General features: G+C 33.5%; 5 protein-coding genes, 1 long non-coding RNA gene and 1 pseudogene across 6 annotated transcripts; 1 reads left to right on the plus strand and 6 right to left on the minus strand.

Annotated features, from left to right (window-relative positions):
• Window positions 1-10,061: 10,061 nt before the first annotated feature.
• LOC108459171 (uncharacterized mitochondrial protein AtMg00810-like) lies at window positions 10,062-10,544 on the minus strand. The gene has a single exon (XM_017758528.1). It carries the CDS (start codon window positions 10,542-10,544, stop codon window positions 10,062-10,064), a length of 483 nt encoding a protein of 160 aa, XP_017614017.1.
• A 1,963-nt stretch (window positions 10,545-12,507) lies between these two features.
• LOC108459172 (uncharacterized) lies at window positions 12,508-13,023 on the minus strand. The gene is made up of 2 exons (XM_017758529.1): window positions 12,748-13,023; window positions 12,508-12,648 (listed from the first exon to the last, which is right to left on the minus strand). The coding sequence occupies exons 1-2, from the start codon at window positions 13,021-13,023 to the stop codon at window positions 12,508-12,510; spliced, it is 417 nt and encodes a 138-aa protein (XP_017614018.1).
• A 708-nt stretch (window positions 13,024-13,731) lies between these two features.
• On the minus strand, window positions 13,732-15,276 carry LOC108459173 (mannan endo-1,4-beta-mannosidase 1-like; annotated as a pseudogene).
• Window positions 15,277-20,981: 5,705 nt separating this feature from the next.
• Window positions 20,982-26,570, minus strand: LOC128295190 (uncharacterized). Its single transcript, XR_008285529.1, has 3 exons — window positions 25,231-26,570; window positions 25,087-25,129; window positions 20,982-21,253 (listed from the first exon to the last, which is right to left on the minus strand). It is a non-coding gene; the product is annotated as an uncharacterized LOC128295190 (long non-coding RNA).
• A 3,051-nt stretch (window positions 26,571-29,621) lies between these two features.
• LOC108458020 (LRR receptor-like serine/threonine-protein kinase RPK2) lies at window positions 29,622-33,738 on the minus strand. Its single transcript, XM_017757249.2, has one exon. The coding sequence runs from the start codon at window positions 33,222-33,224 to the stop codon at window positions 29,850-29,852; it is 3,375 nt and encodes a 1,124-aa protein (XP_017612738.1). The 5' UTR covers window positions 33,225-33,738; the 3' UTR covers window positions 29,622-29,849.
• Window positions 33,739-36,577: 2,839 nt separating this feature from the next.
• LOC108457637 (putative expansin-A17) lies at window positions 36,578-38,279 on the plus strand. Its single transcript, XM_017756692.2, has 3 exons — window positions 36,578-36,802; window positions 36,926-37,247; window positions 37,352-38,279. Exons 1-3 carry the CDS (start codon window positions 36,637-36,639, stop codon window positions 37,659-37,661), a joined length of 798 nt encoding a protein of 265 aa, XP_017612181.1. The 5' UTR covers window positions 36,578-36,636; the 3' UTR covers window positions 37,662-38,279.
• LOC108457636 (uncharacterized) lies at window positions 37,965-40,659 on the minus strand. The gene is made up of 3 exons (XM_017756691.2): window positions 40,071-40,659; window positions 38,972-39,139; window positions 37,965-38,277 (listed from the first exon to the last, which is right to left on the minus strand). The coding sequence occupies exons 1-3, from the start codon at window positions 40,545-40,547 to the stop codon at window positions 38,074-38,076; spliced, it is 849 nt and encodes a 282-aa protein (XP_017612180.1). The 5' UTR covers window positions 40,548-40,659; the 3' UTR covers window positions 37,965-38,073.
• Between the last annotated feature and the right edge of the window lie 31,430 nt (window positions 40,660-72,089).

Raw genomic sequence — 72,089 nt, forward strand, 5'->3', positions numbered from 1 at the left:
CTGAAATACATTGGTATGTCTTGTATATGCTATTTGAATTCATGAATGTGGAAAGTAAATGTATGTGGAAATAAGAGATGATGATATCTGTACATGGAATTTATTGATGAATACGTACATCCAAATTTATATGATAGATTTTAGTGTACATTGAAATTGGGCTCAATAAGTGATTTGGCAATTTAAATCGTGATTGGCAGGAAGAGTTAGTGAATTGCATATTTATGAATTGTTACACGTATTTATCCGAAATACGAGGAAGTGATGGTAATTGATACATGTAAATTTGAGACTATGATATATATATAAAACATGGAATATGTTTGATAAATGTGTTCATTTATAACTACGGAATTATGTACCTCATGTGTGTTATTTGCATAAAGATGATATTTCAAAGACTTTAGTGAATAAAGCTTAAATACGAAATAGTATGAAATCGAGACAAGTTGTTATGAAAATGTATTTAAATTATCTATAAGTGTTTCATGCTTCTCGGTAATGCCTCGTACTCTATTCCAACGACAGATACGGGTAGGGGTTGTTACATTTAGTGGTATCAGAGCTACGGTTTAGTCGGTTCTCGGACCGAACATAGCATACGTGAAGTCTAGAAATACATGCCATATAAATCTGTGATAGTGTGATGTGTATGATCCGGTCTAATCTTTATTTTACATATAGACAGAAATACTTTTCAATCGAGCTATTTCATAAATTGTTGAAAGTGACACTAAGGTGTTTGAGTAAGAATGTGTTTAAGATGAGTTGAAACTTGAAAAGGTATGAAAAAGAGTTCATGATATGGATGTGATGAGGTACGAAATGAACTAGTCATAAATCGAGAAATATGGGAAAAGTGAAATGAAATGAAAGTTTATCTTGTGATGAGCGCATCTCTGTTTGTGTGACATTCATATGATATTATGTGCCTGACTTGTTTGATTAAGTAAATGCTATGAGTGAACTTACTCAAAATTCATGGAATGTATGTTTAAGTACACTTGTTTAAAAATGATAATTGAAAAGTTCATGTAACATAATTATGTATGTTAATTTGCTTGAAGTGAATTATGTAATTGTAAGGATATGATGTTGATGATAAATGCTAAATCTTATGTATGTATTTATGAGAGTCCAGTTAGAGGCTTTACGACCTCACCCCCTTATCAATGTGGTATTTTATAACGAAAATTCACGAAAATTATGTTGAATAGTTCACAAGTGTGAAACTAAAGAGTACAGTAGTGAAATAATTAATAATGCAGACGGAGTTAAAAATAGTTTGACAAGTGAATACAGTTTTGAAAAAGATATCAGATTATTCTAAAGATCATTCAGATTACGTAATGTCACGGTTAAAGAAAAAGTTAACCTTGGCTAATCGACTTATTCGATATGATGTCTAAAGTATGTGGTTGTTGAAGTTTTTCCCGAATTGGTTTTCGTTAGTGAATGGAATGATGCAGGTTCATGATGATAGAATTAGTCGAGAAATGATAATTGAATAGTAAAGATGTCGTGTAAAAGCGACAATTATAGTTGAAATGAATATGATGATCTTTTCGGGTATTATATATATTCTTTTATCATCAAATATATGTGTTTGGTTGTTCGGTTTTGATGGAGTTCTTATGTTGTGAGAATGCTAGCTAACTATGATGTTAGACAAAAGCCCTGTTGGTCTGGTCGATTTATGATCAGTATTTCTTCATCTCTTTGGAATTTTATTCTAATATGTTGGAATGAAGTCGATGGTAAAAATTTATATGAGACTATTCTTATGTTTCTACTGATTATGATTTTATTTTATACATGCGGAAAATATATTATCTTTGTTATGATGTTTTTAGTAGGTAAGCAGTGTTTTTCTTTTGGCTTTCTCTGAGGAATTATTAAGATCTTTATTATCTTCTTGTGTGTTAGATGTGCTAGTGATTGCAAGAGCACTACATAAATATTTTTGAGTTCAAGCTGAATATCAAGAGCATTCAGGATTATTGCAGTCAGTGATAATACTAGTGTGATATGAGATAGAATGGCTATAGATTTCGAATTGGGATTGTCATTAACATCAGAAAGGAAAATGTTATTTAGTTTATGGTTAATCATTTCACAAAGAAAGATCTGTATGATCATTTCAGAGAGTCTGAGTTTTTTTATTTGATGATCACTAAGTATATGTGTTCCTAAGAGGGTAATTTAGAATTTTGACAATAAGTTCCAACATTTATTCCAGAGTTCAAAGGTGACTGGAAAAAAAAATAATATTCGAGGTTAAACCGAATTGTGATTTTGAGAAGTTAGTAAAATTGTTTCATGAATATTGAAAGCAACTTTTTCTAATAAGATTTTCGGGGACGAAAATCCCTAAAGGGGGGGAGAGTTGTAACAGCCTAATTTTCAGTGGTGTCAGGACAGTGATTTGAGATCACTAAATCCGACAAATGAGTAGGAAATATTATTAATTTAGTAAGTATAAGTTAAATGTGAAGTTAGGAAAAAAAAATTTAAAATAGTGAATAGCGTACTAAAAATAAATATTAAAATAATTAGAATCGAAAAACGAGGTATTAAGACCTTGGGAATTTTAAATCGAGCCATAAATATTTTTATAAATATTTATGGAGCGTTAATAAGTTAGTATTAAAGTTTCGTCAAGAAATTTTAAAGTTCTGATAGTTAATTGAACAAAAAGGACTAAATTGTATCAAATGCAAAATTGTGAGAAATGATTAAATAGCTTAAATGATAAAAGAAAGAGGGTTTAAAAGGCAAATAGACCCAAGGTCTCTTTGGGCTGGACGGCAAGGCATGAAATCAAGAAGAAAATGAGGAGAATTAAGGGCAAAATTGGAAAATTGCAAAATTTACTTAATAAAGCTAGGACTAAAGTGGAATTATCGAGATTTCTCTTTATTTTTCTACATTCTCATCAGCAAAAACACCATGGAAGAGTTCCTTCAAGCTGGTTTTTCATATTTTTACTTCAAGTAAGTTCAATTCTTGATTATTTCTTGAAAGTTTTGTGGTTTTGTGACTTTTACAACTAGGTCCACTTGTTGAATTCATTAGTTTTTAATTCTATGAAAGAAATTGAAAGTTGCTATGAATATGTGCTGGAACTATATGATGATTTGGCATGGAATTAGAGCTTTAAATTGTTTATATGCTGATTTTATTGAAAGAATTGAATAGAAAGTGAATGTTTAGGACCTAATTGTAAAAGAGTTTGAAGTTAAAGTTTCATGTGGAAATTCTGAATTTCAATAGTTATGAAATAACTTCTACTGTCTAGGAAAAGTATTAATTGAGAAAATTATCTGAATTGAGGGGTTAATTGAGTAAGGACTGAATTGTATGAATTGTGAAATTTGGGGAAAAATGGAAATCAACACTTTGCACTAAAACTGTTTTGGACAGTAGCAGTAGTCTAACTTTTAAAAATCACCAAAAATTTTAGAAATGGAATTAGAGAATGAATAAAATATGAAATTAAATCTTATTGAGTCTAGTTTCTTATAGAAGAAATTATGTAAGCAATGGAATTGTAAATCATGAGATATGATAAATTTTGTGAGACAAGGTCAGAATGATTTCGGGTTCCCCTGTTCTGAATTTGAAAAATCATCAAAAATTGGATAAAAACAATTAGGGGCTTAAATTTATATGTTTAGAATCCTGAATGAGTCTATTTTCAATAAAAACAAAAGTGGACATCATTCGAATTCTGTACGAGAAGATAATTAATTTTTAGTGAAGAAGGGTCGGAACTGTCAGACAGCAGAACAGGGGAGACTTCAATGAATAAACTGTATTAATTGGCCTAACCAAAAATTATGAAATTTTTATGGCAAGAAAACATATGAGTCTAGTTTCTGGGAAAATTTATGGATCTTAATTTCTAGTTCTGTAGCTCAAGATAAAAATGATTTAGTGACTATGACACGGATGGACAGCTTGAATATTCACATAAGTAAATAGTGAAAATTATGATGATGTTACTTACAAGTGTGTTATTTATACTAAGGATGTGGATGGAGAGGAGGAGGAGGAAAAGTAAATATATATATATGAATGACTTGATCACATGCCCGATTATAATTGATAAATGTTGAATTAGAAATGATATAATGTTTTATTTTGAATATTTATTATGAAATTATGAATATCGTTATAATACAAAAATCGTACTTGTGAGTTTGTATAACTAAATTTTAGTGATCATTTGTTAATTTTATGAATTTCATGATGTGTTATTTTATATGTATTGATGATAAAATCGCGAATAATGTAAAAACATGAAAATTGAATAAATGATCAAATTGAGCATTACAATTCAGTGACAAGATGAATTGAAGGAAAAGACCATGGTTGGACCATGGCAACAAGTGATAAGTGATAGCTTCGGCTACACTTATCTGATCAATGACAAGTGAAAGTGATAAGTGATAGCTTCGGCTACACTTATCTGATCAAGGACAAATGAAAGTGATAAGTGATAGCTTCGGCTACACTTATCTGATCAAGGACAAATGAAAGTGATAAGTGATAGCTTCGGCTACACTTATTTGATCAAGGATAAGTGAAAGTGATAAGTGATAGCTTCGGCTACACTTATCTGATCAAGGACAAATGAAAGTGATAAGTGATAGCTTCAGCTACACTTTTCTAATCAAGGACAAATGGCAAGTAAAAAGTGGTAGCTTCGGCTACCTGATCAATGAAAAGTGGTAGCTTCGGCTACCTGATCATCGGCTACTTGATTAGTGAAAAATGGTAGCTCCGGCTACCTGATCAGTGAATAGTGATAGCTTCGGCTACAAGTGACAAGTGATTTCTGTGTAAGACCATATCTGGGATAAGACATCGGTGTGATATGTGTATAAAATGTAAGACCATAGCTGAGCTATGGCATTCTAGTGAAAAGACCATAGCTATGCTATGGCATCAGTGATTGTCAGTGAAATTCAGTGCATACCGGTGCAGACCAATTCCGTAAGATGTTCACTAATTTGAAAAAGTTTAGTAAGTATTACATGGAATTATGTGACATAAGGAAATACGAGTTAATGAGACATGAGCATAAAACCCGATTGATGAATGAGTTCATTTATGATTATATATTTCTACGCCTTGAGTGTATTATCCGTATGAATTGGTATTCCAAATGAGTTAATGAGAAAACTTCTAGTATGAAATAATCTGAGTTTGAAATGAAATATCATGAAAACGTACCTGAAATACATTGGTATGTCTTGTATATGCTATTTGAATTCATGAATGTGGAAAGTAAATGTATGTGGAAATAAGAGATGATGATATCTGTATATGGAATTTATTAATGAATACGTACATCCAAATTTATATGATAGATTTTAGTGTACATTGAAATTGGGCTCAATAAGTGATTTGGCAATTTAAATCGTGATTGGCAGGAAGAGTTAGTGAATTGCATATTTATGAATTGTTACACGTATTTGTCTGAAATACGAGGAAGTGATGGTAATTGATACATGTAAATTTGAGACTATGATATATATATAAAAACATGGAATATGTTTGATAAATGTGTTCATTTATAACTACGGAATTATGTACCTCATGTGTGTTATTTGCATAAAGATGATATTTTAAAGACTTTAGTGAATAAAGCTTAAATACGAAATAGTATGAAATCGAGACAAGTTGTTATGAAAATGTATTTAAAGTATCTATAAGTGTTTCGTGCTTCTCGGTAATGCCTCGTACTCTATTGCAGCGACAAATACGGGTAGGGGTTGTTACAATTTAAGTAGTATACCCTATTTTTAATACAATTATTGTGAATAATAAATATATAGAATTAACAATTATTCAAATTTACTTTAAATTTTTTAATTATATAATATATTAATTCAAATATTGTAAATTAATTCTATAAATTTTAGAAATGATTTATTACATAATACTAATAATACTAAAATTATGTCACATGGGTGAAAGTAAAATATTTATATAAAGAGGTAATTCATTTAATGAACTATAGGTGGAGTAGTAAAGATTTTGTATACTTAAAAGTATTATAGTGGTCTTTTTTTACTTGGAGTTAGATTGTATTTTACCTCATTGCTAAAAAAAGGGTAAATTAGTTTATGTACGTTAGATTTAAGAGTGAACTGCTCATTTTTTTTTTAAATTACATTCATTTCTAACGTGACTGAAAGTGCAACTAGACAGTGACACTTAACATGTCATGTTTATCTCAAGCTAACGTTACAAGATTTAAAAAAATTAAAAGATCCTAAAAGATAAATAATATTTTTTATAATTATTTAAAACAATATTCAGGATGATTATAGACAAATGATTATCTATATTCTTTAGAATTTGGACAATCAATTGTCCAAATTCATCCTCTACATGATATTTTTGAAATAATTATAAAATAAAAATTATATAAAATAATAATATTATTACATATTAATAAGTTATTTAAAAATAATGTTGAAAATGAACCTCGATAATGGTTTCTTAAATAATTATCAAATAATTATAAAAATATAAAAATATTTAAAACTATACATATACATATACATATACGTATACATATACATATACATATAAAAATCATTTTACTTTTTAATATTTAATAATATTAATATTTTGTATAATTTTCAAATATTAAAAATTATTTAATTTTAAAAAAAACTATAAATGATTATTAAAATTATTAAAAATGATAAATATATATATATATATATATATATATATATATGTATGTACACATATAGCCTGTTTACAAAATTCAAATATACATATACATATAAGTACACATATACAACTTCTTAATCAAATTGGTATATTTATTTAACCAAGTTAATCAGCTCTATATTATTAATTTCTAATAAATTTTAATATTTTTATGATTTTTATAATTCCAATACATATATAATAGTAACTTTTCGTAACATTTTTAAATAAAATAATTATTTATAACTTCTTATAATTCCTTTAAATATTTTTTATAATTATTTAAAAGTCACTCAATAATGAGTTTGAGTAAATTGTTGCCTGGCTCATTTGAACCTAGATAATTATTTATCTAAGTTCATTCGGATGTTGTTTTCAATAATTTTAATAATTAAAAAAACACATACAATTCTCTATAATTTTTAAATAGTTTTATATAATTATTTAAAAGACTATGTTTAAGATGAACTTGAGCAACTATTTATCCAAGTTCATTTGAACTTGGACAACTATTTCTCCAAGTTCATCTTAGATGTGATTTTTCAAATAATTATTAAAAATTTTATTTATTTTTAGGATTTTTTAAATTTTAAGTATTTGTTGATGTGACAAAATGGTATACGTGGCACATTAGGTATTGTTGTCTAGTTGCTTCGTCAACCACATCACCATTTAACAGTAAAACAAATGAAATTTTTAACAGAAAAACTAATATGTTCTTTGATCTAATGTACAATGACTAATTTGTTTATATTTTTAGAAGAGGAAGCAAAATATAATTTGACTTTTTCTATAAGAGTCCCTATAGTACTTTTATCATCTTGTGTACAAGCATTCATTTGATCGTTAAACTTTTAGTTGTTTTTTTAAGACTAATAATATAATTAATAAATTAATTTAAATCATATTTATTGTAATAAAACTTTATTTAGAAGATAAAATTTGGTCCCTAAACCCCTACACCTGCTAGTCAAGTTAAAATCGAGCATCTCTTACCCATCTACCACCATCCCATCAGCCTAACCCTACCAGTAGCCGTCGTACTGTGCTATCCCTGACTCCTTCTCCTTTGCATACAACGACACCTCCTATAAAGAATAAAAAAACACACCCAGGAGAGGGGGTCCTTCAATACCATCTTGATCAATCTTCACCCTGCTCAAGTCCTTCCTCCACAATCTTCCCAAACACCAACCATTTCCTTCAACTAATCTAACTATGTCAAGATTTGAAGAGAGAGGAAGGAAATAAGTCTTTTGGTGGCGACAATGACGATTTATGGAGGTTAATGTTTACCAAAGGAAAAGAAAAGAGAGAATAAAGAGGAAAGATAAAGAAAATGAAATAAAATAAAGGAAAAAAAGTATTATTCTAAAAACCTACTTTATATTTATATGTTTATTACTTGATTGCTAAAAATTCAATTATATCGTCGTTTGAGTCTTAGATTGACATCGATATCACTTTCAATTGCAAAAGGACGTAGGTATTATATAAAAAGAACAAATATGATAAGAACCTATAATGAGATTAATGTTAAATAAAATTATTTTTCCTAAAGTTCTCATAATATAAATATTAACTTATCAAATAAAATTAGTCATGAACTAGAGTTTGAATCACTATCTATCATGATTTTTTTGTCAAAATCTAACACGATGTTATTAAGTTAAAATATGTTCCAAATCCTTGTATGCGTGTATATGAAATTTAGTTTTTTTACTTTTATTTTAAAGAATTTTTATCCTTTAACTTTTCAATTTAAAATACAAGTTCAATTGTTAACATCGATAAAAAAATTTATTATCAATTTTTATCACATCACTACCAAGTGAATATTTTGTATTTAAAAAATATCAAGGAAGGAATTTAATAAAACGATTAATAATTCTAAAAACAATAAAATAAAAATTTTAAAAATAAAAATAAAAGAAATAAATTTCAAATTACAACTTACATATTTTAATCATAGCACTGCTACAATAGAATCTGACAGACTGTGCCATTTCAAAGGAAACATTACAATACAGCAACTTTTTACCAAAAAAATTCAATTTAATGAACTCTAGAATGAGGTTGATTGGTTCAAGCCAACTGCTATTGGCTCAGGAAAGGCAAACTTTAAGGCTATGAACTATGGACAACTAGAAATTTGTTAGGAGGTGTTGAAAATTGGCCAACCATGCTGCTGTAATATCTCCTGATGAAGTACATGCAATTTGTAAACATGCTGCAGCAGCTTGTTGTATCAACAAGGTTGTTTAGTTACTTTGTTAAGTTACTTAGTTGAAAATGAACTAAGTTGGTATTGGTTTGATGTTTTTAGGTGTTGATTAACATAATCAGCTTGTGTGCAAGTTAAGTTTTACTTGTTTCAAAGTATGATTAGTGGTAGTAGGTAGCATTTGGTGATGTATTTGGTTATAAATGTATTGTTTTTCTTATTAAAAAATAGAGCAAAATGAGCTATCAGCCATAAGCTCCCTTGCTGCACATTTGTGAGCAAGTAAAATTTTTTCTTGCATCCTGTTTCATTGTCTTGTTCTGTTCTCTTTTTCTTCCTCTGCTGTCAAAAACCCAACAGGAGGTCAAGCTTGTAAATGGGCTATGCTTTGGTGTTGGTATTTTATCAGAAAAGAAAAACAAAATGATGAAGAAAATTGAACTAAGTTAAGTAATTGAAATGAAAAAGGTGTGTTTTATTGAACTGAAACTAGTTGTTTATATGGTAAACTAGTTAACAACTACTAACTAAAAATAGGCTAATAACAGAATCATAATCTTTAACAAAAATCTCTAACAAATCTGAAATAAATCAAAATTATGATTATATATAAAAATAGCTAGATTATGATAACTGAAGCAAATCTTTAACACTCCTCCTTGCTTCAGTTGCTGCAAACACCAAGTGTTGTTCTCAAAACTTCAAATTTGCTTACTAGGAGCGACTTGGTGAAGATATCTGCAACCTGCTCCTCTATTTTGTAATGAACCAGTATAATGTTACTTTATTTTTGCACTTCCTTCAAAAAGAAAAGCTTAATGTTGAAATGCTTAGTCTTTCCATGAAATACTGGATTATGAGAAATTGCAATGGCAGCTTGATTATCAACGAAAATCTTTGTGCTTTCCTTCTGTTCAAGGTTAAGATCACTTAATAATTTTCTCAAACACAAAGCTTGATTAACAGTGGCTACTACAACAACAAATTCTACTTCTGCAGTGGATTGTGCCACAGTTTCTTACTTCTTCGAGCTCCATGAAAAGACACCAGATCCAAAAGTAAAACAATAGCCTGATATACTCCTCATGTCATCAATGGAACCTCCCTAATCACTATCAGAAAAGCCAACAAGCTTGAACTCCTTGTTTCTTGTGAATTTAACACCAAAATTACTCGTGCCTTTGATATAATGAACTACTCTTTTGGCAGCCCTGAGCTGCAATTCACTGGCACAATGCATAAATCGTGACAAAATACTTACAGCATTTAAAATATCAGGACGTGTTGCTGTAAGATACATTAAGCAACCAATCAAACTTCTAAAATATCCCTTATCAACTTTATCAGCTCCATCTTCTTTACACAGCTTCTCCTTTTGACTCATAGGAGTGCTTACTTCCTTGCACTCTTCAAGCTTGAATTTCTTCAAGATTTCCTTGGAATATTTCTTCTGGTAGATAAATACTTCATGCTCAGCCTGCTTAATTTCCATTCCAAGGGAAAAAGACATCAATCCGAGATCTGTCATCTCAAAAACCTTCATCATCTCTTGCTTGAATTCCTTAAGCAACCGTGCATCATTTCCCATTAACAAGAGATCATTAGAGACTATCAAAATATCATTATTCTGACGTTTAACATAAAGAGTGGTCTCGTATAGATTTTTTTCAAAATCCAAGCTCAACAAATGATCATCTTACCGTACCAAGCTCTTGGAGCTTGTTTCAGTCCATAAAGAGCCTTCTTGAAAAGAAACACCTTATTTTCCTCTCATTTCTTCACAAAACCTTCAGATTGTTCAACATAAATTTCTTCCTGCAAAATGCCATTTAAAAAGGTTGATTTTACATCAAGCTGATACACTCTCCAATTCATTTGAGCAGCTACAACAAGTAAAAGTCTTATGGTGTCTAAACGAGCAACTGGTGCGAAAGTGTCTGAATAGTCCACGCCAAAAAATTGTGCATAGCCTTTGATCACAAGTCTTGCTCTGTGCTTGTTGATTGAGCTATCAACATTAAGCTTGGTTTTGTACACCCATCTGACTCCAATCACCTTCCTATCATAGGGTTGATCAACCAACTCCTATGTTTTGTTTTTCTCAATCATGGACAACTCCTCCTTCATTGCAACCACCCATTTTATGTTCTTCATTACTGTAGCAAAATCTGCAGGTTCACAAACAACTATATTACATCTTGCATAAATGTCAGTGAGCAATCTAGTACCCCTTGTTGGAATATCATCCACCAACTCATTCAGCTAATTTTTATCTTTATCTGTGGTTGAAGCTTCAAATCTGTTGTGTTTTGGCCACTTTTCTAATCCCAGTTCCACTTTTCATTTTCCAAGAAATGAACATCTCTGCTTATAACAATTTTCCCAGACTGTGGTTGGAAAATTTTGTAAGCTTTTGCAACAATGCTATAGCCGATAAAGACTCTTGGAAGTGCCTTTTTGTCTAACTTGTCTTTCTTGATCTGAGGAACGTGAGTGAAGTACAAACAACCAAATATTTTGGGCAAATTTAAAGATGGTTTATGACCATACCAAGCCTCATAGGGTGTTTGATCATTGATCGCTTTTGTAGGCAATCTATTCTGTAGGAAAACTGTGGTATAAGCTGCTTTTGCCTAGAACTTTTTGGGTTATTTTTTCTCATGCAACATACATCTGGTCATGTCAAGATGTATTTGTTTCGCTTTTTACTAACTTCATTCTGTTGCGGAGTATAGGGAGCTGTTAATTGATGCTCAATGCCAGCTTCTTCACAAAATGTATTGAAATTTTTTTATGTATACTCATTACCGTTATCGGACCTTAATATTTGAATGTGGTTGCAACTTTGATTTTCCACAGTCTTCTTGAATTTTCAGGATACTCCAGCCACTTTTGACTTGAATTTTAAGAAGAAAATCCAACACATTCTTATAAAATCATCAATAAAAGCAACATAATACCGACTACCTGCTAATGAAGGAGTTCTTTGAGGTCCAGAAATGTTTGTGTGAATCAACTACAACTTACAAGTGGTTCTCCATGCTGTCTTAGGAAATGGTTTTCTATTTTGCTTTCTAAATTGACAAGCCTTACATGCCGATATGTGATCATCAAGTTCTGGAAGATCAATTGCCCTTTTTTTGGACTTCATCTCCTTGTTGCTGATTTTTTTACTTACAAATAACAACTTCATGTGTCATTTGGTTACACTTACTACACTTTGCATTTAGTCTTTTCCAGCATTTGAAAAGAGGGTGACCTTTCTTGCCTCAATGTTGACATGGAGGATAATCTTTTTTTACTCCTGATCTTCTATTTCCAATTTTACTTTTGTTCCCAAAATTAGATCTGTCTCCACTCGCAACGTGAAACTTTTTGTTCTTTGACCTCCTGTTCTTTCCATCATCTTGATGCTTAATTAGTAGAGCACCTTCGACAGCCCCTTCTTGCCTCATTATACGCCTTTGCTTTTGTGCTTGTAAAGCACTTAAGAGTTCTGCCAAAGTAATCTTTGACATATCCTTCGTGTTCTCTAAGGTGGTGATGGTAGCCTAAAACCTTTCAGGTATTGTTACAAGAATTTTCTCCACAATCCTTGAATCTGCTAGAGATGAACCTAGCAACTTGACCTTATTAACTATGTTAATAAGCCTTTCAGAATACTCATTGACTGTCTCAATCTCCTTCATCTTCTGCAGCTCAAAATCACATATAAGATTCAACACTTGCATATCGCGAATACTTTCGTCTCCCTAGTACTCAGTTTTGAGATAATCTCATATCTCCTTTACTTCCTTTAGAGACATAATTCTTGTGAAAATAGTTGGTGAAACTGCAGTAAACAAGCAGGTTTTTGCCTTTGATTTCCTTTTCTTCTTTTCTTTTTGTGTTTTGATCTGTGCCACGGTGGGGCTAGTAGGCAATGTAGGAATCTCGTAGTCTTCTTCCATGGGTTCCCAAATATCTATAGCCTCCAGGTAAGTTTCCATTCGCACTGTCCAAATCTGATAATTATCTCCATCAAAAATAGGCGGCGCAATCAAAGAGAAATTAGTTTCAGCTTCCATAATGCAGCAAACACTAACACAGGTCCCTCGAAAAGAAAGCGCTGATTACCAATTGTTGGTATTTTATCAAAAAAGAAAACTGAACTGAGAAGTCAAGTAATTGAAATGAAAAATGTGTGTTTTATGGAACTGAAACTAGTTGTTTATATAGTAAACAAGTTAACAACTACTAATTAAAAATAGGCTAATAACAGAATCATAATCTTTAACAAAAATCTCTAAAAATTTTGAAATAAATCAAAATTATGATTATATCTAAAAATAGCTAGATTATGATAACTGAAGCAAATCTTCAACATTTGGCTACTACTGGGGATTTATAGATAGTCAATTTTGATGCAGTGTTTGATGAGCAAGACAAATTTGGAATTGCAGGAGCAGCAAGAAACCATGAAGCCTTCGTGGTTGTTATTCACTCACTGTATCAAAAATTTCGCCGAGGACAAAGATTCCGCCATGCTTCATACAACACTTGTAAAGCTCGTCAAAATGACACCTGACTCCAAAAATATTCATTAAATATGAAAAGAAGACATTTATCAAGAATTATGTGCATATAGCTTTCATTCATTAAAAATAGCAAGATACACTCTTACTGAATAAGGCTGTCGCTACTCTCTTAGTGTGAACCTCTTACTATTGAAGAAGACAAACATCCAACAATTATTCATTTGATGAACCATCTAATTCGTATGTTATACATAAATATTAATACAAACTAAGAGACGATAGCCTTTTAGACTGCTCAGCAATGATAGAAGCAGTTGAAGGACTTTGTTCCAAAACAACGTTATAGCCATCTGCCATATTATCCATTCTAGATGTCATTAGTTGCCAAAACAGCCCACCAACAAATGGTCCTCCCAACTTGGCACTGTTGTATACATCATCGTATATCTTCTGGGAATACTTGTTTCTCTTATCTAGATTATACGCTTCTAACTTATACGACTTCCCAAACTCTGATATCACAATTGGTTTTTCCAGCACTGCATTAGAGTCCAACACATGAGATTCGATCCATTTGTCCACAAAAGCAAGTTGTTCCGCTTCAGTTTTATTTGTTGATGGTAACCTGCAGTAAGATTAAAGGAAAAAAATAAAAAAAAATTAAAATTCCCCACAATACTGGGCTTTGGAGAAAGACAAAGATAGAGATATTACCAAGACTCTGGGTAGATATGAATAGTAACAAAATCGATGTCAGGGATCTGATTTTTGGCAATGAAATCAGTCCCATCGAGATTTGAATTTGGATTGTACTATTGTCTGGATTCCCTATAAAATCCTTCTAGTCCTATTTCCTTTAAATGTTTGTTGTCAATGGACTTCACATACACAGCCATTTCTTTTAACCAATCCTATAAATAGAGAAAAAGGATATCATACCATGCAAAATTAGGTAGAAATGAAGAGGCAACGTGTAAAAACTTGAAGATTAGATCCAGTGGGGTCACTAGGGCAACGAGGCTCGCTCATGAGTTCCCAAGCAAGAATGGTAGGGTCGTCTTTATATACTACTCTAGTAATCGTATTGTTTCTTGTCAGCACGGCCTGCAATCATCATTATTTAACTTTTAAAAATTAAAGATCTTCGTCTCCAATTCAGAAAAGAAAGCGACAATAACGTACCTTAACATGATTTTTATAGTACTTTTTGGTAAGAGAATCTATAAAAAAATCATCTTCGATTAGGTTGCGAATGTTAGGATTAATGTTATGATAGTGTTGATTTGCCCATTCAACATATTTAGCTTTTCCTCCATAATCTTTCCCGTTATTCACTTAACTCAGAATCATGTAAATTCCCAACTTCTGAGCTTTGGCTATAACAAAGTCCAATCCCTAAACAACAACCACCAACCATCAATTTTATAACCTTGAAAAGAAGTCAAAAGAAGAAATTTATGTTAATTACCTTGAAAACCTCTTCATTATAAGAACCAGGTGAACTCTGGAGAGGCTTGTGATCACCATCGTCAAAAGCCCAAATTCTTGCCACATTCAGGCCAGTCTCGAAAGCTTCTGGAAAGCATCAATAACCTTGTTCCTTGTAGAATAATCAACAGCAAACATCATGGACCAATAAGAATTAAAACCATTTAAATATATAGGCTTTCCATTCACAATAAAACTAGTTCCTGTTGTTCCAACGAAGCCGCTACAATCAGCCAAACATCCAATAAAACAAATCCTGCACTGTAATATTAGAATCATCAAGGTTAACCGGATGAAACAATGACTTAAATCCATTTGCACATCCAAACTTTTTTTTTTCTTTCAAAATATTTGCACACACAAACTTTGAAGAAGTTTTAATTCGTGAAAATGAAAATGAATTAGTTGTAATATTGCCTGGTGCAAATTTATTATAAAAAATTTACATATTCAAATATGTTTATCATTATTTTTGGATTAAGACATTTTTAAAAATTTTCTTCACGTAATAATCATTTTAGTATTATACTTATCCTTATAAAAATTTATTTAAAAAGAATTATCTATTCCAATATATTTATCATTTCTTTATATAGATTTTAATCTTTTCTCACAATTATCATTAAGGCTCCATTTGTTTCACTATAAATGATTTTTTATTGTAAAATATTTTCTATTATTTGATGATTTCTTGAAAATACTTCATAAAAGCTATTTTAATGAAACAAACATACATTTAAGGTTTTCTTATCTTTTCATTGTTTAATTGAGTTTATTTTATATCTATAAATCTATATTTTGCATTGTTTTGGCATATATTACCATGATTTATTTATAAATAAATATATTAAATTAAATATGTAATATTACTCAATTATTAAGCTAGAATATTAACAATTATAAATTGAAAACAATCAAAGTGAACAGATGATTCATGATTGTGTTATAAAAAAAACAAAAAACGAAGATTGAATAATAATAAATTAGCTTCCAAACCACATTAGTACTATATAACATTAAATTAATAATATTATCCAAGTGCATATTTAGTAGTACACCACATGATGACTATAGTATTTGTTTGAATAATAATAAATTAGCTTAAAAATATTAGAATAAAGATTAAATAAAAGCTAATTTTGTAACATCTCTAACCTGTATCCTTCGCTGGAATAGGGTTTCAGAGCATTACCAAAATTTATAGATCAAACAGACAGAAATTTCAAACATTTCACAACATATACTATTCAAATTAGAAGCCAATCAAATTCATACATACTGCCCCTTATTCGAGCTTTCGAGGCCCAAAATATGCATTACAAATAATCGGGACTAATTTAAAAACTCAGAAAAAATTTTCAAAGCTGCAAGGTTCATACAGCTATGTACCCCTTTCGAAATGTCCTTGCACGCCCGTGTGCTAGCTGTGTGTCTCACACGGCCGAGTCACATGCCCGTGTGTCTGGCCGTGTGAACCTAAAAGGTGCCTTAAATAACCAATTTACTATTTTCTACATGCTTGCGTATTAAACAACTTAGTAACCATTCATTTAACCTGTTCAAAACATGATCAAACACATTCAAAACATGCCAAAACAATCATCCTAGGTGCTTAACTAATGTGCCCTCGTTGGTACCACATTTATATCATCAATTCATATCATCAAAGCATCATTCAAATCCAAATTATAAACCTACCAAATTCAATCCATTTTGCCTAGTTCAGAAGCACTTGAACACCAACCAAATTCAATCCATTTTGCCTAGTTCAGAAGCACTTAAACACCAACTTAAATTCACATACACATATTTAGATTTGATTCAATTTACGATGCCATGATATGACTTCAAAACAAACACATGTTTACATATATATATATATATATATATATAACAAACTAACATTAAAGTTATAACCTCATTTACAATCAATCCACAAAATAACTATTATTTAGACACCCTAGGTAAATGCCGACACAAAAAATAGACATCACCACATTTGAGTTCGGGATTGTTGTTGGATGCTGAATCAGCGGTTGAAAGTTAAGTACCTAACCTGCACACGAAAAACAAAACCATACGCTGAGTAAAACTCAGTGGTATTTCTATAATCCGAATATTATTATACACATATTAATTATAAGCACAATTGAATATTTAAAATCACATTTATTCATACAATGGCATTAGCCATTCAATACTCAAATCATAAATACATCATTTTATACCACACTCAATTCCCATTACTTGCTATATAATAAGGTTTCACAATTTAATCCACATATCATATAAACATTAACATTATCCATTCCAATTCATAAATACATAATTCATGTTTCTCATTTTCATGTTTCAATTCACTATCTCATTTTCAATTCATATACAATATCATCCAATATCAATCATAGTACCGTTTTATTTAATTACCCCTATTAACACGACTCGGACTCGGACGAATACACAGATCCAACCAACACACCGGTTTGGCACCTAGTGCCTCATCAGATAAATTCGGAGTATAACTACTACCAGCACTATATAAATTGACACCTAGTTTCTCATCGGTTAAACCGAAGTAAATTGACACCCAGTGCCTCATCAACTTGAAGTCGAAGAATTCTCTAAACTCTTTCTATCCTATAGCATGCCATCTATATCCGACTCAGCCCGATACAGTTAATAGGATTTAATTTCACATTTCAGATATAGCCAATATCCAATACTAATTTTTCATATAATTACATATATACACATGAATTAAATTCAATCTATAATAATAAATACCCAAATTTTACATTAATACATTCAATATGCATCTACCAATTCAATCCATTTCAATCAATTACCAAATGTCAATTACTCACCTCAATACTTATCGTATGCATTAAATTGAATTATAACAATTAACAACTAGGTTCGGATTATAGAAATACAGACCAGGAATTCCGAGCTATTCAACGTTGACTTTATCTTTCCCTTTTTTAGTCGAGGATTTCGGTATGACGTTAGCTACGAAATTAAAACAATTAAAATTCATCAATATAACACAATTCAATTTCATATTGAATATTTTAATTTTAGTCAATATTTGAATATTTTAATTTTTAGTCAATATTTGCCTAAATTTCAATTTAGTCCCAAAACCGAGACTAATTTTTATTCTTCACATTTAATTCTATATTTTCATACAAATTCCACTTTAAACTAAATTTAACTCCCTATTTTCACTTAAACCCCTAAATTTTAAATTTTTTAATTTAGTCCCTATTACTCAAAATTTATAATTTATTCTACAATTTAATCCTTTTTCACTTCTAGCTTAAAAATCTATCAATTTAATCCCTATTACTAAAATTATTCAACATTAACAACATTTAAAAACTCAATCAATGCTAAAATTTCAACATGGGTCAGTTAACCCTAGGTACCGAGATTCCAAAAACATAAAAAATACAAAAAAAAATAGACTAAATTGACTAACCAATTAAACTTTGAACAATTTGAAAACCCTAGGTCGTGGGTTCTCTTTCATTTTATTCTTTCTCTTTCTCTTTCTTTCTAATTTTGTTTGGCTTTCTTTCTTTTCTTTCTTTTATTCCTTTTGTTTTATTATAAATATAATATATATATATACTTAACAATTAAGATTTCTTATTATAATATAATATATATAAATTAAATTTACATATAATCCCGCTTAAAGAAAAATGGGTAAATTACTTCTTTAGTCCCTTTAATTATTCTTTAATCTATAATTCAACTTTCACTCTATATGCAATTTAGTCCTTATTCCTAATTACTTTTAATTTATGCAAATACACTTAACTGAAATCTAATTAACTACACAACTAGCTTCGTAAATATTAGTCCAATTTACGGGAATGGAGTCCCGAGAATGCACTTTTTTTTAATTTGGTCCTTTTTAATTAATTAACTATCTAAACGTTAAAATTTTTTAATGGAACTTTAGTACCACCTTAATGACACTCTGTAAATATTTATAAAAATATTTATGGCTCAGTTTATAAAAATAAGGTTCTAATACCTCATTTTCTAAAACCACTTAAACTTAATAAATCACTTATATAACATAAATTATCAAATCAAAAACCTTTTTAAAAATCACACTTGGCTCGTAAATATTAAATAATAATATTTACAAACTTACTCGTCGAATTTGGTGGCCCCAAAACCATTGTTTCCTACACCACTAAAAAACTAGCTGTTACAAATTTATTATTATTCAATTAGTAGAATAAAGGGGCTTAGATCTATGATAAAATTGTAAAACATGAATACAATTAGGGAGACACCATTCTTAGGGCTTCAAGCTTTTAACTTCAAAATTCAAGTAAGTTATTGGTTATTTTCTTGTAATTTTTATAGATTTGAGGTCATGGGAGATTGAATTAGCTAATCCATGTAACAATTTGTAAAACTATTAAAGTTTTATAAAGTTTTCATTGTTGATTTCTTGAAGGTTTAGGTGTTAAATTGATAGATTTTAAGCTTAGATGTGAGAAATGACTAAATTGTAAAGCTTATTTGATAGTTTCGTGCATTAGGAACTAAACAGAATAAAATGTAAAATTGACTGTAAAAATAAGAAATAGGAGGTCCCTAATGTATAATAGTGAAATCAAAATTCAATTTGAAGTTTTAAATCGAAAGTTATGTTAGTCTTGGTTTTAGGGACTAAATTGAATAATATTTAAATTTTGTATAAATTGATAATTGAATGTGAATCAGTTGATTATTGATAGTGCTATGTTTTATGTCAATTCGTAGCTAACATCGGCTAAAAAATGTCTAACGACATTTGATAAACAGAGCCTTATCAATTTAGAAAATGTCTTACAGAAAAAAAATTGATAAGACATTTTACGGGATTAAAAGGGTAATTTTACATTGACTGAAAAACTTTCTACGTTGATCATCTTATTTCACATGAAATAAACATCAGAAAATGCTAAAAGTATTTTTCGTAAAAACTTTAGCCAAATTTTCTTTTACAAACCTTTCTTAAATTGCTTTGCATATAAGCTTTTGTAATATCTATGTTTGGATTTAAAAAAGGTTTTCAAAATTCTAAGAGTTTAACGATCGGACTAGACAGGCGCAGGTAGCTTGACCGCCTTACACGTCATTGAAACACAAGCTGGAGACGTATTGGCCTATATTCCCACCAATGTGATCCCCATTCTTGATGGACAAATGCTTCGAAATGAGCTCTTTTATCGAGGAATTAGACCTGCTATTAACGCTTACTTATCTGTCGATAAAAATTTAGAAGAATTTTAGTTCAATTTCTCTTTTAAATTCCGCCTAAATAAAAGTTTCTCAAAATTCCTTATCATTTTATTTTATTTAATACATGTAGTCCTAGTATAAGATAAATAATAAAACTTCAAAAATTATTTTATTTAATTCTAATATATAATTTTAAAATTTTTATTTTATTAAAATTATTTATAATATTTTAGAAATATAATAATATACATATTGAATTTTTCATATTATTTATCTTTAGTATAACTATTTTTCTTTTATAATTATTTTTAATTCATAAAAATCTAATAAACTATTTTTTTAAAACAATTATTTATCCAAACAGAGTATTTATAATTGTTAGCCTTTTGAATTGATGAAATCTAAAAGGCTAGCGTTTTAAAATCTTAAAAAATTTAAAATTCTTCATCCAAACACACTCAATGTTGTCGCTAATTATCAACATGTTTTTTTGTTTAGTTTCAAGTTTGATTTTTTTGGGTAAACCACATCAATTGTCCCTAAACTTTATTTAATTACATTTCAATCACTCAACTTTCAAAAATTACATAATAGTCACTAACGTTATAAAATTGTTATATTTTTGTCACTCGACTATTAACTTTTATTAAAAAAATAATGTTGCACTTAAGTCAAAGGGTTAATAGCTAATTTGGTTCTTGAGCTATAGTTATAAAATCATTTTAATTTTTTAAAATTTTCTTAACAATTTTAAAATAAAATTAAAAATATTAGACTAAAAACTATTAGAAAATCTATAAAAACAATTAAAAATAATTTTTTAATATAAACATATTTAAATATGTATAAATCTAAAAAATATTACAAAAAAGTCTGCTACCCTAGCAAGTCAAAGCCTGCCGCCGCTGGCATGAGTATCTAGGTTTTCTTGTTTCTTGTCTTTTGTTTTCTGGCATTCTTTCGTCTTTTTGCAAATCTTTCTTCACAAATCAGCCTTTAGTCACTGCTTGAATTAAGGATTATTTAGATTGGTGTTCGATACCTGCAATAATGGAAATTGCATTAGCAGGTTTGTCACTTAATGAAGAAGAGGATGAAATTTTGAAAATTCCAATGGATCTAATCCTAGGAAGAGACAGGAGCGAATTCCAACTAGTAGGTTTCTTCCTAACAGCCAGTATAATCCACTTTCCAGCCATGAAAAGCACGATGGCAAATTTGTGGCATTTGGTCCGTGGAGTTCCGGGATCTGGGAGATAAAAGGTATATATTCCAATTTTTTCACATAATGGATATGGAGCAAGTTATAAAGAGGTCACCTTGGACTTTTAACAATCACTTGTTCGTTCTTTACAAATTGCAGTTGGGGGAGGACCCGTTAAAGGTGCCATTAATATTTACCCCTTTTTGGATACAAATTCATGATGTCCCTGATGGTTTATTTTCTGAAAAATTAGCAGTACAATTGGGTAATTTCTTTGGGAATTTTTTGGAGTATGATGGTACAAATTTAGGGAAGGAGAATCGTAACTACATGCGTATAAGGGCCCAGATTGACATCAGACGACCTTCAAAAAGGAAAAAATAGGTTTTGTTTAATGGAAGATGTTCATATGTCAGATTTAAGTATGAGAGATTATCTCTGTTCTATTTTTACTGTGGCCGTTTGGGGCATAGCGACTCGTTTTGTAAAGCTAAAATGCTGCTTAGAGTGGAAATTGTAGAATTAGGGTGGGATCTGTCTTTGCGTGCCTAGTCATGTAGAGCTTTATCGATGAATAATATCTGGCTTCGGAAAGAGGATGATGAGAATCATGAAGGGGATAGGAGAAACAATTAGGCCCCAAGAAATCGAATATGGAATGCAGATAGCAATGGAAAGAGTGAGAAGGCTATCGATCCAATATTGGGTTTTAGCCTGAAAGGGGGATCCTTATCTTATGACAGTCAAAAGGAAAAAATACAGTCAGAATTGATGCAAACAAGGATGGATCACGACTTGGAGGTGGTGTCATTATTGGAGAAGAGGGAAAAAAGAGAACTAGAGGAGCGAGGGACGATTTCTTAGAGAACGAAGATATGGACTGCTTAATGGTAAGGAGCAGGAGACTAATGGATGCTAACCAATTATTATCGGTAGCTGCCAAGAGGCAAGCCGACCGGGCGCAATGAAACTCTTAAGTTGGAATGTCCGTGGTTTGGGGAGACCACCGACGATACGAAGACTTCGGCATCTGCTGAAAACGCACAATTCCCAAATTGTCTTCTTTATGGAGACAAAACTTGATAAGAGACAGATGGAATGAGTGCGACGAAAATATGGTTTTGGGAATGGTATTGAGGTTAATTCAGATGGCAGTAGAGGAGGTTTATGTTTGGGATGAAGATTGGATATTTTGGTTATTATTCGCTCTTATTCAAAGAGACACATTGATGTGGATATCGAGGATAAGGAATTAAAAGTTAAATGGAGATTTACAAGTTTTTATGGATCCCCGTATGCACATGACAGGAATAATTCATGGGATGTTCTGAAAAGTCTAAAAGTTGATGACGACATCCCTTGGTTTATCTGTGGGGATTTCAATGAAATAATGTACGAATCTAAAAAAAAGGAAGGGTTACCTAGGGATGAAAGGAGAATGGATCTATTTCGAAGAACTCTAGAGGATTGTCAACTGTCTGATATAGGATATTCTGGTAGATGGTTCACGTGGGAAAGAGGTAACCTTCTAGAGACGAACATTCGAGAATGGCTGGATAGAGGAGTGGCTAATGCGAGATGGGTATCCATGTTCCTGGAGGTGAAAGTGCAACATTTAGTACATTCTTTCTCAGACCATTGTCCTCTTTTAACTGATACAAGCAACGTAGGGGAAAGATTGAGGAACAAAATTTACAAATTTGAAGCCTGGTGGGTGCTAGAGGACTCTTTTCTTAGTGAGGTTACGAAAATTTGGGAAATGTATTCAGGAGACTTAATGCAAAAGCTAGAGAATTTGAAGAAGGACTTGGCCAAATGGGCTGGACTGATCCAAATAAATCGACAAAAGAAGACGAAGGTTCTTACGGCTAAATTAATCGATTTATATGATGCTGATAGAGATGACAACAGTTTAGCTGAGTTGATTGATACAAAAATACAGTTAAACTTTGAAATCGAGAAGAATGAGCGGTACCGAGAACAAAAGGCCAGATTGAATTGGTTGAAGTTCGAAGACAAAAATACGACATTCTTTCATAGCCAAACAACACAACGAAAGAAGAAAAATTGTATTCATAACTGACGATGGCAGAGAAACGAAGACCTTACAGGATATGGAGGGAATCGCTCGCTCTTATTTTCAACAACTTTTTTCAACAAAACATAGGGATTCTTATGAACATCTGTTGTCAGGCATTGAACGTTGCATACATGAAGAGGATAATAAACATTTAACTGCAAATTATTCAAAAGAAGAAATTCAAATGGCAGTGTTCGACATGGGGTCTACGAAAGCACCGGGAGAAGATGGACTTCCAGGACTTTTTTATCAGAAATGTTGGCACATTATTGGAGATGAAGTTACCAATTTCTGTTTGCACCTTTTAAACGGTAATATGGAGGTTAGATCCCTTAACTCTACACATATTGTACTAATCCCAAAGAATTCTAGCCCTTATAATATGATGCACTTTCGTCCGATTAGTCTTTGTAATGTTCTCTATAAAATTTTGGCAAAGACTTTTGCAAACCGCTTTCGAAAAGTGATCGAAAAATGTATAGATGTTGCGTAAAGTGTCTTTGTGCCAGAAAGACTAATTTCTGATAACGTGCTGTTAACATATGAAATTGTATATATGTTGAAGCAGAAGAGAATGGGTAAGAAAGGGTTTATGGCAGTTAAACTCGATATGAGTAAAGGATCGAGTGGGAATTCATAAAACAGATAATGCTTCGAATGGGTTTCGCAAAGAAATGGGTAGAGACTATCATGCAATGTGTTACTACTATTTCTTATTCAGTGGTTATGAACGGACATTTAGGAGAGGAATTTCAACCAACCAGAGGGCTTCGTCAAGGTGATCCATTAAGTTCATTTTTATTTCTTTTATGTGGTGAGGGATTATCTAGTCTATTGCGGATAGCAGAGCGAGAAGGAAGTCTAAGAGGAGTCAAGGTTAGCAGGAATGGTCCATCGATTTCACACCTTCTATTTGCCGACGATTGCATCTTATTTGGAGAAGCCACAAGAAAATGAGCGCATTTATTCAAAAACATAGTGCAAGAATACGGACTTTGCTCGGGACAGTGTATGAATTTCGATAAATTAACGATATTTTTCAGCAAAAACACTTCAGAAGAAGAAAAGCAAATGGTTGTCAATTTACTGGGTGTTCGAAGTTTAACCGAGCCAGAACATTATCTAGGATTGCTGAATATGGTGAGAAGGAGAAAGAAGGAAGCTTTCAGAACTTGAAGGATCATCTTAAAAAACGCATTGATAACTGGTGTAACAGGTTTTTATCGCAAGGAGGTAAAGAAGTCTTTATTAAAGCAATTCTCCGAGCAGTTTCGACTTACACGATGGCATATTTTCTATTGCCAAATTCTCTATGTGGTGATCGTGAAAGTATTATAGCGAAGTATTGGTGGCAGAAGGGACACGGGAAAAGTGGAATTCATTGGTGTACTTGGAAGAATATTTATTTTTTAAAGGAGAATGGTAGCCTTGGTTTTCGAAATTTGAGTCAATTTAATGTTGCGTTGCTTGTTAAAAAAGGATGGCGTTTGATTCATTATCCTAATTCTTTACTAGCCAGGGTTTTAAAAGCAAAATACTATCCGCATTCAACTTTTTTAGAGTCTCAGTTAGGAACTTTACCTTCACTTACCTGTAAGAGTATTTGGGCAGCTAAGGGGCTCCTTCAACAAGGCCTAAAAAGGCACAATAGGTCAGACAGTATGCTATTAGAACTTGTTTCGAATCTTATTGATAGTACGACTAGAAACTAGAAGGTAGAGCTAATTAACCATACCTTTTACCCGGAGGCAGCTCACAAAATCTTACAGATTCCATTATCAGAATCAGCCCACGAGGACTTCCAAGTCTGGAGGGGCGAACTAACAGGGGAATACTTAGTCCATAATGCCTATAAACTATTACAAATTGCTAATCTGGATTCTAGTTATTATTTGTTACAGGCCGAAGCTAAGGAATTTTTTAGTAAACTATGGAAACTACAATTACCACCTAAGATTACAATCATAATCTGGCACATATCATGGAATTACATTCCTACATTGAGCAATTTACGACATAGAAGGTTAGTGACTAATGCCAGATGTCCCCAGTGCAGTGATGAAAATGAAGATTGTCATCATATTTTTTGGCAATGTTCCACAAGAATAGAGGTCTGGCAACTTTTAAATTTATCATGGATCACAACTTTTGCGCATCAAGATTTCTGGGAGTGGCTCACCCTGATCTTCAACCAAGGAACAAACGAACAATGCAGGTATTTTTGTTATGGCTTATGGATACTGTGGCATTCAAGGAACCAACTGTTGCATGAACGGGTCCACACAACGAACAGAGACCTCGCACAGAAAATTCAGGATCGTGTGGCAGAATACAAAGGGATTAAAGTTAAAATGACTTCATCACATACGAGGCACAATCAAAGAAATGGGGAAGACGTATCGATTATGAAGATCCAGTTCGACGCCGCGTTTAACAACAGAGAGTTCAGATCAACATCGGGGTTGGTAGTTAGGGGTCCGATGAACGAAGTTTTGACCACGAAATCGATTATTCATCGTAATGTTGCTTCTCCGTTTGCAGCGGAAGCATTTGCAGGATTAGAAGCAATTAAGTTAGGAATCGAAATGGGTTTTCAGGAAATCCAAATACTGGGCGATTCTCTAATAGTAATCAAGAAAGGTTAATCATCTACAATAGATTACTCAAACATTGGAGCCATTATCAGAGATATCCAGAGCAAGAAACCATATTTTCAGAAGATTGAGTTTAAACATATACAGAAAATAGAGAACACTAAAGCCCATATATTGCAAAGGAAGCACTACAGAATAGCGAGAGAAATCACCTGGAGAACGAGGAGCCGATTCAGCGTGATAAGAGAGCAGAGGAACAATGGACTAGAAATCTAGACTAAGAAGACTGGAAGAGAACTTATGTCTACAAAGAGATAGCAAACAATGAAAACCTTGGGAAACGCTATCGTCAAAAGGAGAGAACAGATGGGAAAGCTGATAAGAAATGTCAAGAGCAATTAATGGGTTTCAGCCGTTGGAAGATTGACTGGGTGGAGTAGGTTTCCTTTTTTCAAGGCATATTTATTTTCACCGTTTCACTTTATTTATGTTTTCTTTTGTTATTTTTTAGTGTTTTGTTATTTTTTTTAATGTTTTATTTTTTTAATGTTTTGTTTTTAAGATCTGAGGTAGGCCGATTTGAATTTTCGGCTCATCTTTACAAGCCTGAACCCTTTGTAATTTTTAGTTTTTTATCAATAAACACCCAGTCAATCATTGGTAAAAAATTATTAAATTTAAAGTTAAAAAATTTAAACTAATATTTCTTGTAAATTTTATTATATAAAAGAATTAAAATTTCAAACTAAATTTCATTTGTTTGTCATAATCACATCAATTTCATGTTATTTTACCTAAAAATTTCTTTGCAAAATTTATTTTATTTTGTTTTATTTTTTTTTTAAAGCGCTAAAACCCTAGCAAAATACATCTAAATACAAGATTTGAATTCCACTATTAAGCCGATTATTACTGCTTGAGTTTCCAAGAAACAAAATCTAGGTTTGCAATACTACTTTCATTCTTAAGAATCATAAAAACTTTTACCATCAACAATCTATTTACCGGATTTTCCTAATAATTATTGAAAAAAAAAGGAGCAAAAAATTAAGAAAGAAAAGGGCAATAGAGAAAAGCAAAATGTTTTATTACATTGTTTGGGTTCCTCGGTAAATTTCAAAAAATTGAAATTTGAGTTTTTTTTAATTATTATACAAATTACCCTAATTCATTTCTAAATTCATAATTTATTTTTTGTAACTCTCGTTACTAGATTGATTGGGTTTTTGAGTAACTTTTCGTTTTAGAATTTTAAATTTTTAAAATTTACAATATAAAGTGCTCTTCTTCTTCTCCAAACCTACCATTTCTTCTCCCACATTTCAAGTGAAGAATTTACTTTCAAGTATAAATAAAACATATATGTTATTTTTAATGATATAGGAAGAGTGGAGCCAATGCGGATATGCATGAAAAAAAAAGGCAAAGAAAGATGAAAAAGAAGAGAGCATAAAACAAAAAAGCACATGAAAAAATGAGTAAGATCAAAATGAATGGGTATTTTTTTTTTTGAAAGATCAAAACTATGATTTTGATGAGATTGAATGTGGAAAAATTAGCTGCAAAACTTTTGGTTTTTCTTTGTTGCAATTGATTTTTATATGAATTTTTATTTATTGTTGTATTTTTTTAATGGGAGTTTAAAATTGAGTGACAAAAATATAACAATTTAATAACGTTAGTGATTATTATATAATTTTTAAATGATTAAAATATAATTTAAAAAAGCCAATATAATGTATAAAAGAAGAGAAAATTATCTATGAACAAACCTTGCATTATTTGTTGTGATTTGAATTTATGATTTAAGTCTTAATTATATGTGCAAGGCTCTAATTTATATTGAGAGAAAGATTGTAGATTTAATAGTTTGTATTTTGTTAGATATAATTTTAATTTTAATTGATACTTATGAGTAAATTGAAAATAATTTTGTTGGTGAATTACAAGAGGATGATAAAGTTTTAATAGTAATGTGATTAATATGATTCGAACTCAAATCACACATGATGTCGTGAACACTTTGACCATTAAGCCAACAGATGGAGTTCAATTGAAAATAAGTCTTAGTGAAAAGGATATTTCAAATTTAAATTTAAATTAATATTAATATTAATATTTACATGATTCACACTTGACAAATTATTTATCACCTATTAATTAAATATATAAATTTGATATATTAAGTAATACATCAAATATAAACCATTGAATAATTGATGCATCATTGTCATTGTTAATTTAATGTCATCATTGTTTTTGAATTAAATTGTATAAAAATAGGATTAAATATGAGGAAATGCATAAATATAAGCACATGTACGCCTTATTCTCTCTCTCTTTTTTTTTTTAAATTAGTATGTCCAATAAATAGTGAAAACAATTTAAAAATAATAAATAATGACTTGAAATTAACAATATTGTAATTTTGAAGATTAATAGGAAAGTAGGTAAGAGTTGGTAGATTTATTGTAGTTGGAGAAGACCCGTAAAAGATCTAAAAGAAGAGAAATTGAAAGGATTAAACATGTTTATTTAAATATGTTATTCCTGAGTATTGGTGGCTCTGCACAAATTTGAAGAAATAGTTAGTGCAACCTAAACTAAAACAATTAATTTAAATTTTTATAATATAAATATTGCCCAAATGATAATGTTGCGGAGTCAAAGCTCCACATGAAGAGAGCTCAAGTTCTATGGCTAAACATGAGGTGCCAATATTTAGGGGGAAGCCCAAGAGATGCTTAGCTCAACCATCAACCAACACGACTGGATACCCAACCAACCACCTCACTATTCATACGTTGATTATGAATCTGATCAGATGCACACAAACCATGGGTGCACCAAATACCCCATCAATTTACACATGTAAAATATATATTAATTTAAATCATATTCAAATTTATTAATATTACGATATTTGAAAATTTAATTTTATATGTTTTAAATATTTAATATAAATTATTTGTAAAATCTAATTTTAATATATGAATCATATTTTAGATAAATAAAACTATATTAAGTTCACAAAAATTTCGTAAGTGATAGAATAATTTATTAAAATATAACTTAATCTTATTTTCCGTGTCTTTATTATTACCGCAATTCCATGTTATTACTATTTTGATATTAATAAATATTTAACTTAGATTATAATACAAATAATTATGGTAATAAATTGTTAATATTATGATGTGTATATATAATATAAAATTTAAATGTTTTTCTAAGTAATTAATATAAATTATTTGTAAATTTAAAATTGCTTAAATCTAGAATTTTCAACTTTTTAAATTGACTTATAAATTGTTTTTCAAGTTGAATGTTAAAGTTAGTTAAAACAATAACATGGGATAAGAATATCAATAACTTTGGAAATGAAAATTATCCAAGCATTATGTTTTAGGTATGCTTTTAATTTTTAATTTTATTTTAAAAAACAAAAGAGTATATACTTCCGTCATCTAATTTAATTTTTATAGACATAAGTTTAATTTCTCAAAGTTGTATGAATCTAGACGTACCAATATTTACTAAACTGAAATTTCTCGTATCATTTTTAAATAAAATATTTAAGAATATATTTTAAAATACAAGCATGAGCATGTATAATTTAGCTGAGGCTGAAGATAAAAGAAAATGACAATTTGCCTGTGCTGCATTAAGAAAGGCATATAGGAGCTACTAATTGGACATCAATCATAGTCCTAACTCTCCCCCTTTAATCAATGGCACTGATGACTTACAGAAAGGCATTTTAAGATGTGGGAGGTTGAATGGCTTTCAACCTTCGGGCAACTTCCCTCATTGAAGGCCTGGATGAAAGAGATTCACCTGTACACATTACGGCCAAGTGAAGCACCTCGATTAGATCATGTTGAGGCCCTGAATACCATAGCCTGGCCATGAAAAATTCACATCCTTGTCCTTGAGCTAGAAGCATGCTCGCCCACGTCACGATGTTGAAACCATTTCCAAAGGAAGAGAAAGATGGATCCAAGGCTTTCTTGTCGGATAATAACACCAAAACAACAACACCATAACTATACACATCGGCCTTATCAGAGACACGGCACGTCATGGCATATTCGGGGGCAACGTATCCGAAAGTTCCTGCAACATCAGTAGTTGCATGAGTCTCAGATGTGCCAAGAAGCCTAGCAAGGCCGAAATCAGATAGGTATGCATTGAAGTGTTTATCCAAAAGAATGTTGCTTGGCTTGATGTCACGGTGCAAAACTCGAGGGACACACTCATCGTGCAAGTACATAAGGGCGCATGCTATGTCCAGAGCAATCTTGTGTAGCATCCTCCATTCCACAGTCCTCCTTGAGCGCTCCTGAATGAAATTTTCCAAATTGCCACCAGGCAAGTAGTTGTAGATCAGGAACATTTCAGCCTCACTAACATGGTAACCTATAAGAGTTACAAGATTTGGATGCTGCACCCGTCCTAGAGTCTTGATCTCAGCAGCAAACTGTTGAACACCTTGAAACCTACCCAATGACAGCCGCTTCACCGCAACCACAACTCCTGGAACTACTTCAGCCTTGTATGTAGCTCCGAACCCTCCACTACCAATGCAGTTTTGGAGATTGAAACAACCTGTGGCCCTAACAACATTTTCATATGTCAGCTGTATGCTGATACTATTGCAAGTTACCACCTCTTTTCTCCCCGATACATGATCCGATACAGCATTGCATGCGAATTTCTTCATGCATACAAGGAAGAAAATCAATGCTATGAGGACAGAAAAAATTACTGAAGCCGACGTGATGGAGGCAATTTCTATTTGATTGAACTCACTGCGAATTTTTTGTATGTTTTCCCTGGGAGAACGGCCCCCTTGTGAAATATTTCCAAAGTGATGTCGCTCCAATTCAGAGGATGATTGATCAGTGTGACATGGCTGAAGGTTAGGATTTTCTTTCACACTTTCACAATTTAATGAAATCGAATTCAGAGGGATAGATCCAGTCAAATTGTTGAAAGAAACATTGAACACTGAAAGTGCAGTCATGTTACTAAAGCCAAATGGTATCTGCCCAGTGAGCTTGTTATGATCTAACCGCAGAGCACTGAGGTGCTTGAGCTCAGCCAAATCAGGTAGTATCTCTCCTGAGAGAGAATTTGAAGAAAGCTCTAAAACTTCTAACGGTGACAGTTGAACTAAATCCCAAGGCATCGCACCTGAAAAGTTATTATTAGAAAGCGAGAGGTACCTTATCTCCTTCATCTCTCCAATATACGACGGAATAGGACCTCGCAATCTGTTTTCACTGAGGTTAAGCTTAAGCAGAGAAACCATGTCAGTGAATAATGTAGGAATTGAGCCAACAAATTCATTGCTCGCCAAACTCAAAATTTTCAAGCATTTGCAAGTGTGACCCATGTTTAAAGGAAGTTCACCTACGATTTTGTTGTTGCTAGCATCAAAGATCAAACCATCCAACCTTAGACAAGGATCAAAAGAATATACAGAAAGATTACCTTCAAAATTGTTCCCATTCAACCAGAAACCATAATTCAGCTTAGCAGACAAAGTATATAAAGAAATAATAAAGGGAGGAACTGAGCCAGTGAACTGATTCCTGCTGAAATCATGCAATACAACAAATTCACTCAATGAAAATGGGGAAGGACCAGAACCAACATTTATGAGAGCATTCCTATAAAAGAAAGAAGAGTACAATCCAACCAGGTCCATATATGACATTGACAAATTCAAGGAACCATTAGAGCACTCACCATGAGAAAATCTTGAAATGTTCCCATACAAGGAATTTTGGCTGATATTGAATACAACCATGCATGGAACAGGAATTGCGGCTGGAAGCGAACCAGACAAGTTATTGGAGCTCAAATCAAGGAAATACAAGTTCTTACAATTACCAAAGGACGCAGGTATTTGTCCAGTCAAGAAATTTTGTGCTACATTCAACATTTTCAAGTTAGAACATGATCCCCAAGTCTGCGGAAAAATGCCTTCCAAATTCACGTTTGGCAGCCAAAGGACATGGATACCGTAAAGTTTAACAATACTCTCAGGCAGTTCACCCTCAAAAAAATTGTAATCTCCCTCCCCGTACTCCTCTTGATGAAACATAAAGCTGGAGCCTTTTCTTGAAAACAGAGGACCATTCTTGTTCTTCAACACAAGCAATTTCAACTGCTTACAATCCCCCAAAGTCGGCGGTACAAGTCCACTCAAGAAATTCCTGGACAAGTCCAACGCTTCAAGATTCTCGAGTTTACCAAGACTTGAAGGAATATCATTTTGCAATATATTAGAAGACAGTATCAAAGACTTGAGCTCACCACAGTTACCCAAGTTGGACGGAATTGAACCTGAAAGCTCATTACTTGCAAGATGGAGATGCATTAGACTCCCACAATTTTCGCCTAACTCATTTGGAATTTCACCACTCAATTTATTGAAAGAAAAGTCAACAACTTGAAAACTTGTAATCGGCCCAAAAATTGCAGGAATGGTTCCATTCAATTGATTCCCAGATAAATTAATAACCCTCAATGAAGTGCACTTCTTTAAGGCGGCTGGTATAGGACCATGAAAAGCATTAAAACCTAAATCAAGAACTTCCAAAAGATTAAGCTTTCCCATTTCTAAAGGCAGCTCACCAAAGAATTCATTGAACCCAAGTAACAAAACTCTAAGCTTTGTAAGGTGGCCAATAGCAGGAGATAACCTACCCCTCAATCCAACAAATGAAATATTGTCATCAACATCAACATGCAAACAAGGATATAGCAAAGTAAAATTACCTCTAACTTTATCACCCTTCACTTCTGCTGTTTTTGATGCAGAGAGTTGAAGTACAGAACATGTAGAATTGAGGTTAGAGGAAAGATTAAGGGTGATGACTCGACCTTCAAGTGGGTCACAAGAAACACCATGCCAAAGGCAAGGGTCTTTATCATTTGGGTTCCAACTAGAAGTGAACCCTAGTGGGTCTTCAACTATAGCAGATTTGAGTTGCAGTAAAGCATCTTTATCACTTAAAACAACTGCCAAGCTAACTGCCTTGCACACCAATAGACTAGCAAGAACAGAGAAGAGAAGTGTAATAAGTGAAAGACGATGTTTTTGAAACTTGGGTGCGGGTGGCATCTTTCTGCTGCCCTGATGGAGGTTTCCGTTTCAAGTTTCAAACGACGAAAGGAATAAAAAATGAAAAAAAAGAAGCTGTAGGGGTTGGCCAGGGAAAAGCTGAAAAGTGAAGCGAGAATTTAAACATGGAGATATGGAGATATGGGCGGGCTGGAACTCGAAAGGTAGAAGGAGTTTGATTTGAAGTGTGAAACTGGGGAACTGCAGAAGTGTAAAAGGTGACAACGAAATGAACCGTCAAAGAGAAGAAATTAGAAAACAGATGGAGACGGAAGATTGGGTAAAGTTCCAAAGTGTGAACATAGGACTGTAGAGTGCATGAGTGTCTAGGGAATTAAACTCAAACAAACTCCTTTTCAGTACTATTTTCCTTTTTCCATCACATTTACCTCCTTTAGTTTGTGTCAACTTGTATTAGTCACCAATTTAATTAACTAATGTAATTATGCCATTCGTATATTCTTTCTTTTTTCTTTTTCTTTTTTTACTATATTTGCAATTATATGTAATTATATGTAATCAAGATCTGTCGTTATTGATTAAAAGTCCAAACGAAAAGAAAAATAAAGCCAAAAATATGATTAAATAGAAGAATAAGAAAAAAAAGGTCAAATATCTTTGGTTGAAGATTAGTTTTGTATTAAGCTTTGGATTTTAGTTTTATTTTTAAATGGGTTAGGTTTGAATTTTAACCCACAAAAATACAAAAATAAATCTCCTTCTTCGCCCTTAAAAAGGCCCAATCATAATCTTTCTTGCGGACCATCCCTCGGATCCGACCCGTTTTGCCACTGAACCCAATTTAAAACCCAAATTACATAAAATTCGCGCGCATTCCTGATTTTCAAATTTGAAAAAACCGAGTGTCTTTCCAATTTCCAAACTCTATCTTGCTCTCTCTTTCAGGTAAGTTCTTCTCAATGATTTGTTGGGTGAGTTTTATTAAAAGGAATATTTTTCAATCCCTTTTGTTTGCTGGATTTCATGATGGTGTTGAGATGGAAAGTGAAAGGAATGAAGCTTTGAGGATACGCATGAAACCAAACGTAAAGCCTCTTTGATTTTTATTTTGTTCATCAATCAAATTAAGATCAAATTAGCAATGAAAATGTTATGGAAGTAACAGAGAAAGAACAATCTGAGACACACCTTGCTGGATTAGAAGAAATGGAATTGAATATCTCTCATATTCTATAAAGGATCGAGCGCTTTACACAATTGGCAACCATAAGCATTATTAATCACAGTCCTTTCTGGTTTATATACGCAGTTGTTCATAAATTATATAACTATTTGTTTTCATTTAACTTATGGAGGTTTCGGAGCTATTGGAATCAAGGGAGACAATGTTCAAGGAACTGAGCAATGAATTTGAACAACGGCTGATCTCTATTGTATAATCTATAGATGGATGAGATTCTTTCCTTTTTTTTTATTTCTAAATTTAGATTTATGGTTTTGTTTTGGGATACATAGAGAGCAGATGAAGAAATGGCGGGAAGAGATCAAGGAACTGAGATTAGTAGATGCATCAAACGAGGAGGCTAGTGCTCTGTTGAATAATGCTCGTTTTTTGCTTCAGAATCCTATATTTGATTCTTGAAAGGTAAACTCTCGTATTGTATTCCATTTCAAATTCCATGTACATTTGTTCTTGAACATAGAAGTTAAGTGATTTGTTGAGGTTAGATGGTTTCCAGATTTTTTAGTAGTTTCTGGTTGGAATAATAATTAAATCCATTCGCTGCTGTTTTTATATGCTTTCTTGATATCAGCTAATATGATGAAAATCAATACGTGCCTAAGGTATCCCATTCTTAATTACTTGTTTGGTAGATAGAATTTACAATGTAAAAGCCTCTTTGAAAGGTAGCCCTCTTGTTTTCACTTTTTTTCTTATAGTAATAAAAATTAAATACAAATTCCCTTAACAACCAATTAAATTTATGAACGTGAAGCCACGTGTGAGCAATTTTTTTAGATGAAAAGTTTAGTAAGACATGGCATGGTATCACCCATGTGCTATATAGATGTATGTCCCTTAAGACATGCCATGATATATGGTTGTACTTATCAACCATAGAATATGTATTTATTGCCTGTTTTTCTTGTATAAAAATAAGGCTACAACAATTGCAGATTCATGATGGTTGCATTGCAATGTACTGCTGCTACAAAACCTGTATAAACGTGGATTAATTATAGGTTAGTTGACTTTGATTCTTTAGTAGCAGTCTACGTTTTTGGACTTTCCATTTTTTTATATGCCTATAGAAGGTATAATCCTTTTGTTTTTGAAAGTCATATATCAACATATTCATGTTCGAACCTAAATCTGCATCTAACAGTCATCTGAGTGCAGATAATATAGGTTGCACTTGCAGAATTTCGTAACTGTTGAAAATCGTAGTTGCAGAAATTAAGAAATGGATTACAAGATTTAAAGCATATGGTTTCTGCCTAGAAACTATTTAAACTCCTCTTGTAATTTTATATTGCCTGCTTGACAATTTGAAGCACTACTCTACTGCAGATTTATATGGTACCACGGATAGTATAATACATTGAATTTACATAAAAATCCCAGCACCGTCTGAATCCCATGAAATTAAGTAGGAAATCACTTGTCATTGCCAATTATAATTAGAGCCTGCTTCGATCTAATCTCAACAGGATCTTGTCGGTGTATTTTCTTTATTATTTGTATTATTCAACAGCTAAATAATTTTTTGATGCAGTGATCTGTCCATATGGATTATAATCTTCCCAATTTTCTCTCTCCTTTTTTTCCCAATATCTCTTATTTTTTTCACACATGTTGATAAAATTAGTATTAGAACTTTTAAATATAAGGAATTGACATAAAAGGTTTGTCGTGTGGTATTGCATCTGATCTTTTCAGGGTTCAGTTTTGATAAATTGATGGTTGATTTTTTTCTTACCCTAATAATTCCATTTGTAGAATTTAGAAGTTCCAAGATGATTCCTTTTTCTTTTTGGTTATATTGTAACAAGGCAATATTAATGATTGAATACTTCTACTTTTGATAAAACGAAAATTCGATGATGCATTTAGCTTGACAATATTATATTTCACCTTAACCCAAGACTGCATAGATTGGAAACTCAAGTGCAGCATCAAGGTTCTTAACTACTGTCACATGGGTTTGAATATAAAATGAGATTTTCCGTATGACATCATGATTTACGGTTATTTCTATCATATATGGATCATCATAGAGCAATGATATCTTAATGTTAAAAAATTCCATCAACAATCTTTTCTATCAACTACCTAGTGGTCCAGCAGTGATTATAAATATATAGGATTCTCCCTTTGCTGCATCAAACTCATTCTTAGCTCTACGCGCATTACCATTGAAAAGAAACAATCCTTTTGTTTTTAGAGGAAATGGAGAAAAGAAATAGAATAATGGAGAGTTCCTATCAATTCACTACTGCGATACTCCTTGTGGGGTTATATTTTTCCACTAGATTTAACATAGCAGAAACTGCTCCAGTTTGGTTCCCAGCCCATGCAACATTCTATGGTGGGGTTGATGCTTCTGGCACAATGGGTAAGTTTAAACAACTTTTTCTTCCTCTCCATTGTGCTGGTCTCAATTCATATAAATTATTTTCTATAAAAGAGCTGTTGATCTTGAACAGATGATTATTGATTACCATGTTGGTTTTCCCAGGAGGAGCTTGTGGTTATGGTAATCTCTTTACAGATGGTTATGGAACAAACTCAGCTGCAGTGAGCACAGTTTTGTTTAATGGTGGAAAGTCATGTGGAGGCTGCTATCGAATAGTTTGTGATGCCAAAAATGCACCCCAATGGTGTGTCAAGGGTAAATCAATTACGATCACCGCCACCAACTTCTGTCCTCCGAACTATGCACTCCCAAGTGACAATGGTGGTTGGTGTAATCCTCCCCGACCACACTTCGACATGTCTCAACCTGCGTTTGAGACCATAGCCAAATACAAGGCTGGAATTGTACCAATCCTCTACAGGAAGTATGAAATTCGATTCTTCCCTTATAACCGCAGTTAAGTACTGTAACATTTTTATCACGATATTAGTAACTGACATCACCGGTTTAAATCCTTGTGGTTACCAGGGTTACATGCAGGAGAAGTGGGGGCATTAGATTCACCATCAACGGAAGGAACTATTTTCAGCTAGTACTGATATCAAACGTTGGGGGTGCTGGAGAGATTAACAAGGTATGGGTAAAGGGGTCCCGGAGCAATAAATGGGAAGCAATGTCGAGAAATTGGGGTGCCAAATGGCAGAGCTTAAGCTATCTAAGCGGCCAGAGCTTATCCTTCAAGATTCAAGCCGGCAACGTAAGGACTAAAGTCGCTCTTAATGTGGTACCTTCCGGTTGGCAATTTGGTCAGTCCTTCAAAAGCAACGTGCAGTTTTAGATCTTTGTTTTATTTACACCTTTCATGCATTTGTTTTGCATTTCATTTTTGCCATACTGTTTTCTCCCAAGATGTAATATAGAAAGTATTAAGCACTTAGGTTTGCGGTTTGCGGTTTGCAATGAAGCCCAGCAACCAAGTTTGTTGAGTATTTAAGCCCAACATTGGCAACTGTATTCACTTTGTAGGAACATTGAAATTTAGAATCTTTAGTCCTTAAATTACATTTATCCAGTTCCCAAAAAATAAAACATATTTAAATGCATAAACTTCAAGCTTGAGCTAGAATTTTGAGGTGTATCATTATTGCAATGTGAGACTTAAATCTTCAATAAAATTATCCAAAATAGAAAAACTTGATCTTCAGTAGATTATATACTTTTGAGTTTATTATATGTCCAAGCACATAGTTTTATGCAGAGTTCATAGCACTTATCACTCTCTCCGCTTCTTCGCGAATAGACAAAAGGTTTGTCTTTATCTCGATAAAAAGCCTGTTCTCAACGAGGCGAACAGGCAACCATATCTTCGGCTTAAGATCAACTAAATACCAGAGGGTCGTCTGAAATTCTTCACCAAGAGATGCTTCTTCGCCTTCATATTTTCTTTTATTAAACTGCAGAGCCCATCAATTAAGAAAGTCATTAGCCTTTGGATAATGAACCTTACATTCACTCATTAAAATAGATATTTAAATCATTCAAGGTTCAAACCTTACATACACAACCTATTCATCCAGAAAAATCTGGTTGCAAACTTGCATGACCTTAGAAAGGAAGCGAAAATACAAAGATGCCAACAAGAAAGATGCAACTTTGTAGATGCAACCCTGAAGAGCAACTCTGGGCAAACAGCACTCAAAACCCGGAATAGACCACCAGCGACAACATAAAATGGGACAACAAAAATTGCAAAAGTAAAAGTGTACGTGAAGTGCATTTGTGATAAGAGAAAAACAAGTGATAACTGTGCCTAAAGCCAATGCAAATTCATCATATCATACAGTTCAGTCATTTGCTGCAGAGGATATAAACTTATAGCACGAGCCAATGGATCAAAATTCTGTCTCGGTTTAGCAGGAAATGAGATCTTCCTTTCGGGTGGAAATCCCCTGTTTTCAAGGGTGCATTAATAACCATTTGGGCTAAAACGGGTTTAATTTTTCTTGGTTTTCCCTTGAAAATTCTAAAAGCTAAATATTTTTTTTTATAAACTTTAACAATGAGATTGTGACTTTACACTTCGTGAAAACCAGACTGAAGGAGAAGATTTAAACGTACACAACAGCTTAAGAATAATTAATTCACTACCTGTTCGATCAACCATGTTCCTTCAAACATGGTGAAGTCACCTTCAACCATCTTGAATTGAATCTCACGCTTTTTCCCAGAAGGCAAAATCTCAAGATCTTTCTCATAACAATCTATAACTCCTTTAGCATTAAATTTCAAACCCAATGGCAAGCTTTGCTGTCCAATCTGTCAAAAGAATGTAACACACTGATTACATCGATAACAGAAGACAATCACTCAACCCAAGGACCAAACATCAAGTAATTATTTATAAAAGAATACTATTAGCAATCTGAGATTGAGGGACATGTATCATCAATAAACCAATATTTATAAATTACAAACATGTGCTTGGCTGGTCGCCCTCACTTCCAAGGTAAAAGTACAATAGAGGCCTTTGTACTAGGAGTCAAATTGCATTTTGTCATTTTACTCAAAAAAAAAAGAAGGTACAAATTAGTTATTATATGTTAAATCAAAGGGAAAACTAGTCTTTTCAGTTAAAATTTTCATAAATTTCTACTCGTAAAAAATGGTATGGCTGACAAAATAATCAAAAAGTTACACATGGCGTGCCTTTGTGTACCTCATAAGACCAGTTTTTACCAACAAAAATTTTAACAAAAGAACAATTTACTCTATAACTCTATAATCTAACATAGAGGGACTAATTTGCTCAGTTTTTTGAGTGGAGGGGGCAAAATGCGATCCGAGTCCTAGTAAAGGTAATGGAGTGAAGGAAATGGATTCATTGCCCAGAATATCAAAAGATTAATATAATAGAGCTTCTCAATCCCAGTACTTACATTCTACTCTCATCCCTCTGTAGGACTCAAGGAACTCAAAATAGCCCTTTTTCTTTCTCCAAATGATCCACCCAGCAATTGGCACTCACATTTAAACCCTCAACATGTGCAACAAATTCCTACTCATATTTAGATAAACCCAGAAACGCCTTCATTTTGTTCTAAAAATCCTAAATTTGTTTGCATCTTACTTAAAAGTTTTAATTAACATAAGTACGACATTGCCAAAGTTCACATGCAACTGAAATTTAGATAAACAGAAGACAGAATCAAAAAAGGAAATGAAAAGAAACGGGAGATAAATGATTTACCTGATAAAGTCGAGCAAATTTGTGTTTCTTTTCGACAACTTCGCTGACAGCAAGACCCGGAATAACATCAGCCAACTTCTCATAGTTGGTCAAGATGTTCCAAACAGCATCGAGGTTGGCTTCAATCCCAATTTTGGACCGAATTCTACGAGAATTCCCTCCAAGCTTTTTTATCTCAATAAAGACACCGTCTTCAGATAATGGTTGTGTCTCACCATCTGAAGAAACAATCCCATCATCGTCAACGTCAAAATAAACATCATCCTCCTCGTTTGTGGTAGAATCAGAGTTAGAGCAAAAAGGGCAGGGCCTGAATTTGGAGAAAAGAAACCTGGGACAGGGAATTGAGAGGAAAAGAGAGGCGGTGGCTTTGTAGGAGGGTGGTGGGTGGAGAAGGAAGCGGGTGGTGGCGGGGAAAGGCGGGAATACGACGGTGGAAACAGCAGTTAGCGAGGGTGAAATTGGAGAGGCGCGCATATTTTGTTTAGCTCAACTGAAATAGCAGCACAGCCCCACATTTTTCAGTGCTACTGAATTTTCAGGGGATTTCCCACCACCCGCTTCCTTTTAGGAATAGCACCATGAGGGTTAAAATTAAATTAAAATAGAAAATGCGACTCATACCCAATAGTTTTATGCCGGTTGGGCTTCCTAGTGACTCTCTACCGGCACTTAAACCCTAATTTAGATCCATTTTCATTTTGGGCTTGGTGAAACTTTGATTATCATAAGTACGAAAATTACCCCAAGAAAGGGTAGTTTGTTGGGACGGAGGTAGAAAAATGGAGTTCATTGTAAAAGGTTAGCTAAAGAAATTTTTTGAACAAATGATATTAATTTCTTTTATTATGTATTTGTTTTGAATTATCAAATATTCAATTCTTACTTAATCTCGAATTTAAAATTAATAAATTACTAAAAATTTTGAAAATATATATTAAAAAACATATATATCGATTAATCTCAAATTTCATTCTTAAATAATATTTTTCACTTTTAGATTTAGAAATTTTAGAATGTATATATCCTAAACGTGAATCCAAATTTGTAGCAGATGACATTACATGGAAATTCTACAATTCCATTTGGAGCAATTTAGAAGGATGGTTTCTAAAATGTCAAAATTTTCTATTTCAATTTGCTTGGATTCAATTTTAGGCTGTGTTGACATGGCATGGATTGAATCAAAGAGATTAGAAAATCACAAAATAAAAATAGACTAAAACTTAAAAAGTAGAAATACATGAAAGGCTTGAAGAAGTAAACCCTAAAACAATCCCTCTTCTTCTCTTCTACTTTCACAAATTTTATCCATGGGTAACAAAGGTTGGGTTTGTTCTTTGTTGTCGCTGATGGAAGAGTATTTATAAGACTTGGATTATCATGTTTATTTTTCAAGTAGGCTCACATCTAACTCGATTTAAAAAAATAGATTTAAATTTTACCTAAATCCAACCAGATTAAAAATGTTAAATTTTGTTTGGCCTGTTTGTATTAATTTTTTTAGATATTTTATATAAAAATAAATTTTAAAAAATATAATACATCAAATACACTAAAAATATTAAAATAAATATTTTCAAACAAATTGAAAATACATTAAAAAATTTATACTTAAATAACATTAATGTGGTTGCAACTTAGCAAACAAATACCTATAAAATAGTAACAAAATTAACAATAAAAAAGAGCAATATAATAGCGAAATGGTAGCAAAGCAACAACAAAATAACTAATTTGGGATGGACCCAAGTAAAAAATTCTACTCGAGGCCTAGTCCATTTAGAAAATAGGCCTTATTTTTTTGTCTAAGTCTATTTTTCGAGCCTATATTTTTATCTAAATCCTCTCACTTTTTAACGGACTTATAAACCTAGACGAGTATCAGATCATCAGTTCTAAAAGACAAAAAAAAAAAAAAAAGTAATTAGGGTAGGTTGTTGATAATGTGAAGTGAAAGTTTTTCTTCAAAATATGAGGTTTTGATTTCTGTTAGATTGAGTTTTGTTTTGTGTTGAGGATAATGGGCAAAGGAGTGATTTCCTTTCCTATTCAAAATATTAAGTTAATTAATGCAACATCCATGTCACAAAACAAGTGGAAAATTTTCAAAATAATATGCCACATTAGCATTTTTACACAGCGGGCAAGACAACACGAAGCAGTTGACGGCCCATTTTTTACCCGAATTATTGGTTAACATGAGTCTAGCAAACTTGTTTTGACTGAAATTCTCAAGTCAACAATGCAATTGGATGAAAAAAAAAAAAGTACGGTTTAATTGATTTTTTTTGGTCTTTTAAACACATAATTCTATATTAAAATAGGAATTGTTGTTGACTCAAGAAAAAATTGTTATTAAACTTGCTAAATATAAAAACGATGAATGATTAAAATATAAGAAAAATAATTTTTGTTGTCTTCACAAGTTATGATGGATAAATGATGACGTCTATCACTCATTTAAATTCCACCAACTACCAATAGTTTTTCTTGAAAAGTGGGTGGCTTTTCATCAGTTTCTTAATTTGTTTCTATTTTAAGAGCATTTTAGAATAATAAATGATGTCACAAGTCAATTTGGACTCATGTTATCTTAAGTTTTATATGTTTTTTGTTTGTTTTTCCATTATTTAATAAGTTTTTAATTTTAAAAGTTTTTGTATGCTCTTGTAGTACATTTTTTAGTTTGGCTTATACATGTAACCTTAATTTTACAAGTGATTTTAAGGATGTTTTTGTTGTTGTCCTCTCTAGTTTGGTAAATGGTCAATTCTTTTTTCGATTTTTGCTCGCCGCTTTGGACCATTCGAGGTTGATTTCCTTATTTATTAAGCGCTTGCAATCACTCTAGCTGTGTTGTGCTTGAGTTGTAACAAAGTCAATTGTCAACGTGTCATGATGTTCTATTGATGTTGAGACTAAAGCCTTTATTGTGTTGATGGAGCTTGTCCTTCACCATTTACGACGAGTATTTGTTATTTTTTCCCCATAAATTGTATAGTTCCGTTCATTGAATGAATTAATGAATTTACCTTTTTAAAAAAAGCATAATAAAAATATATTTATTCTAGCATGATAAGAAAGACTATAAGGAGAGTATCTTGTTTTTCCATGTCATCCTACTACCATCCTTTTAACTTTTTCTTGAAAATTCATTACAACAAAATAGGGTTATAGTGACATTTTTTACAACTTATACCAACAAAAACAAAAGCACCGCAAGAGAAGACGCAAAAGAAATTTAGAAAGAACTAAATAAACAAAGCCTTGAATCCAAATTGAATCCAAGTCAAAACAAGAAGAAAAAAAATTGTTTTTAGAACAAAAGACTAAATTGATAATAAACTGACACCAAAATTAAATAACTCTCTAAACCCCCTTCTTTTTAATTTAGCCGGGGTTTGAATATATAGAGAAATGTTTTCTAGCCTAACTAGGTTAATTACAAGCCATAAGGTTGAATAAAATGTGTTGCACAGAAGAAAATTGTTGGAAAACCGAGTTTGAAAAATGCAGCAGAAAATGTATTTGAGGAAAAATTAGAGTTTAAATTTTTTTTTCAAAAATAGGAACTTGGTTATGATATCTAAAGTAATAAATACTTAATTAAAATTGTACCTTTTTTACTCATCTAAGATGAACGCTTCAACCTAGCAGTCTTCTCCGCTATCCTCAAACTCACGTCTGTCGAGCGTAAACTCGCTTCGAATCATAAAAATTTTCACAAAAATTACCAGTGGGGTAATTTTACAATTTCTTTAAATTCTGGGGTCAAGTTGTAAATATTAAAAATATCTCTATAAATTCTCTGAAATAATTTCATCAGTGAATTTTCTCTCTACAACTTTATCTTAAATTCAAGTATTTGAAAAATAATTACCCATAACTCTATTTATATAATGACCCATTGCTCAATCATCGAAGAACCACTATCGTTGACTATCTGTCGGCCACCGAAATGTCACAGTCACCAGCACCGTCATGCCTGGCAGTGCCATCGCAAGTGTGACACCCTCACGGCACTCTGAGCCAGTTCAGCTATTTTCGGTTTGGTCCGAGCCAGTGACGACTTGACCGGTTCGATCTAGCCACCGATTGGACCGCCGGCCCTGTTTCACATACAAGGCCTGATTCGACCAGTTTTTGGGTCTCGGTCTTGATTTTGGGTTCTTGTGCCCAATTTTCAATCTCAGGTCTATTTTCAAGTTCAATTATCCATTGGACCAATTGTCTGGCTTAAAAATTAATTTCTAAAAATATTATATTTATTTAAATTTATTTGATTAATTTAATTTTACTTGATCAAAATTAATTTTTCCAAAAATCACTAAATTTTCCAAATTAATTTTTCAAGAAAATTCTTTAATCAAAATTTCTAGTTGAACAACTCTCACGACTGCCTAATTTAATTTCACATCAAATAAAATCCACTCAATTAAATTATTTTTGAAGTCGTAGAATTTTCTTCTAATTCAAATGTAGTCCGATCGAGCTTTTGTTGAGTTGCGAAAGAGCCAATTAGACATATACAATTAGGCTCAAGTAATTGCTATTATATCTAGAAGTATTGTTCTGATAATTCGCACTTTATTATAGACTATTTACGAAAGCAATTCATCCAATTGTTTAATCCAATGACCCCGTCATGTGTGTGTTACCCTCATATGATATCTTTAATTCCCTTGAGCTAAATCTGCTCACTCAATACAATCCTATTTTATCTCGTTGTCACCATTGTATCTTTTTAATGATTAATATGATCACTATCAACAGATGGCTGTGATAAAATGATCGTTCGAGAACAAGCAACCCGTGCCCACTGTTAGCTTGAAAGATCAACTCAAAATCACCAAGATAGAGGGTGAATTAGCCTTTAAGAAAATTTGTGGAAGCAGCGAAAGAATGTGCAACAATGAACACAACAATTTATAGTGTTTCAACCCCAATTGCTTACTCTACTACCTTAGCTTTCCACAACCAAGGATTTTCCCAAATTCACTAATTTGACAACCTTTGAGGACAATGTTTAACCTTATAATCTCCCTTAAGATTTCTACCCAAAATCTTAATATTACAACTCCCTTAAGGTTTCTACTCAAACCTTAAGATTCAACCCTCTCAAAGAGAATATCAAATAACAAACTAAAAAGTAATCCTTACAAGATTAATGTGTTTTCAATTAAGTACAAATACAAAGAATAACACTTGAGCTGAATGAATACAATGAAAGCTCACAAGTGTTTAGAAGAAAGATATGAAAGAATTAAGCATTAAACTTGTTTTGATTAATCTTTAAGCTTGATGATCTCTTTACTTATTGTAGGACCTTTGGAGTATTTATACCCTTTAATACATTTTCAACCGTTGGGGTTGTTGTGAAGGTTAATAGAGCCATTGAGGATGAAAATACCAGATAATTAAATTCACTTGCAACAAAAGGTATCGATATTATTAGCATTTAATGGCTAATTCAATGACTGTTGAAATTAGTTTACAATGATACCAAAGACAAATTATCAATTCCTAGTAAAAGGTATCGATACTTTTTGTAAAATATCGATACTTTTTGTGTAAATTGAAAACAGAATGTCAAATTGGTATTGATTTTAGAATAGGTATCGATATTTTGAAAACTATCAATATTTTTTGGCCTGGAGCAATACTGACTTGTTTTAAAACAGTTTTAACTTGATTGAAAATGTTTAACTCAATTGAAACCATTTTAACTTGATTTTATCATTTTGTCAATTTTGTTCAACTTTAACTTTTATTCAAAGACATTTTAATTTGTTATACCAAACATATTATGTAATGCCCCCTTTACCCGAGACCGTCGCCGGAGTCGAGCACGAGGCATTACTAAACTTATTTGAGCACTTAAACAAATTCAAACAATTTATATCACACTTTCCAGACAAGCTGTCCAACTGTGTCATAGTTGCTAAATAATTCATATCTCGAGTTATAAAACTCGAAATCCAAATCCGTAAATTTTCTCTGAATTTATACTCATATATCTACTTACCAATTTTTTTCTAGAATTTTTGGTCAAGCCAATTAGTACATTTTATTATTTAAAATCTCCCTGTTTCAGGGTTTGACTACTCTGACCTTTGTGTATTACGAATCAGATATCTCTCTGTACAGAGCTTCAATGACTATGCCGTTTGTCTCTAATAAAACTAGACTCAATAAGGAATCTGTACATATAAAGTATGACTTCTAATTATCTTTGTAAAATTTATGGTGAATTTCCAAAGTCAGAACAGGGGATCCAGAAATTGCTCTGGCCCTGTTTCACAAAAATTTAAACATCTCATAAAATATAGCTCATATACCTGTTTTGCTTCTTCCATATGAAAATAGACTCATCGAGATTCGATTCCATAATTTATTCATTATTTAATTCCATTTCTACTATTTTTAGTGATTTTTCAAAGTCAAACTACTGCTACTTACCGAAAACTATTTTAGTACAAATATTGTTAACTAGTTTATAACATCTTTACTTCAATTCATTCAAACTCTATACATGCCATATAAATCTTCAAACATAAAACAAAAGCTACCGAATTGATCTGGATAGTGTGCTTTGTTGTGTTGATCCGATCTACCCACTTCACTTCAAGTCAATCTACATAAAAATATTAAACACACACAAGTAAGCTTATTGAAGCTTAGTAAGTTCATAGGTTAAAAGTAATGCTTACCAAACATAATATTTCCAAACAATACCAAAACATTTACTAAAGTTTCCTGCGATTCACAACCATTGTTATAATAATTCACATAGTTGAGCTCAACAAGAATAACTACTCAATCTCTTTCATTTGGATCACTTCTCTTTATTTCTTATAATCAAATTAGGAAACGGCTTACGAAATTGAGTACGTCGTTGCTCAATGCCACGATTCACAACTCAGTATGGTTTTCCTCATTGAAATACCATACCTACATTTTTTAACTCGGTATGGGAAATGCCATACCTACATTTCTTAACTCAAGATGGATTTGATAATACCATACCTACATTTCACATTTCAAGATGGATAATACCATACCTACATTTCACAACTCAGTATGGATGATACCATACCTACATTTCACACTTTGCCATGGAACAACCATGGTCTTATCCAATCAATTCATCACACGTCACGATACTGAACGTATTTCAATCCTGCGTTTTCCTAATTTGCATTTCCACATTTATTCTTTCATTAACAAAATCTACACAATCCCACAACAAATTAGTATATAATAACACATTATATACTTCAATCATTCACAAATAAACATCTAATTTCAACCATATGAACTTACCCGGCTAATTTGTAGAAGATATTGAAATTTTGGGACTATTCCGCAACTTTTTCTTTTCCTCGTTCTTCTTTGGATTCTTGATCTATAATATAAAATATTTCTACTCATTAGCATTTATTTGATTTCTATTTCACTTCACAATTTATGCTGTTCAAATTTCGAAATTGCACTTTTACCCCAAAATTTATAGTTTTCACAATTTAGTCCCTACTCAATTCACCCATCAATTGAACTAATTTTTCTCAATTAACACTTTATTTTATCATTATAAACTATTTCAGAACCTTTTATATTCTGAATTTCAACAGCAACCTTCAATTCACAACTTTTTCACAATTAGGTCCTAAATATCATTTCCTATCAAAATCACTTAATAAAACCACCTTAATATGAAATTAGAACTTAAATTTCATAATAATTCATCATAAAATTCCTTATCCATCCAGGGTAACTTCCAATTTCACCCATAAAATCAAAAACTAATGAATTCTACAAGTGGACCTAATTGTAAAAGTCATAAAACATAAAATTATCAAGAAAAGCAAGAATTAGACTCACATGATGTAAAAATATGAAAACCAGCTTTCTCCAGACCTTCTATGGCGTTTTGGCTGAGAAATTATGAAGAAAATGTCTAGATTTTTCAATTACATCATTATTTAACTATTAACTTTTATCTATTTCCAATTTTGCCCTTGTTCACATTGTTTTCTTGCTTATTTCATACCCAAACCGTCCAGCCATTAACCTTTGGGTCTAATTGCTCTTTAAATCCATCTTTTAAATACTTAAGCTATTTACTCACAATTTAACAAATTTTGTGCTATTTTCAATTTAATTCTTTTCAATTAATTAGCCATCCAAACGTTAAAATTTTCTAACTAAACTTTAATACTAACTCAATGACACTCCATAAATATTTATAAAAATATTTATAGCTCGATTTTCAACTTTGAGGTCTCGATACCTCATTTTTGACCCGTTTGACCTAATAAATTCTTTTAATTCACTAATTTCACCATTTCACAAATTCTTCTAAATTCTTACTTGACTCATAAATATTAAATTACTATCTTGTTCAATCTCATTTGTCGAATTTAGTGATCTCAAATCACCATTTCCGACACCACTGAAAATTAGGCCGTTACAACTCTCCCCCCCTTTAAAAATTTCGTCCTCGAAATTTGTTACCTGAAAATAGATTTGATATCGTGATCTTATTGACTCCTCTGTTTCCCAGTTTGCCTCCTCCATACCATGTCGATGCCATAATACTTTAACCAATGGTACTCTTTTGTTCCGCAATTCCTTAACTTCACGAGCCAAAATCTTCACCGGTTCTTCCGAATAAGTCATATCTGGTTGAAGCTCAATTTCGATGATGGGAATTACGTATGAAGGATCGACCTATCTTGCCTTAGCATAGACACATGAAACACATTATGAATCTTCTCAAGTTCGGAGGTAAAGCCAAACGATAAGCCACAGACCAACCCTTTCCACAATTTCATATGGCCCTATGAATCTCGGACTTAATTTTCCTTTTTACCAAATCGTAACACCCTTTTCCATGGTGAAACTTTTAAAATACTCGATCACCCATCGCATATTCTATGTCTCTTCGTTTAAATCCGATATGACTTCGACGATCCGAAGCGACTTTTAGACTATCTCGAATAATCCGGACTTTCTCTTCGGTTTCTCGAATCAAATCAACCCCAACTATTTTTGATTCACTCAATTCAGACCAACACAATGGAGTCTTGCATTTTCTACCATAAAGAGCCTCAAATGGTGTCATTTTTATACTAGATGATAGCTATTGTTGTAAGCAAACTCACCAACGGTAAATACCTTTCCCAACTGTCACCAAACTCGAGTATACAACATCTTAACATATCTTCTAAAATTTGAATCACTCGCTCTGACTGTCCATCTGTTTGAGGATGAAATGCTGTACTAAAATTCAATCTGGTGCCTAAGGCTTCTTGCAATTTATTCCAAAATCTTGAAGTAAACCTCGGATCCCTGCGAAATGATAGATATTGGAACTCCATGTAGTCTCACAATCTCGACACATACAATTCGCTAACTTATTAAGTGAAAAATCTATTCGATGGAATAAAGTGTCTTGACTTTGTCAATCTATCAACAATCACCCATATCGAATCTTTCTTTCTGAGTCACAGCAATCCTCGACACAAAATCCATTGAAATATGCTCCCACTTCCATTCAGAATCATAATGGGTTGTAATAAACCCGTTGGCACTTGATGCTCGCTTTAACTTGTGGCAAATCAAACATTTTGCAATAAATTCGAAAATTCTCTTTTCATACCGAGCCACCAATATGTCTTTTTCAGATCACCATACATTTTTGTACTACCGGATGAATAGAATACATACTATTATGTGCTTCGAAAGAATATCATTCTTTAAATCGAATTGTTGGGAACACAAATCCTATTATGATAGCGCAATATACCTTCATCATCAATCTTGAACTCAATCTAAATTATCCCGAACCATTTGTCGTTTCAAGACCAATTTTGGATCTTCATTCTGCAGCTTCGAATTTGTTGAAGAAACATTGGTTTTACCTTCAATTCTACTAATACAACACCTTCTTCATTAAGAGCCAAATGAGTATTCATTGCTCAAGTGCAAACAAGGATGACTTTCGACTCGAAGGCATCAAGAACTACATTAGCTTTCCTCGGATGATAGTCAATAACCAAATCATAGTCTTTCAAAGAACTCTAACCACCGCTCTCTGTCTTAAGTTCGGTTCCTTCCGAGTCATTAAGTATTTCAAACTTTTGTGATCCGTATACATATAACACTTCTCACCATATAAATAGTGTCTCCAAATTTTAAGGCAAAAACAATTGCACTAACTCAAGATCATGTGTAGGGTAATTCTTTTCATGTGGTTTTAATTGCCGTGAAGCATAAGCCACTACCTTTCCGATCGCATTAACACACAACCCAAACCACTTAAAGATACATCATCAGTACACAACATACGGTATACGATTCGGTTGAGTTAAGACCGAGCTTCATTAACATTTTCTTTAATCGATCAAAGCTCACGACATTTATCGACCGCATAAACTCAACATTCTTCGTAATAAACGAGTCATTGGTGAAGCAATCATGGAAAAATTCTTTACAAAACGGCGATAGTATCCTGCTAATCCCAGAAAACTTCGCACTTCAGTTACATTCTTCGGTGTTTTCCAATTCACCACTGCCGAAACTTTACTTGGATCCACACGAATTCCTTCAGCTGATATAATATGACCCAGAAATCCAACCTCATGAAGCCAAAACTCACATTTACTAAATTTCGCATATAACTGTTTTTCTCTCAAAGTCTGTAGTACAATTCTCAAGTGCTGTGCATGTTCGGATTCTGTCTTTGAATAGACCAATATGTCATCAATAAATACCACCACAAATCTATCCAAATAAGACTGAAAAATTCGATTCATTAAATCCATAAATGCAGCAGAGGCATTCGTTAAACCAAAAGGCATTACCAAAAATTCGTAGTGACCATACCGAGTTCGAAAAGCAGTCTTTGGCACATCACACTCTTTAACCTTCAGCTGATAATACCCAGATCTAAGGTCTATTTTTGAGAACACTGCAGCACCTTTCAGTTGATCAAACAAATCATCGATACGAGGTAATGGATATTTATTTTTAATTGTTACCTTATTCAACTGCCTGTAATCAATACACAATCGCAACGAACCATCTTTCTTTTTCACAAATAAGACAAAGTGCGCCCCAAGGTGATGTACTCGATCGATGAACCCTTTATCCAATAACTCTTGCAACTGTGTCTTCAACTCTTTTAACTCACCGGTGCCATTCTATACGGTGTTATTGATATTGAGCTGCATTCAAATTACATCAATTGTGAATTCAACCTCACGATCCGGGGTAAACCGGTAATTACTCAGAAACACATCAAGAAACTCATTAACAATCGACAATTGTTCCATCTTCAATTCGAACCCCGAGTATCAAGAATATAAGCTAGAAATGCTTTATTACCTTTTCGAATCAATTTTCGAATTGTAAAGGTGAAATAATCCGACATCATTCTTTTTATCCCCAAACTCAATGAAACTATTTCCGTCGACATTTTAAATCAATCCGTTTTTCTCTACAATTCACTATGGCATCGTGTTCAATCAACCAATCCATTCCAAGAATAACATCAAATTCTCGGAAAGGTAACAACATTAAATCAGCAGAGAATTCACACCTTGTATTTTCAAAGTGGACAATTCCGACATATTAAATTAACCAACACACTTTGCCCTAGTGGATTAGTGACTTGCAATTCAAGGTCGATGGACTCAACAGTCATTTTCTTTTCGACACTAATGCAATGCAAATATATGAATGTGTAGATCCGGATCAATTAAAGCATACAGAATCATCAAAAGATAGAAATTACCACTATCACATCCGGAGCGAAGCTTCTTCCCTTGCGGGATAGCGTATGTACGCATCTTGGTACTCTTGTCTCGATCGAGTCAGCAGATCTCTCGTTCGAATGAACGGTCCCAAAGACACTACTTTGACCCGAACGTTTACCTTTCGAGGAGTATTTGCTTGCTTCTCCCTTGTTCTCTATCTTCTTTAATAATTGAGGACATCCGAATAAAATGATCAGTTCCACCACATTTATAGCAAGCTCGGCTCTTCCCCAACACTCACCAATATGAAATCTACCACAATTTTACATCTAAGTCTCGAATATTTTGCACACTACTAACACTAGTGCTGGTTTCTTAGTTACTCCGACATCTTGTTGAGTCGTTTTATCGTTATTCGATCGTTCGGGATTATAACAGTCGACGAATCATTTCTGAACTTTTGGCGAAAAAGTCGAAGTTGGTCTAGAGAAACTTCTTTTGTATACCTCTTTACCTCTTCTTTCTCTTTGCATCTTTCATTATACACTTCTTCCATCTTTTGAGCTCGATCGATGTAATCACAAATTCCGAATCTCTGTACCTCCAATCATCATTCGATTTCATCATTAAGCCCTTCTTCAAATCTAATGCACATTTCTTCCTCTGTCGGTACAACATCCCGAGCATATCTCTTGAGATACACAAATTCTCTTTCATATTCGCCACTGTTTTATTCCTTGTCGAAGATCAAGAAATTCTCTTCTTCTTATCTAAATATCTCTTTCCCACATACTTCTTCTTAAATTCGTTTTGGAAGAATTCCTGTAAGTTTATCTGCAGTACCATCGCCTCAATGGTTTCCCACCAATTATACGCTTCTTCTTTCAATAGCGAAACGCACATCCCAAATAGTCCTCCGGAGAACACATCATCTGCTTAAAACTCTCTCCAAACTCTTTAACCAATACTCGCTTTAACCGGATCATCGTCCGATCTCCTCGAAATTCTTCACTCCAAACTTTCCGAGTTTTTTCAATTGGTGTTCTTTTGCTAGATTCATCTATTAAAGGAGGAGCAACCGGGTTGTAACGGTGGTACAGAGGGGAGGAGGAGGTTGTTGTGCTGACTTCTTCCTTGTATTGTTTCATGATACCACCGATTCATTAATCCAGTAAATCATATTTTTAAGTTCTTCCTCTCTCATCAAAGAAATCGGGACATTACCACTTGTTCCCTGCTCAGAAGTCTGTATTCTACTATTAACTTCCTCTTCCTGACTAGCACCATCGGATCTATCAGACATCTTTACAATCTATAACAAAAATTAGTAATTAGATCGGATCATTCACATCACACTATCACAGATTTATATGGCATGTATTTTAAACACTTTACACATCAAATTCGTTCGAGAATCGACTAAACCAGGCTCGATACCAATAAATGTAACGCCCCTTTACCCGAGACCGTCACGAGTCGAGCACGAGGCATTACTAAACTTATTTGAGCACTTAAACAAATTCAAACAATTTATATCACACTTTCCAGACAAGCTGTCCAACTGTGTCATAGTTGCTAAATAATTCATATCTCGAGTTATAAAACTCGAAATCCAAATCCGTAAATTTTCTCTGAATTCATACTCATATATCTACTTACCAATTTTTTTCTAGAATTTTTGGTCAAGCCAATTAGTACAGTTTATTATTTAAAATATCCCCTGTTTCAGGGTTTGACTACTCTGATCTTTGTGTATTACGAATCAGATATCTCTCTGTACAGAGCTTCAATGACTATGCCGTTTGTCTCTAATAAAACTAGACTCAATAAGGAATCTGTACATATAAAGTATGACTTCTAATTATCTTTGTAAAATTTATGGTGAATTTCCAAAGTCAGAACAGGGGATCCAGAAATTGCTCTGGCCCTGTTTCACAAAAATTTAAACATCTCATAAAATATAGCTCATATACCTGTTTTGCTTCTTCCATATGAAAATAGACTCATCGAGATTCGATTCCATAATTTATTCATTATTTAATTCCATTTCTACTATTTTTAGTGATTTTTCAAAGTCAAACTACTGCTACTTACCGAAAACTATTTTAGTACAAATATTGTTAACTAGTTTATAACATCTTTACTTCAATTCATTCAAACTCTATACATGCCATATAAATCTTCAAACATAAAACAAAAGCTACCGGAATTGATCTGGATAGTGTGCTTTGTTGTGTTGATCCGATCTACCCACTTCACTTCAAGTCAATCTACATAAAATATTAAACACACACAAGTAAGCTTATTGAAGCTTAGTAAGTTCATAGGTTAAAAGTAATGCTTACCAAACATAATATTTCCAAACAATACCAAAACATTTACTAAAGTTTCCTGCGATTCACAACCATTGTTATAATAATTCACATAGTTGAGCTCAACAAGAATAACTACTCAATCTCTTTCATTTGGATCACTTCTCTTTATTTCTTATAATCAAATTAGGAAACGGCTTACGAAATTGAGTACGTCGTTGCTCAATGCCACGATTCACAACTCAGTATGGTTTTCCTCATTGAAATACCATACCTACATTTTTTAACTCGGTATGGGAAATGCCATACCTACATTTCTTAACTCAAGATGGATTTGATAATACCATACCTACATTTCACACTCAAGATGGATAATATCATACCTACATTTCACAACTCAGTATGGATGATACCATACCTACATTTCACACTTTGCCATGGAACAACCATGGTTTTATCCATCAATTCATCACACGTCACGATACTGAACGTATTCAATCCTGCGTTTTTCCTAATTTGCATTTCCACATTTATTCTTTCATTAACAAAATCTACACAATCCCACAACAAATTCGTATATAATAACACATTATATACTTCAATCATTCACAAATAAACATCTAATTTCAACCATATGAACTTACCCGCTAATTTGTAGAAGATATTGAAATTTTGGGACTATTCCGCAACTTTTTCTTTTCCTCGTTCTTCTTTGGATTCTTGATCTATAATATAAAATATTTCTACTCATTAGCATTTATTTGATTTCTATTTCACTTCACAATTTATGCTGTTCAAATTTCGAAATTGCACTTTTACCCCAAAATTTATAGTTTTCACAATTTAGTCCCTACTCAATTCACCCATCAATTGAACTAATTTTTCTCAATTAACACTTTATTTTATCATTATAAACTATTTCAAAACCTTTTATATTCTGAATTTCAACAGAAACCTTCAATTCACAACTTTTTCACAATTAGGTCCTAAATATCATTTCCTATCAAAATCACTTAATAAAACCACCTTAATATGAAATTAGAACTTAAATTTCATAATAATTCATCATAAAATTCCTTATCCATCCAGGGTAACTTCCAATTTCACCCATAAAATCAAAAACTAATGAATTCTACAAGTGGACCTAATTGTAAAAGTCATAAAAACATAAAAATTATCAAGAAAAAGCAAGAATTAGACTCACATGATGTAAAAATATGAAAAACCAGCTTTCTCCAGACCTTCTATGGCGTTTTGGCTGAGAAATTATGAAGAAAATGTCTAGATTTTTCAATTACATCATTATTTAACTATTAACTTTTATCTATTTCCAATTTTGCCCTTGTTCACATTGTTTTCTTGCTTATTTCATACCCAAACCGTCCAGCCATTAACCTTTGGGTCTAATTGCTCTTTAAATCCATCTTTTTAAATACTTAAGCTATTTACTCACAATTTAACAAATTTTGTGCTATTTTCAATTTAATCCTTTTCAATTAATTAGCCATCCAAACGTTAAAATTTTCTAACTAAACTTTAATACTAACTCAATGACACTCCATAAATATTTATAAAAATATTTATAGCTCGATTTTCAACTTTGAGGTCTCGATACCTCATTTTTGACCCGCTTGACCTAATAAATTCTTTTAATTCACTAATTTCACCATTTCACAAATTCTTCTAAATTCTTACTTGACTCATAAATATTAAATTACTATCTTGTTCAATCTCATTTGTCGAATTTAGTGATCTCAAATCACCATTTCCGACACCACTGAAAATTAGGCCGTTACATATTATCAAATAAAGCTTAGTTTAACAATCTCCCTCTTTTTGATATAACAAAACATTTGGTAAATTTGTTTTTGAATAAATTGCTCCCCTTTAATAAAATTCATTTTCAATTTAAGGCTTAAAAAATTGATATAATATCAAATTTGACATTCATTTTACTTTGAAAACATGGTCACTAAATTTGGCATATAATGAATTAATCATAATCAATCAACCATAAAATTTACCTTTATCTTCTCCCTTTTTTGTTATATAAAAAATAATCAAATAAAGCTTAAGAGGAAAAGAAAGTGGTTAGTCCAAAGATAGATATTAAAAATAGAGAACAAGTGAACTATCATAGTAAAAAACATTAAGGTGCAATCACATAGAATTTGTATTTGTGTTGTTCACTTTGAAGCAATACACCTTTCCCTACAAACATAGAACTACCCAATTTCTTTTGGGTCCATAACCATTAGTTTCCAAGATTCTAGTCCCCTTAGGTATCCATTTAGAAAGTATATCCTTAACTTTAGTAGTAATGAGTCCTTTAAGGACCCATATACTCTTAACAATTTTTCTTTTGTAAAAACTTGAGAGATCTATATGTTTATAGAAATTAAAGTTATTTTTAACAAAGTTTTACTTTGTTAAAGTGAGCATTTTTATTCTTAAGCAACTCAAGTTGCTTTTAATGATCATCATGAACTTTAGAAAGCAAATTATGCAAGTCTTGGTTCTTTTTCTCTAAATCATTTAAAATAGCTTGCATATCATGAGTTTTACTTTCTAGTTTATGATTGACTTTAGAGAGTGAACTATTTTCATATTTTAATTTAGAAATAATTTTCTTATATTTTGAAACCATAGTTTCAAACTTCAAACCTAATTCATCATAGGCATCTTACAACTCATCAAAAGAATAAGAATTTGAAATAAATGAGTTAGAAGTTACCTTAGAATCATTGATAGTCACAAGGCATGGGTTGGCTACTTCTTGATCTTTATCATTGGATGAATCCTCATCACTTCAAGCAACAACATAAACCTTGTGTTTTTGTTTGCTAGACCCGTTCTTCTTCCATTGAGGATAATCAAACTTGATGCGTCTCGATTTCTTACACTCATAACAGATAATGAGATATTTCTCCTTGGTAGATCAAGCTTTAATCCCTCCATATTTTAGAATCTTCTTCCTTTATTAGACTTCATAAACCCCTTAAATTTCCTAGCAAACATCTCCATCCTTTTGTCTTCATCCATCTCTTCTGTAATGCCCCAAATTTCTTATGTCTGCTTCTATAAAAATTTTGACACAAATGTGTATCTACTTCAGTAGTTAAGTGTTCTGGGTGTGTGTGTAAGGTCCCAAGTTCAAGCCTTACCTTTAGCAATTTTTGTTATTTTTTAGAATTAAGCCTTACCCATGGTGAGTGGGTTTATTTTTAATTGTTGCTATTGGATGTCAGAATGGGCCTGCTGGTCTGATGGTTAGATGGAGTGTGGGTTTGCTGGAGGTTTTGTGTTCGAATCTTTGTGCAAGCATGATTGCTAATATTGTTGCTCTGTTGGCTTGTAGAGTTTCGGTTGAACGAAAAGTTTGAGTAGTGGTTGTTAGTGGGATTAGTGGAGAGATTTGAATGATAGGAAGTTATGGGAATTATCCTCGTTCTTTCTTTTCTTTTCTTTTTTCTAAAATCTTTCTCTTTCTGGAGTTTTGTCTTTCTCAGCACTCTATCGAAATTCCTTTGAAACTTCCTCTTTTCCTTTTCCTTTTGCTTCCATTAGTCATCTTTTCTTTTAGCAACGTGAATTGCATTGGTGCGGGTTCGATAAGTTTTTTATTTTTTGTTCGTCATAGTAGTGTAACAAGCAATTAAAAAATCTAATTTCTACTGCAATTGTTGGTGTAGGCGAAGGTTTCGAGCAGTGAAATTCGTTTCTTTGGTTTAACAAGTGTTAATGAAGGTTCTCCATCGGTGGTAAGTCGGGTTCCTATTAGTTCATTACTATCAGAATCCGTAATTAATTGCTAATTGATGATGGATATTTTGGTTTTAAGTTTCGAGAGACTTGGGAGTGTTTTCGCTACAAAATAGTACCAAGTGTGTACCCGAAATGCAAAAAAAAAAAAAAATTCAATGAAAGTAGAAAAACCCAACTGTCGACTCCACACGACTGTGTGGTAAGCCGTGTGCAATAACACGGCCGTGTGATCGACGAAGGCCAGGCCGTACACAATACACAACCGTGTGATGGCCAGAGTGTGACCATGTAGGCCGCACGGGTGCGTGATAACTGGGTTAGGCCATGTGATCCACACGAGCAAGGCCAATTTGGACGTGTGGGCCTATTGTACTGAATTTTTCGTAAGGTCGCACGGGTCATCCTAATCAACTATGGGCCTACCATAGGGTTGGTACATGCTATCTAACCCTATAACCAAATGATCTATTAGACTGAAATATGGTTATGAGCATGCGTATGGTTGTTTATCTGTTATCTGTTTATGAAAGCATGTTAAGTATGATTTATCTGTTAATTCTGTATGCATGTTCTGTTACTGTAATTGGGGTGGGATGATGTATATTAGAGGAAGTGTTCTGAAAGGCAAATTATGCCTAATATCTAGCAGCACGACTGCATTATATTTGATATGTTTCGCATTGGTACAGCGTGGTGTATGGGGCTAGACGGGTGTTTTAAACCTCACATGGTGTGTAGGGATGGTCGGAGATGGTGTGTAGAGGATGGGGGTAAGATTCTGATATCTGATTTGCCTACCTATAACTGTGTATGCATCTAAAATAGGCTCAGGCCTGAATTTGTATTTGCATTTGACATGGGCCCAGGCCCGAATATGAATCTATCTGATTTGTGGTATTTTGTATGTGTATGTAACACCCCTAACCCGTATTCTTAGTCGGAATAGGGTTACGAGGCATTACCGATCAATCACAACATAATTCATACATATACACATTCATAATCAAAATACATTCAAATCATTCACATTGTCCCTTATAAGGCTATACGAGACCTTAAAACACGCTTAGAAGTGGTTCAAGACTAAATCGATAACATTTGAAAACATTAGGAAACTTAGAAAATTTTCTTTAATTTTAAGGTCACACGTCCGTGTGAACAGGCTATGTGCCTCACACGACCACCAGACACGCCCATGTTACAGACCGTGTGAAAATAGTGCATACATATTGACTTGCACCACATGGCCGAGGACACGCTCGTGTGTTAGGCCATGTGAAATCTAAGAGGGGTTATTGACATGGGTTACACGGCCAACCATATGCCCATGTGCCAGCCCGTGTACCACACACGGCCAGTAGACATGCCCGTATGTCTAAGCTGTGTCAAACCTATAGGGCATACTGCCTTTAATTTGAAGGGTACCCAGGGGACACACGACTGTGTAACATGACCGTGTGTTGTACACAGCTGAGACACACGCCTGTGTCTCTACCCGTGTGGACAAAAATAGGCCATTTGCAAGGCCAATTTGCTACCCTTTTCTCATGCTCACGTAGCCATCAAGTTGGTATCATTTCATCACGAATTTGAGCGGCCAAAACATGCTAATTCACAACATTTCATGCTATTTCATAATCAACCATTTCACTACTTAAATTCTCAACCAAATTCATAACAAAACAATATACCAGAATCATTAATCTTGCATAACTTCTAAATGAATTTCATCATCACCTTATCACCTATTTCATGCCACAAAACTTACCATTTCAACCTCATATAATCAAGCCACAATATGTCATCATTCCAATCTTAATACTCCAATTTATGACTAACCATAATAGCAACCACATACCAAACCAAAACAAGCCAACACATAAGATATTATATACATCTCATGTATCACATATTAAACCCATAATTCAAACCAACTTAAATGGCCTTACATATCAACATTTACAAGCCAAATCTCATGGCTAATATCATATCTCAAAACATACCAAAATGACGCTAGCCTATACATGTCATATACCATATATGCAAAGCTCCAAAAGTACCAACGAAATGATCGATAGTGTGATGACGTTTCCCAAAGGTCCCCGAGTCCGAGTTAGCTTCAATAATTTATAAAACATGGAAAGAACACACATAGTAAGCTTTAAAAGCTTAGTAAGACATATACAATAAAGCTATCACATAAACATTTGCACTTCAATTCAAATATGTTTAACATAGCTAATATCAATCAAGTTCACAAACCTTTCCATTGAACATATATTCAATGTCTTAATCAAGTTCATCAAATATTTCCTCTTTTCAATACCTGTATAAATTTCGTACGTACCTGAGTCACTTAGCTCATACACATATTCTTTCTCAACTTGACTTTGCCCGTTGAGCTATTCAGAATCGTTAAAGATACTCAGAAATCACATAAGCTCGTACAATGCCATATCCCAGATATGGCCTTACATGTTATCACACATCGATGCCACTGTCCTAGACAAAGTCTTACACAAAATCAATTAACGGTGCCAATGTCTCAGACATGGTCTTACACGTAATCCAATACAATACCAAATATCCCAGACATGGTCTTACATGTAATCACATCTCGATAACTTCATGACATTTGTATCCTATACTATTCCTAGGTTTCGTACAGGACTTTCGGATGTCATAACTTCGTCAATTCATGCTAGTACTTGCTTGTTCGACATTCGTAGCAATTCAATGATAATAAAACATATAAAATTCAATTCAAAGACATTTATTTGCATATGAGTCGGATCGATTACTCGATAACTTTCGATTTCCCTCGATCTAATTCTGATTTCTTTCTTTCAAGATCTATATAAATTCAAAATTAACTCTTTTATTCCTCAATCCATTCAATTTCATCCAAAGCACACAATTTGGGGCATTTTACATATTAACCCTATAATTTCACATTTCTTACAATTTAGTACTTATTTCACAAATCACAAATTGCACAATTTCTTTCTAATTTCATGCTAGCCAAATTTTATATAGCTTTATATCAGCCCATATTTTCATTTATTCTACACATTTAACCACACATTTTACACTTTTCACAATTTAATCCCCAATTGACATCTTTGTCAAAAATCACTTTACAAAACATGTATATCAAACACCAAGCTTGCATAATTCATCATCAAACATCATAAAACTCATGGATTCATCAATGGCCTTTCACTAAATCTTCAACAATTTCAGAAATTAGGGTACGGGATAGCTAGTACTCAAAGCAACGATCACAAAAACATAGAAATCATCAAAAATCGAGTCTAAACCGTACCTTAATCAAGCTTCTAAGTTGCCGAACCCTAAAAGATCTCCCATGGTTTCTTTTCTTCTAATTTCGGTTGAAATAAAACAAGGATGAATATGTTTTCATCTTTTGTTTTATTTAATATACATTATTTATTTAATTACTAAATTAACGTTGATTAATTTCATTTAATATCATCCAATTAATGCCCATTTATGTCTATTCCCACTATCCATGGTCTAATTACAACATAAGGACCTTTCATTTAATAAGCCATGGCAATTAAGCATTTTAAACAAGTAGAATGCAACTTTTGCATTTTACGTGATTAAGTCATTTTTCTCAAATTGAGCTATTAAACGATAAAATTAGTTCACGACATTTTCACACATATATATTCACATGCTATAAAACACCAAAAATAATATTAAAATAAATTTACAACCTCAAATTGGTGGTCCCAAAATCAATATTCTGATTTAGCTAAAATCGGGCTGTTACTGTGTACATGCTTAACACTGCTGGGTTACGCATTGAGTTTACGTAAACTTACCCCTTCTTTATTTTTCTGTATAGATAACCCACAGTCTTAGGCGGATCGGTGCAGCGGGGGACTCGATGGTGACCACCTATTTTTATGGTTTTATTTTGTTTTATGGTTATGAAGTTTTGGCATTGAGGTTGTATTTTCTGGGACTCTTTTAAACTATTTGAAGTTGGTTTTGGGTTTTTGGTTTTTTCTTATTTACAACTGTGATGGTTTACCAAAAGCAAGGGTTTTCTAAAATTTTGAACGAATTTTCTGGACACAACGATTTTACAAGCTTCTACTACAAATACGTTTTATCTCTAAATGATTAAATGAAGGAAAGCTTTGAAATTAATAATAGCAATAAAGGCTAATGAACTGGAAAGGTTTTAACTTAACGACAATGGTTTTTCAACCCATTTCTTGTGACACTTCCAGATTTAGCCATAACGTCTAGGCCAGGTTTAGGGTGTTATATTTAATGGTATTAGAGCCAGGTTAAAAAACTCAATTGTGGATTTTAGGTTCCAAAATTTGGTTTTAAAGAATTAGTTTTCAAATGATTTTAAAAACTCTGGTTAAGTGTGTGGCACACCGAGTCTCCGGCGCAAATCCTATAAGTATTCTAAAACTTAAATAGATTATTCTGAAATACTGTATATAGTTATAAAAACATTATAGTTAGTACACTCTGAAACTGTAGTAAAACGAATAAGGACTGAAGCTTAAGAAAATGTTACCGAACTTATGATATTTATTACATAAAATATTTGCTAATAAAAAATTGAAACTGATGCATAAAATTCTTAATGTAGATAAACTCCAAAATTAAAATGAGTACATGAGGTATCCGTAAACGTGGAACTCGAGGCTGAGGTAGAGGCCGTAGGGGGCTCGAGCTGAGTCCTCATCTCTGGGTAGTATGCCGAATCTTGACACTAGTGAGACACCTGTGTCACCTGTTACTATGACTGGGTCTCAGAGTCGTTTGGTTAGGGACGACACACTGTCCCAAGCCATGTTTAGGATATTAGAGAAGGTCGGCAGACCCAATTCTGGATCTAGGTGTCGAGGATTAATACCTGAGCGACTTCAATCTAATGGAGCTGAGTTATTTAGGGGTGTCACAAGAGTTGCCCCTAATGTGGTTGAGTATTGGTTGGAAGCTATTGAGAGGATTATGGATGACTTAGACTGCACTTCTGAGTAAAAATTAAATGGTGCAATCTTCTTGCTTCGTGACGAGACATACTAGTGGTGGTTGACCGTTACGGAGGGCATTCAGCCTGATCGTCTGACTTAGGAATTCTTAAAGACCACATTCCAAAGTAAGTATGTGGGAGCTAGCTACGTCAATGCTCATAAGTGTGAGTTCCTAAACCTAACGCAAGGTGATCGATCTGTGGTCGAGTATAATGCCAAATTTTTTAGGTTGAGCTACTACGCTCGAGGCATGATGGCGTCCGAGTATGAGAGGTGTGTTAGGTTTGAGGACGGCCTAAGAAATAATCTGAGTGTTCTGACTGCTTCACAAAGGGAGCGTGATTTTTATGTTCTGGTAGAGAAGACGAAGATCGACGAGGATGTTAAGCATGCGGAACCCCAGAATAGAGTTAGGGAGAAAGGTAAGAACAAGAGGGATTCATAGTTCTCGAGTTCTAAAAGCCTAAAAATCTGATGGGCCAGTTAGAGTAGAAGGCCTTGTTACTTCTACTAGGGTGCTACCTTATGGAGATTGTGGGAGACGCCATCCGGGTGAGTAATAGAGTTGAACTGGGGCGTGTTTGAGGTGTGAGTCTCTTGAGCACCGTATTAGGGAGTGTCCACAGTGAGCATATTAGACACAAGCTCTAGGTCATGTACAGCTGCCGAGGGTAGTTCAGTAGCCACCTAAGGGCCATGGAGCGACTAGGGGTGGTAATGGTTTGGGCCGAGGGAAGAGAGCACCGAGATGAGGTGCTGGTTAGATAGAGGTGAGGTAGCCTACTTTGGTTTATACTGCACATCGCCGAGAGGATAGAGATGCTCCTAACGTCATCACCGGTATGTTCCTTGTGTTTCTGAGGTTATCGGTTGAGAGTACTTTTAGTGAGGTTACTGTGATAAGTCCGTTGGGGTAGTCTGTTCAGGTTAGTAAACTATATAAGGATGTCCCGTTAGAGGTTCAAGTGGAGATACTTCTGGCTAATTTGATGGAGTTTCCATTTGGGGAGTTCGACCTGATTTTGGGTATAGAATGGTTGATTAAGCACCGAGTTAGTTTGGACTGCGCAACTAAGAGGGTCGTCCTGAGGACTAAGGATGATAGAAAAGTGGTGGTAATCGATGAGCGTCGGAATTATTTGTCTAACGTGATCTTTGTGCTTACGGCTGAGAAACTGGTCTAGAAAGGATATGAGACGTACTTGGCCTATATAATGTTTCAGATCCTAGAGACTCTTCTGTTAGGAACGTCAGAATAGTAAAGGACTTTCCGGACGTCTTTCCTAAGGAGTTACCAGTATTACCACCAAATCGAGAAGTGGAATTTGAGATTGAGCTTCTTCCGGGTACAACACTGGTGTCCATCGCTCCCTATCATATGGCACCGAAAAAGCTTATTGAGCTTAAGGCTCAACTGCAAGAACTTCTGAACCATGGCTTCATTCATCCTAGTTTGTTTCTGTGGGGAGCACCAATACTGTTTGTTAAGAAGAAGGATGGGACCGTGAGGATATGCATAGATTATCGGCAGTTGAACAAGTTGACCATTAAGAATAAGTATCCACTTTCGAGGTTCGATGACTTAATCGATCTATTTCGAGGGGCTTCTATGTTCTCTAAGATCGATCTTCATTCAGGGTATCATCATTTAAGGGTTAAGGAGGCTGATGTTCATAAGACCGCCTTTAGGACTCGTTATGGACATTACGAGTTCCTAGTTATGCCTTTTGGTTTGATGAATGTACCGGCTGCGTTCATAGATTGAGTATTTCAACCCTATCTGGATCAGTTCATCGTGCTATTCATTGACGATATTCTGGTTTACTTTAAGACCGAAGATGAGTATGACGAACATATTAGATTAGTGCTTCAGGTTTAGCGTGAAAAGCAACTTTACAGTAAATTCAGCAAGTGCGAGTTCTGGCTACATGAAGTGACTTTTCTGGGGTACGTAGTTTCTGCTGAAGGGATTCGAGTCCATCTTAGAAAGATCGAGGCTATGTTAGATTGGAAACAACCCAAGACTGTGTCTAAAATCTTCAATTTTTTGGGTCTAGTGGGTTATTATCAGTGTTTTGTAGAGGGTTTCTCCTTGATCGCCGCTCCATTAATTAAAATGCTACGTAAGAGGGTTTCATTTTTTGGACAAATACATAATAATCGAGCTTTGAGAAGCTCAAGACTATTTTCACTTAGGCTCCTATTCTAATATAGCCTAAATCTGGCAAGGAGTTTGTGGTATTAAGTGATGCATTACTTGTTGGTTTGGGATGTGTGTTGATGTAAGAGGGGAAAGTTATGGCCTATGCATCCCAAGAGCTTAAGACGCATGAGGTAAATTATCCGATGCATGATCTCGAGTTGGCTGCGGTGGTTGTTGCATTAAAGATCTGAAGGCACTATCTGTACAGAGAGAGGTGTATTATCTACACTGATCACAAGAGTCTCAAGTACCTTCTTACTCAGAAGGAGTTGAATCTTAGGCAGCACTGTTAAATTGAGCTGCTCAAAGATTACGACAGCACGATAGAGGATCTGGTAAGGCCAATGTGGTGGCTGATGCTCTAAGTCGTAGAGCAATAACTGATTTAAGGGCAATGTTCGCTCACCTTAGTTTTTTTTATGATGGGGGTCTATTAGCTGAGTTGCAAGTTAAGTTGACTTGGATTAATCAAATTCGAGTTAAGTAGTTGGAGGATGAGTCTCTGGGTGTGCGATTTCAACAGATTGAGAGTGGTGGCACTTCAGATTTTGGGCTGAATAAAGACGGTGTGTTATTTTTCTGAGGTTAGATTTTTGTGCCAAAAGATTCGAATTTGAGGCAATCGATATTGAGGGAGGTACATTGTAGTCCTTATGCTATACATCCTAGCGATAATAAGATGTATCGCGACCTCCTCGAGTTGTACTGGTGGCCGGGTTTAAAGCGTGATGTTACTGACTTTGTGGCTCGATGTCTGATGTGCCAGCAGGTTAAAGCTGAGCACCAGTTGCCTTCGGGTTTATTGCAGCTAGTCAAGATTCCCTTATGGAAATGGGAATGTGTGACGATGGACTTTGTTAGTAGGTTGTCTTTGACACCCACTAAGAAGAATTCTGTTTGGGTCATTGTGGATCGATTGACCAAGTCTGTTCACTTCATTCTGGTTTAAACGGACTTTTCTCTTTAGAAGTTGACAAAGCCGTATATCTCCGAGATAGTTATACTGCATGGGGTTCTGGTGTCGATTATTTCTAACAGATATTCTTATTTTACATCTCGGTTCTTGAAGAAGTTACACAAAGCTCTAGGTTCCAGATTGGACTTCAGTACTGTTCCATCCTCATACAGATGGCCTATCCGAAAGGGTGATTCAAATACTGGAGGATATTCTTAGGAGTTGTGTGATTGATTTCCAAGGTAGTTGAGAGGATTATCTGCCGCTGGCTGAGTTCGCCTATAATAATAGTTTCTAGACTAGTATTCAGATGGCACCTTACAAGGCTTTGTATGGTTGTAAGTTTCATACTCCACTGTGTTGAACTGAGTTAGGCGAACGTCGAGTTTTGGGTCCTGAGTTGATTTTCGAATCGGAGGATAAGGTTAGACTGATTCGAGATAATCTAAAAGCAATTTTTGACAGATAGAAATCATATGCAGATCTGAAGAAGTGTGAGATTGAGTATTCTGTGGGGGACTTTGTATTTCTTAAGGTTTTTCCACGGAAGAAGATATTGAGGTTCGATCGTAAGGGCAAGTTAAGCCCTAGATTTATTGAGTTGTACCAGATTTTGAAACGTGTGGGACCAGTTGCCTATCAGTTAGAGTTACCCCCTGAATTAGATCATATCCATGATGTTTTTCACGTTTTGATGTTGAGACGGTATCGATCTGACCCATCTCACATTGTCTCGGTTGGCGAGATCGATGTTAGGTCAGACTTGACCTTTGAGGAGGAGTCGGTTTAGATTCTAGATCGAGATGTTAAGGTTCTGCAGAAAATGTCCATTCCATTACTGAAGGTGCTGTGGCAAAATCATAGCACTGAGGAGGCCATGTGGGAACCTGAGGACTCGATGCATTAGCAATATCTTTATCTATTCTGATCAGGTAAATTTCGAGGTCGAAATTTCTTTTAGGGGTAGAGCAATAACGCCCCAAAATTCTTATGTCTGCTTCTGTAAAAATTTTGACATAAATGTGTATTTGCTTCAGTGGTTAAGTGTTCTGGGTGTATGTGTGAGGTCTCAAGTTTAAGCCTTACCTTTAGCAATTTTTGTTATTTTTTGGAATTAAGCCTTATCCTTGGTGAGTGGGTTTATTTTTAATTGTTGCTATTGGATGTCAGAATGGGCCTGCTAGTCTGGTGGTTAGGTGGAGTGTGGGTTTGCTGGAGGTCTTGTGTTCAAATCTTTGCGCAAGTATGATTGCTAACATTTCTGCTCTGTTGACTTGTAGAGTTTCGGTTGAACGAAAAGCCTGAGTAGTGGTTGTTAGTGGGATTAGTGGAGAGACTTGAGGGATGGGGAGTTATGGGAATTATCCTCATTCTTTCTTTTCTTTTCTTTTTTTTGAAAATCTCTCTCTATCTGACGTTTTGTTTTTCTCAGCACTCTACCGAAATTCCTTTGAAACTTCTCCTTTTTCCTTTTCCTTTTGCTTCTCTGAGTCATTTTTTCTTTTAGCAACGTGAATTGCACTAGTGTTGGTTCGGTAAGTTTTCTATTTTCTGTTCGTCATAGTAATGTAACGAGCGATTAAGAAATCTGATTTTTACTGCCATTGTTGGTGTAGGCAAAGGTTTCGAGCAGTGAAATTTGTTTCTTTGGTTTAACAAGTGTTAACGAAGGTTCTCCATTGGTGGTAAGTTAGGTTCCTGTCAGTTCATTATTTTCGAAATCCGTAATTAATTGCTTATCAATAATGGATATTCAGGTTTTAGGTTTCAAGAGACTAAGGAATGTATCCACTGTAAAACAGTACAATGTGTGTACCTAAATTGCAGAAAAATGAGATTCGACAGAAGCCAAAAACCCCAATGACGATGCCACACGGCCATGTGGTAGGCCGTGTGGTAGGCCATGTGCGATAACACTGCTGTGTGATCGACGAAGGCCAGACAATGCGCAAGACACGACAGTGTGATGGCCAGAGTATGGTAGTGTGAGCCACACGGGCTAGGCCAGATTCAGCGTATGGGCCACACAGGCATGTGGGCCGACAGGTGTGTGTGATAATTAGGCCAGGCAGTGTGATCCACAAGAGTAAGGCCAATCTGGGCGTGTGGGCCCACACGGGCGTATGGGCCCATTGTACTGAAATTTTTCGTACGGTTGCACAGGTCATCCTAATCAACTGTGGGCCTACCGTAAGGTCGGTAAATGCTATCTAACCCTATAACCAAATGATCTGTTAGACTGAAATATGGTTATGAGCATGCCTATGTTTGTTTATTTGTTATCTATTTATAAAAGCATGTTAAGCATGATTTATCTATTAATTCTGTATGCGTATTCTGTTACTATAATTGGGGTGGGATGATGTATATTGGAGGAAGTGTTCTGAAAACCAGATTATGCCTAATATCTAGTAGCACGATTGCATTATATCTGATATGTGTCGCATCAGTACAGCATGGTGTGTAGGGCTGGGTAGGTGTTTTAAACCCCATATGGTGTGTAGGGATGGTCGAAGATGGTGTGTAGAGGATAAGGGTAGGATTCTGATATCTGATTTGCATAACTGTTATTGTGTCTGCATATGAAATGGGCTCAGGCGCAAATCTATATCTGCATCTAACATGGGCCCAGACCTGAATTTGAATCTGTCTGATTTGTAGTATTCTGTATGTGTACATGCTTAACTCTGCTGAGTTACGCACTAAGTTTACATAAACTCACCCCTTCTCTGTTTGTCTGTACAGGTAACCCATAGTCTTAGGTGGATCAATGCAATGGAGGACTCGACGGTGACCACCTATTTTTACAATTTTGTTTTGTTTTATGGTTATAAAGTTTTGGTGTTAAGGCTGTATTTTTTGGGACTCTTTTAAACTGTTTGACGTTGGTTTTGGGTTTTTGGTTTTTACTTATTTACAACTGTGATGGTTTACCAAAAGCAAAGGTTTTCTAAAATCTTGAACAAATTTTCTGGACACAATGATTTTACAAGCTTCCGCTACAAATACGTTTTATCTCTAAATAGTTAAATGAAAGAAAACTTTGAAATTAATAATAGCAATAAAGGCTAATGAATTTGAAAGGTTTTAACTTAACGACAATAGTTTTTCAACCCATTTCATGTGACACTTCCGGATTCGGCCATAACGTCTAGGCTGGGTTTGCGGTGTTACATCTTCACTTGATCCACTACCTTCATTTGTAGTGGATTTTAAAGTAATACCAACATTCTTCTTCATGGCCTTTTCTTCTTTAGCCCATTTGTTAAGTCTCATCTCATGTGTAAACAAAGAACTGATGAGCTCATCCAATGTTAAAGTTTCTAAATTCTTTGTGTAACACTCCTAACCCGTAATGGACGCTCGAATAGAGTTACGGAGCATTACCGAACTTATAAGTCAAACAATCATACATGTCATATATATATATCATTCATATAAAAAACCATTCAAATACATTTATATAATCCCTAATATGAGCCCTCAAGGCCCTAAATAGACATTAGAAGTGGTTCGAGACTAAACTAAGTTCTCTACGAATTTTTAAGAAAATATGAAAAAAAATTTCAAAGTGGAAGGGTCACACGCCCGTGTAGACAGGGGACACACCCGTGTGGCTATAACACATGCCCGTTCTTCAGGCCGTGTCTGACCCCGTGTAACTCTCTGACTTGGGTCACACGGCCAAACTACACGCCCGTGTGCCAGGCCATGTACCCTTCGAAATGGCCTCACACGCCTGTGTGCCAAGCCGTGTGTTAGGCCGTGTAAAAACGAAAGAGTATACTGACTTGTGCCACACAGCCAAGCCACATGCCCATATGTTAGGCCATGTGAGGCTACAGACTTAATTTTAAAAGAAACATCAGGGGATACACGGCCGTGCCACCTGGCCGTGTGTCACACACAGCTGAGACACACGCCCGTGTGGACAAAAATGGGCCATTTTCCAAGCCATATTCCTCACCCACATTAGTACCAACCTATACACATCAGTTGTCATACAACCATGGCTTAAATAGGTACTCAAGACCAACCAATATCAAGTTTATAACATGAACATATACACCACAACATGATATAACAAACGAATTCATTCAATCACCTTAAAACATACCCAACATACTTCAAAGGTTACTTATACATATTTACAAACCAAGTATACCAAAATAAGCCAAATCACATGGCTATACATATAACCAAAAACAACATAAGACATATAGGCCACATTAGCCAAAAACACCTATACATGCCATTTAACCCAAAATGTAAAGTTTAAGTACCAAAATAGAGTTTGATAGTGCAACACGATCTCTAACAATTTTCAAACCAAGCGAGCTTCCAAAATACTATAAAACATGAACAAATAAACAGAGTAAGCAATTAAGCTTAGTAAGTTTGTAATTCAAAGAATAAAACTTACCATATAACTACAATTTTAGGTAAATAACTCGAACATAACTCAATTCAATTTGGCCAAAGCCTATAATACAAACCATAATCAAGTTAGTCATATATTCACATAAAACTAAAAATCATATATGAATTCATCAATTTATCAAATTCGCTGTACATGTAACATCTATGCTATATAATCATATATCAAATATCAACCATTTCCATGCAAATACTTGTACTTGTCATATTGGACTTGTATAATCCCTAATAGTACTATGTCCATTAAACCATCTAAAATATCGTAGGATACGTGAGTGGTACACATGAAGTGTACTGAACGGCAAACCGCCAATACTTATATATGTATGCTCATACGAGCGATAAATGATAAGCTCATTCGAGCTGAATATTAGTAAGCTCTTACGAGCTGAGAATCAATAAGCTCATACAAGCTACAGTGAGTCCGCAACATACGCAGGATCTCAACCAAAATTGGTAACCCTAATGACATGACATGTCATTTGTATCGTACGAATTTCTAGGGTTAAAATGGGGCCTAACATTTATAGTACTATATTAGTTATGCATTCTATATATATACATCATAATTATTAAATTCACATACATATAATTCAATTAAAGTATATAAAAACAAAATGTGATTATACGAACTTACCTTGAATTAATACGGAGTAAGTCAACCGTTAATCCACTACTTTTTCTTTTCCCTGGATTAAGTTCGAACATGGTTTTTCTTGATCTATATAATATCAAATTTAACTCATTTAATCATTATTCAATTTAATTCACCTCAATTTCATATTAGGGAAAAATTACCATTTTGCCTTTAAACATTTGACTTCTTTACAATTTAGTCCCTAGGCTCGTAAAAATGAAATTCTTGTAATTTCTTTCACATATAAGCCTAGTCAAATTTTATGTATACCTATATCAGCCCATATATTTTACAATTTCCCACATTTAATACAAGATTTTCATATTTCTCTATTAAGCCCTTAATAAACAATTTCATTAAAAATCTTTTAATAAAAGTTGTTTATTTAACAATCAAGATTCATTTTCTTCCATTAAACTTCAAAAACAACCAAAATGCTCTCATGGAAAAACCCATGACTTTCCATTTGCAAATTTTCCCCCTAATTAGCTAGCTTAAGCTATAAGAGTTCCAAAAACATAAAAATCAACAAAAATAATCACCAAAGTAACTTACATGGCAGAGAATTAAGTGGCTAAAATTTTGAGTTTCAAGAACTCCTCTTTTGCTGAATTTTTTGGTGGAGAAGAAGATGAGCAACTATTGTAATCTTTTTGTTTTATAATTTTATCTATTAATACCTAGTATCACCTAACCTTACAATTTTTTTATGATTTTTACTCCATGTACATCCACTAACTCAATTAGTGGTCTAATTAATCAATAAGGACCTCTACTTTAAATTTATATAGCTATTTGACACATTTAGCTAATAGAACTCAACTTTCTCACTTTATGCGATTTAGTCCTATTTCACAAATTGAGCATACAAATGGTAAAATTGCTTAACGAAATTTTTATACCATAATTATGACAGGC

Source organism: Gossypium arboreum, chromosome 7 (assembly GCF_025698485.1).
Source record: "Gossypium arboreum isolate Shixiya-1 chromosome 7, ASM2569848v2, whole genome shotgun sequence".
Taxonomy (NCBI): domain Eukaryota; kingdom Viridiplantae; phylum Streptophyta; class Magnoliopsida; order Malvales; family Malvaceae; genus Gossypium; species Gossypium arboreum.

Coding starts and splice junctions, on each gene's coding strand:
- LOC108459171 (XM_017758528.1), bottom strand. CDS start 10,544: ATGGGAAATGATGCACGGTTGCTTAAGGAATTCAAGCAAGAGATGATG.
- LOC108459172 (XM_017758529.1), bottom strand. CDS start 13,023: ATGGAAGCTGAAACTAATTTCTCTTTGATTGCGCCGCCTATTTTTGAT. Junction 12,649..12,747: donor GAATTATGTCTCTAAAGGAA/GTAAAGGAGATA, acceptor TTTGAGCTGCAG/AAGATGAAGGAGATTGAGAC.
- LOC108458020 (XM_017757249.2), bottom strand. CDS start 33,224: ATGCCACCCGCACCCAAGTTTCAAAAACATCGTCTTTCACTTATTACA.
- LOC108457637 (XM_017756692.2), top strand. CDS start 36,637: ATGGAGAAAAGAAATAGAATAATGGAGAGTTCCTATCAATTCACTACT. Junction 36,803..36,925: donor TGATGCTTCTGGCACAATGG/GTAAGTTTAAAC, acceptor TGGTTTTCCCAG/GAGGAGCTTGTGGTTATGGT. Junction 37,248..37,351: donor GTACCAATCCTCTACAGGAA/GTATGAAATTCG, acceptor TGTGGTTACCAG/GGTTACATGCAGGAGAAGTG.
- LOC108457636 (XM_017756691.2), bottom strand. CDS start 40,547: ATGCGCGCCTCTCCAATTTCACCCTCGCTAACTGCTGTTTCCACCGTC. Junction 39,140..40,070: donor AATTTGCTCGACTTTATCAG/GTAAATCATTTA, acceptor TTCTTTTGACAG/ATTGGACAGCAAAGCTTGCC. Junction 38,278..38,971: donor GAACATGGTTGATCGAACAG/GTAGTGAATTAA, acceptor TGGGCTCTGCAG/TTTAATAAAAGAAAATATGA.